The sequence below is a fragment of the Strix aluco genome, chromosome 26 (assembly GCF_031877795.1).
Source record: "Strix aluco isolate bStrAlu1 chromosome 26, bStrAlu1.hap1, whole genome shotgun sequence".
Classification (NCBI taxonomy): Eukaryota; Metazoa; Chordata; class Aves; order Strigiformes; family Strigidae; genus Strix; species Strix aluco.
Window position 1 is genome coordinate 4,497,075 of NC_133956.1, and position 57,171 is coordinate 4,554,245.

Below are 57,171 nucleotides of genomic sequence, written 5' to 3' on the forward strand. Positions count from 1 at the left end.
GGCATCACACCCCAACTGCGGGGTGGTGCTGGTTTTGCATCCCCTAAAAGCCCATTCCCAGTACAGGGCACCAGTAACCCATCCCATCAACATGACGGGTGGCTTGTGGTCCCTTGGGTGACCAAACAGCAAGCGGAGGACACGGGGACAAGGCGTGGTGTTTCCCAGAGGTGAAGCGTTATTGGCCAAGTGCCACCAATTTCCATGGAAAGTTTTGCTGATGTCAGCAGGGCTCCTACAGCCGCAGCCACACGGAGCCACATTTTTTCCTGCCTGCTTTCTGCCCTTTCCCTTGTGATAGGCAAAGCCAACAGCCTGTCCCCGGGGTCTCTCTGTCCCCAGGAACCTGCCACGTCCTTGTGCTGCTCTCCTGCTATCGCCCCAAGTGGAAAAAGGTGGCTGCCCTGATAACCCCTCTCTGAGGGGTAAAACAACCACCTCAAGCAAAAGTTGTGGCCTCTGCCAGCTCCCACGTGCCGGCTACCAACCGACTGCCGTGGCTGTGGGCAGGGGCTGCAGGCAGGGGCTTGGCAAAGCCGCAGACGATGCTCTGGTCGAGACGTGGGAGTTGGTGTGAAATCGCAGCCTGGTTTTGCTGGGAAAGAGGATGTGGGAGCTTCGGGAGGCTGCGGGCTGCCAGGCTGGGGGGGCTTGGCCGCAGGCTGAGCACATCCAGCCTGTCTGTGGCAATTCCTCTTTCAGTTCTCGTTGGTGCTGGTGGGAGGATGGACGGACGGAGGCTTGAAACTGAAACCCACCAGTGGTGGGTGGCACCAGCACCCTCCTGCTGCACCCATCCCTTCCCCTGCACGGGGGGACCCCTGATGGAGAGATTTGGGTGCTATCAACCCCTGTCCTAGCTGACACCTCCTGCCCACACTGGACTGGGGCTGTAGGACACATTGAGCCATGTGAGAGCAGAGAATGGGTCCTGCTCCATCCTTTTCCTGGGAATGGTCCTCTTCCCTCTGCTCCCTCCCACCACAGGGAGATGTTGGCATTCCAGCCTCACCCCTTCCTCTGTAAAACCCCAGAGAACAGACTCCCCACCACGGGCATAGTCCTAAAACCCACTGAAAACCTTGTGAGCACCAAGACCCAAAGGCTTTAATCCAGCCGACCAAGGACTAAGCAGAAAGCCCGGGGCAGCACACCCGCAGCTGGGGCTCCGCGCTACAATGCCCAACCTGGGAACAAAGGGAAGTCAGAGGCCGGGAACGTCCCTTCCCAGCCCTAGGGACATTAAACAAACCCCAAGAGACCATTCTCCCTTTGTCAGCCCTGCAGGTCACCCGAGGTTTGATCTACAGCCCAGCACATGGAAAAATTCCTGGCGAGGGTTTTGGATCGGGTCCCTGCCATTTTCTTCGAGCTGGGGAGTTGCCGGCAAGGCTGCCGGGACGCTGCTTGCTGTGGTGAGAACCCTGGAAAGCCCTCCCTGTCCTTTCAAAGCCCCTCTGTATTGGATCATAGGGTTGTATTTTCCCCACTCCCCTCCTTTCTAAAAGCTTTTAAGTCCTTCCTATATCTGAGAATAAAAGTTTGAAGTCTGGCAGATGAACCACAGACGTTCTCATCAGCTCAAAGCCTGGAAACATCCTAAATTTAAGCCCAAACTGCACCATGGGCTCCCAGGGTCACAACCCTCCAAGCCCCCATCATCCGTTTTCACTTTCCGCCCAGGATTTTAGCCCAAATCTCCACTTGTTGCCAAAATTTTGGCCAAGGTGAAGCTGTGTTTCCACCAGAGAAGAGCTGCTGAGGGCTTTGGGGAGAAAACCTCGGAGCCTGTGGTGCCCGTGGGTCCAGCTGAGCCCGGGAAGCACAGCGACCCATCTAGAGGGGGAAACAGCCACATTGTTTTCCTCCTACCACCCTGGCTTGTCAAAGCAGGCAGTAATATGCCCCAAAAAACTATTAAAAAGGTAAAAGCCTCATCTGGCTTCGCACAGCTGCACTGTTGGCCCATCCCAAGCGAAGCAAAGAGCGCAATATTCATACTCGCTGCGGCTTATGTGCTTTAGGAACCTGTCAATTCAGCCTTATAATTGCATTATAACCCAAAGCTATTTTAATGTTGCTATCTGCCTCTCCTCGGCTCTTCTGATAACCCCAAAGTTATGTATGTAAATACACTAAATGGCTGTAATCTCCCGTACTGTGCACAGAGCCCATGCTGGGAGAAAGCGGCCAGGACACAAAGGTTGCTGTAATCTTGAAATACCTGACAAACAGGGCACGATGAAGGGAATTTATTACCTGCGATTTCGCTCTGCTCTGTCCGGGGCTGCCTGAGCCACAGAGTTGCTGGAGACAAATTCAAATAGTCCCACCGAAAGCAAATAATCCAGCCCCGCTGCAGCTTTTGGGATGTTTTGGTCCTGTGCTGGTAGTGCAGAAGATGCTGCATTGCTGGGCTTGGGCTCAGAGAGATGGGAAGGGGATTTTCTGGGCTCACCTCATCCCATTGTGCTTTGTGGGACGGAGCTGATGCTGGTAGCAGGGTGACCGGTACCCGCGAGGCAGGATCCGACCTCTCCAGCACGTTGGGCAGATGAGTATCACAAAGCACTGAGTGCCTCATCGTCTCCTTTTTTCCAGCCCATGTCCTGCAAGGGGACAATTAAAAGGTCTTCCCTGGGTGTGACACACGGCGTGGGGACTCCCAAAGCTGCCCCATCCAGTTCGGGAGGGTGATGTTCCCCCGACACCCCCACCCACCGCCGGCACCCTGCTCCGGGCTGTCCCGCTCGCATGGGTGGCCCTGGTCCTGCCCTGGCTGTGACAGCAGGCTGGTGGCACGCACGTCCCCCAGCCCCTCCAGCCCTGTTGATGTGGCTGAAAAGGCAATTCCCACCGGGACAACGCAAGCCTCAGGCACGGGAGGACGAGGTATGGGCCTCACCTCTGTCCGGATGGAGCCAGGGGTGCTGGTGGGTGCTGGGGGTGTGTGGTCCTGAGGGTGCGCCGGGCTCAGCCGGGCTCCGTGTCTCTTCCCAACGCCCAACACTTTGCGCTGGCATTTAGGCTCTGTCGTATGGCACCTCCTGGCACCCCTTTACGCCAGGAAGCGTGGCTGGCTGAACCGGCCCCGACATTTCAAACACTCCAGCGTGACCTGGAGCCACAGCTCAGGGCAGCCCTGGGTGAGTTCCCGCTTGTTAAATGACTTCTCCATCAATATTGCAGCTTGAAATAATTATCCAGAGCTCAGACAGCTGCTCCTGCCTAATCAGAACTCTTCATCCTTCCCAACGGATCTGCCCGGGGTATTTACACGCCTGTGCAGAAGCCCAGGAAAGCCCGGCTGAGGGCACAGCCACGTTGGGGGAGACCCTGGTGAGCGTCCCCTCCCCATGCCATGGGAAACCACCACACTGGTCTCCCCATCACCTTGTCCCACAGCCATGTCCTCCCTGGAAATGGCCCTGAGAGCACTGGCCTAGCCCAGCTGCGCACGGCTTATCGAGCTGGACCGGCTCCTAGCCACCTGGCCAAGATGTAGGAGGGTCAGGCTCTGCTCTGCGTTGGAAGAGCTCCAGGTGCACCCTGTACCCAGGTCTCCTCCAGCCCAATGTTCCCCTGAGCAATCTCTGCACTGGCAGGGCTACATTGCAACACCTCCTTTCACCCCGTTAATCCACTGAGACACACCAGAGCAGCTGTTGAGCTCTAATTCACAGAATCTCAGAATCATCTGGGTTGGAAAGCCCTTAAAGCTCCTCCAGTCCAACCATGAACCTCACCCTGACCGTTCCCAACTCCACCAGATCCCTCAGCGCTGGGTCAACCCGACTCTTCAACCCCTCCAGGGATGGGGACTCCCCCCCTGCCCTGGGCAGCCCATTCCAATGCCCAACAACCCCTTCTGCAAAGAAATCCTTCCTAAGAGCCAGTCTGACCCTGCCCTGGCGCAGCTTGAGGCCATTCCCTCTTGTCCTGGCGCTGGTTCCTTGGCTCAAGAGACTCATCCCCCCTCTCTGCACCCTCCTTTCAGGGAGTTGCAGAGGGCCATGAGGTCTCCCCTCAGCCTCCTCTTCTCCAGACTAAACCCCCCCAGTTCCCTCAGCCGCTCCCCATCAGACCTGTGCTCCAGACCCTGCACCAGCTCCGTTGCCCTTCTCTGGACACGCTCGAGTCATTCAATGGCCTTTTTGGAGTGAGGGGCCCAAAACTAAACACAAATTCATACTCACCCAGCAGCCAGTGGCATGGGCTGGTGCTGATTCCATGCAGGCAGCAGGGCAGGCAGGGGACACTGGTGGGATTTCATGCTGCCTGAGCTCCTTGGGTGTCTCAGCATCCTCCTCTTCCACAGGGACACTGATGGAGCCAACCTGGCCAGGCGGCCGGCACGGGGAGCAGCCCTGCACGGTGAGGTTCATGTGTCCCATGGTGCAGAGCATGGTGGGAGCTGGGACAGGCCACGGTGTGGGCCTGAGCTGTGGGGCAGAGCAACAGGGCTTGGTGGTGCCCCCAGCCCAGCTCAGGGCGAAGGGAGCTACGGGTCTGGGCAAGAGGCAGCCCCCCAGAAGCCCCCACCTTGCAAAGAGTCGATTTAGTGAGGCAGGACTGGTCGGTGGTGCTGGTTCCCATGTGTCCTCCCAGGGCAGGGGGGGCACGTTCACCACCACCACCCCACGCCTGGTGAGAAACCATGGGCTGGCAGAGTTTGGGGCTGGCAGGGCTTTTTGCCTTGCCATAAGACAGGCAGGAGGAGGGTCAGAATTCCAGGAGATTTCCTCACAGGCAGATGTGTCACATCTGGAACTCACCGGTGAAGCTGGACTTGGAGCCGAGTCAGAGCCTGGGGCAGCCGATGCCGGAGCAGAGTCCACTCTCTGCTCACCGAGGGACGTCCCGGCACGGGATGCAGGAGCTGGCATGCCAAGGGACGGGCTCGGCAGCGACCACGCTCCTTTCGGGAGGAGCAGGCTCCTGCTGGCAGCTCCACCAAGGAGAAAACCTTGTGCAGACGATTAAGCTTTACCCCAAAGCAGCCCGGAGGCAAACGCAGGCGGCTGCCGGCCTGCAGTAAGAGCAGAGAGAAAAAAAAAAAAAACCCAACCCAACACCTTTGATCCCACAGCCCTTGGTGGCACGAGCCTGGTGGCTGGGGGAAGCCCTGTGGCAACCCCAGCAGCTTCCCGGGCTCATCAGCCCCACGTGGGGCTGGTGGTGCCTTCGTTGAGGTTCAGCGGATGGGGGGAGTGATGGGCACCCCCCTGAGAAGAAAAAGGGGGAAAGGGAAGGAGGCAGCAGGCACCGATGGGGCTAATGAGAGGGTGGATTTCCTCAATTATAGGATAACGCCAGTAATCCCAGCTTTCGAAGGTTTAGGCGAGTGACAACTGCTGTGGGATGAGCCTCCCTCGCTCCCACGCGACGGCTGAGGAGCCCGGCGCCTTCGCTGAGCCATGAACCGGCGAGCGGAGCAGCTCCCCGCCTGCCCGCCAACACAGGTCCCAGCACCCAAACACCCTGCAGCACCCTTACCTGCCAAAGGGTGTCTTGGCATCGGCTAAAACCCACCAAGTGCCCCGGGGGAGATGGAGATGGACCCTCCAGCCCAGCACGCTCGAGCCAGCAGTGTTTGCCGTCACCTCTCCTGCTGTTCCCGGCTGCTGGTAGGTTTTGCACTTACCTGGGGCTGTGGGGAGCTGCCAGGGGACATCTGTGCCATGGGGAAGAGCGGCAAGCCCCAGGAGCTGGATGTATCCCAGTTTCTTGGAGGGGTCCCTGCCCTGCAAGGGGGGAAATTTCCTTTACTCCGGCCAAAAAGACGCCGTCCCTATCATTGGGGCGGGGTAGTGGGGCAGCAGCGAGAGGGGCACTCATGGAGTCAGATGTGTTTTTTCCCATTGCAACTCCCGTGATCTTCCACAAGAGCCCTGAACACCTCTTTTATTCTCCCTATCCAAAGGAGTGAAGAAAGAGCTGCTTGGAGATAAGAAACTGGATGGCCGAGAGACGGAACTTGGTTTTGGCACCGGATAAACCACGTTCATCCAGTTGGGAGCTGGCTGGAAAACAGAGCTTGTCCCGGCGGTCCCTCCTCGCTCACCTGCACAGCCCGGGATGGCCTCGGGGTGGATGGGTTGAGGTTGGACGTAACGCAGCCTGCCTGGATAAAACAAGTCATCAACTAAATAACCACCGGGCAATTATTGCTATTAGCAATGCCGACCGTCTCCAATTCCCTGGGCGTTAATGGGAGGTGGAGGGTACCTGGTCCCTCCCAGGGTTAGGTCACCCGTGACGTGGGGTGGTGGTGAGGATGCACTTACTCACGTCGCTCTGCGCCCTCCGTCACAGGCAGCCCGGCAGCACCCGCCGAGCACGAGCCAGAAGAGCAGCATCCAGCCCCAAATGAGCAGGTTGGGTTCCAAGGCCGCCGGCTTTCAGGAGGGCACGTTACAAAACCGCCGAGCTGCTTGTGGTAGGAGCAAGCTCGGCGCTGCAGAGAAGGACACACGCGCTCCGCAGTCCCTCGCAGGTGGTTGTCACCATAGGGAAGGGCTGCGTCCCTCCTGCCTTCCCACCATCCACAATTAGGGGCTTTTTTTTTTTTTAAGCCTTCCCAGGACAGCAGCGCTGCTCGTGATCTCAACTAAAACACCCCTGGGCAGACGATCATCCTTTTGGGGACCGATTCCTCCTGAGCCCCGCTGCAGCGGCGAGAAAACCCCTCCTGGATGGGGGATTACACCCTGGATGTTCAGCCTTTGCGATGGGAGTATTCAGGGACTGTCCAGGGCTGAAGGGGAGGAGGAGCAGGGGAAGAAACTGGCTAAACTCGTTACACTGGTGATATTTGAAAAGGGTGGTTAGTAAGTGGCATGTTAACATTATGTCCAGTCTTTAAGGAATGCATCCAGGATTCATTAGGGGAGCAGTAGTTAGGTGAGTCACGCTGTGGACATGCGGATTTAACCAGGATTTCAAGCCCAAGCGACCTGTAATTGCATATTAGTAGAGGGATGCTTAAAGTAATCAGCTGTTCCAGCCACGCCGCCCCGGTGGCTACGGGGAGGGGGGGAAGGGAGGAGGGCTGGAGGGGTGTCGTGCATCCAGCCCCTCCTTGGATTACAAGGCAAAAATGTAGGCCACACAAACACCCCGGGGAACGCGCTGCTTGGTGGCTTTTCCTTTGAAGGCAGGGTGACACTGCTCTTGCTGAAACTGGGGTTTGATAGTGGCGAGATAAGCAGGGTAAATATGCCGTAGTGGCGGGAGAGGGCAACGATCAACCACCCCGGTGCTGTCGGGGCTGGCCCCGCGCAGAGCTACCCCGAAGAGAGACGTCTCCATCCGTCATTGAAGAGAAACCTCCTGGCCAGGGAGGAGAGGTGGGAACAGCTACCACACGCTGGAAGAACCATGTGAGCTCTTAAGAGTGAAAATGCATGTCCTCGCTTGTACGGGGAGAGAGATAACACATTACACATCGCCCTGCGCCTCCCCTGGCACCGCTCCAGCCTAATGCCTGGCTCCAAACCCACGGTCCCACCTACAAGTCCTCTTCTCTCCTGGAAATGCCATTATTTCCCCTTGGCATCGCTGAAGGGATGTGCAGCAGGTTGGGGTAGGGGGGTGCAAGGACACCCCATCCCTGGCCCATCTCACAGCTCAGTTGTGCAACAGCTCGAGGCTGCAGATTGACCTTTTTTCCCTCCTTTTCTAAGCAAACATGACTTTGAGATGGCTGTCAGTCATTCCCCTTAATAACTTGGGATGCCAGCAGATGATTTCAATCAAATTTGTCAGAGCCATCAAGTTTCTACAAGCTGAAATGGGTGGCTGGGCACCGGGATCCACCCAGATGAGGGAGCAGCAACGCGACCGCAGCTTCTGGCACACGTGGGGCTCTCACCGGCTACGGCCGACGTCGTGGCTCGCTCCACCCAAGCAGGGGCTGCTAGAAGAGAAGAAGCAGGCAAGAGCTGGCACCTGGCAAGCTGGCATTAACTTTTGCCGAAGCACGTGGGTTTTTTGAGGGGAGCTGGATCGCTGCGGAGCAAGCGAGAGGTTCTGCACAGGCTGATCTCTTCTTGTGATGGCTCAGGAGGGGACACCTGAGCTTCTGATTCGAGGCTGGATGCAAGAAGTCAGAGGTGGGGGAAAGTGGTTGACCCAGGGGTTTCACGGAGCTTCCCACTGCCGCTAGCGGAAAGGTCTGCAGCAAACTGCATTTGGAGCTGATCACCGCAAATACCCCACGCACAGAACGGAAAAAAAAAAAAAGCCTTTTAAACACTCCTCCACCTCCACAGCAGCTCCAACATAAGCTGAAATCCTATTTGTAATACAAAAGCCTGGACCAGAACCTCCAGCGGCCAGCAACCAGGGCCAGGAGATAAGATAGGAGGGTTCAATGACAGGGCACAAGTTGCACGCCGCCTGTTTTCTCACTCTCAGCCTTCACCCCCGCAAGGCTCAGCTTCTTCCCCGGGGCTCAGGACCGCAGCAAAGGCGACCGAGTTTGTGCCATCCTCCGGCAGCTCAGCTCCGTCCCAACCCCGCTGCCACGGCCCGCCGGGAGCAAACTGCCCTCCCGGTATGTACATATCAATGAAGCATTTGTCCCGTGCTTGGCACCAGGCGTCAGAGCACAAGGGTCCGTGTGCTGGATCGCCTAAACACAGCTATAAATGGAAAGAGGAGCCGCACAGACAGACTGTTCTCTCATTCTGCATGATCTCAAATAGCAGAGTTAACACCCGCGCTGCCCGAGCGGCTACCGAGGAGGAGGGAAACCGGGTAGAAACGCTGGCGTACTACAAGAGAGAGGCTAATTAAAGCAACTGAGAATCAATTTGGATGCCATGCTGGGTCTAGCTACCCGCCTGCGTATAGACGGTGCCACCCTCGGCATTGAGCTGACAGATTAAGGACAGCTGAAAGCAGGAAGGTTGGAGCAAGATGCTTCTTGCATTCTGGAGATTCAAGACAAATTCCTCCGGTTTCAGTGATTTTGGAGCTCGGCCAGGTGTCCTTCCAGGAGAAAAGCTGCTGTGGGCAGGTCTGCAGATGTAAACCCTGCACCACAAGCCCTGGAAACGATCTGGCTGATACAACACTGAATATTTTTGGACGCATCTCAAGGCATCGATCACCCGGGGGCCCTCTGCAGAAGTGCTGCAGGGCTCGTGCCGTACTGCCGTGCTCACACGCCGGCTGTGGTGTGGGCTTCTCCACTCCTGACTAGTTGTCTGAGCTGGGCACTGCCAGCATAACCCAGACCAGTCTGCCACAGGCATAAAACCAGTGGCCTAAATATAGGGAATTGCTGGGGCAGAGCCACAGGCACCCCAACACACGTCCTTCCTCGGAGCAAACCTCCAGAGCCAAGGCCAAGAGAAACACACTCAGGCACCCAGCACACACCAACACACCCATCGCTAGAGACCGAATCTCATCCAGCAGATACTCGGGCACATCCTGACTTGTCCATCACTCTCTGTTCAAAGAGAAAAATAATGACAGACTACAGGCTGTGAGAAAAATATATGTTTGTTTTTTTATTTGACAATTAACAAAAGAGGGATCCAAATCTCGGTTGTAAACATTGATAGCTCCTTTCTGATCACAACTAGTACTTTCCACGAACATCCCTTTGTATAGTCTGATCCGCTCCAACAATGACAAGCCGACTGTCAGGGCTTTTGCTGCTCTGCTCAGGGTCACAAATCCAGAGGCAGCTTATTCACCAGAGCATCAACAGCCATCGGCAGGACCGACCACTGGCACTGAGGAGACAGCTGACAAACTAAGCAGATATTTTAGAGTCACTCCCATACATGAGACACGCTCGGGGAAGGCAGGAGCTTTGTGCTGGGTTGTGCGCCAGCAAGAGGCAAACATCCCATCTCGCTGGCAACGGGTTTCAAGAGAAATCAGCTCTGCAAGAGCAGAGTCCTACTCGAGCAGGCGACAGGGACACGCTCTTACACCCTGCCAGCCCAGCAAGAACAACCCAGACCTGTTGTTAGAAGGAAGCTTGGCCCCAGACTGTAAAAAATTTGGAGATGCAGAGCCAGCAAGTTTGTCCCAAAGAGGGACTGGCACGTCATCAGCTCGATCATTGCAGTGGAACCAGAACTGCCTGTAGGTTGACAAGGGGAAGTGAAACTTCATCTTAGACTGGAGGGCAGCCAGAGCTGGAGGAGCTTGCACCCAGCTACAGGCAGCCAGCTTCCAGCCACCACACGGGAATCTGGCCTGAACATCAGCAGATCCAAGCTTTTTTTGGGGAGATAAACCTTTCAGAGCCCCTCACCCTCCACTTTCTAAGAGGAACCACTTTGCAGGTGGGTCAGCTACACAAAACAAGCAAGTCTGAATTACTCAAGCAGCCTTTTGCTGTTCATGACCATCAGCAGCAGAGAACAAAGTCATGGAAAGCCAGCAGCAGCAGCAAGAGTCTCCCAGTACCGCCCCCACCAACAGCGACCTCAGATCACCACCGACACCCAGCAGGCTCCACATCGGGCCACCCTCCCCCAGCAGCAACTTGAGGAGCACCAGAAAAAAAGGAAGATGCACAACACTGAAGAGTGTTATAAATAGAAGCCTCCCTTGGCCGCAGGAGTGACCTGCCAACAGCTACACGCTCCCCAGGCTGCGTAGCTGCTTCGGTTTGAGGGACGGAGCAGCCTGACGTACAAGTAGCACTGGGCCAGGTCCAGACCCAGGATCTTGGCTCACTCCTCTCGAGGCAACCAGCTGGTTCAGAGCCTGGTTCTTGATGGGGGTAGGGTCAACCTTCTCAACACCACACTACCCGGATGGATAAGCAAACAAAAAAACCCAACAAATTTGAATACACTGTATTTATTTGTAACAGATTCTAAAGAATCTAGTGAGTCTATGTCAAGCCCATTGCATGACAAGTGATACAGGTGTAGGAAAAAAAGACATTTAAAACAAAATCAAGTGCCATTCAAGCTACTGGAATCTTCCAATTGCCCCCTCACAGGAGGCAGCACAGTATCACTGCAAGGTCTAGAAAAATTCAGATTCAACCCATTCACAAGAGTCCCACCACACACACTCCGTAAATCAAAAGTGCAATCTCAACGTAAGTTGCCCTGTCGAGCTGTTGGCTGTAGGGAATCTTTTTGACACCTTAAAGGGAAGGAGGGAATCTCAGTTTAGTGCGTCTATGTGTCTGTGGGTAGAGGGTAAGCAGCCTGTAAAAAAAAAAGCATGCTACATGTCATCTATGTTCATCTGAAGTTTAAAATGCAAGAAAAAATATTTCCTTGAAGCCATGAAGGTGACACACTTAGGATCTCAAAAGCAGCCCTTAAACCAGTTTTACCTTGCACTGGAAAATCTCAAGCTCCCACCACAGGGATTAGGCTCTGGGCACCAGGGAGTTACCGGGCTGTGGCAGAGTCTACACACCAGCCTTGACCGTGAAGGCAAAGCTGTTCTACAGGAAGGCAGTTAAACCTGTAATAACTACAGCGTTAGTGACACTTCTTCAGCTCTGACTGGATGGGAAGCAAAGCTGGACCAATTTCCAATTGGTTAGTTCATGTTAAGTGCAAGAGCCCCCAGATCACTCCCCCCCACCCCTTACACCCACTCCACATCACCCCTACCCCAAAAAAGGTAGCAATCTGGCTATACACATTCCAAGGATCTAGTCTTTATTAGCGCATTCAATCTGCCCAGCTATTACAGTTTTGTCACAAAAAAACAAAAAAAAAAAAACAAGTTAAAGATACTCAAGTATGTCAGCCTCGGAGGAAGCACCATGAAGTCACAGTGTTCCCAGAGCAGCATCTCCAGGGAGTGCCTGCTGGCTCGCCCACCTCTCCCTCCGTGCATAGTTAAGTCTGAGATGATGTTTCACGAGAACGGGCATGGCAATCCAGGCACCACAGTGAAAGACTGTTTGTGCTCTAGACACCCAACAACTTCAAAGCCACATTTGACTAAGAGCGCCAAATCCTCAAGACACAAGAGGGTTTGTTTAGAGAAGACATACTTTTTTTTTTTTCCTAAGGCCAACTGACTTTTGCACAACCTCCCAACCCCCAAGCTCCATTTCTAGCTAGAGAATGAATTTCAAATGCTATCAGTGGCTCACATGTGGAATCACATCGCTGGACACAGGCTGCTTTTGAAGATAGGACCTGCCCAAGGGCAGAGGGAAGATCTCCAGCCGTAGGAGGCCAGAGGCTGGAAGAGGTCTGCCTATCTCCTAGGAGGACACAGGCTCCAGCCCCCATCACAGCAACAGCCGGAGATGACTGACTAATGAACTAGTTGGTTTGTGCTTCAAAGGACAAGTCTCATCTTCCCAGATAACCCAGCTGGCCTCTGGCTTTGTGCATTAAAACCACACTGCATGCCAAAAAAAAAAGCAGCATTTCAAATTCCCCTAGAAAATACACGATTAGGTACAGTAGCCTGGGGCAGGCTCCTGGACAGATCTTCTGCCTCATCGTTTATGTACATGATTACATTTTGGCACTGCAGACTTGGGAGCTTGAATAAATTCTTCTGTAGGTCCCTGCTGCCTTTTCTCCAGAAAGCTCTGCACAGCATTTTCCACCATGCACTCCCCCCCACCCCAGTGTCCCCAGTTTTAGGCATTTACACGTAGTCAGTCAAAGCCCACCCCTGTTTATGCACCTCCACTTTGACAGCCATTTGCTACAGCTGGTCCTTCACAGGCAGCAAAGCCATGCCAAAACACCTCAGCGACATGTAACCTGCAATCCCATTCTTGCTTCAGCGAGGTTACTAGAAATGATCTTACGACCCTCCCCACCCCAAACAGAAACATCTTCCTCTTCAGACATCCTCACTCAAGCTCTTAGGATGTCAGCCCCTGCAAAAAAAATAAGGTTTACAGTACAGTTGTGTTTATATTGTTACAGGCACTTAAACAGGATTCTTTGGTCCTTCAGAGGAATTAGCCACTCTGGCTTCTATCTTCAGAAACCACAAGTCTGCACACCCATAACACCTCCCGCACTAAAAAACACAATTCAGATCCATTTCAGGGCAGTGCAGCTCTACCTTAGTGTAATTCTACAATCTCCCCTCACACACCCCCGCCCTCCCCCATTGCCTCCAGAATTCAGTAAGCGATCGAGTCTTCCTGTAAACGTCCAAGTCATCTAGTTTCCATAACACTGCACTTCCCATCACAGTGTACAGCAGACAGGCCTCGTTCCAACAACCCCAGGAACAAGACACTCAAGCGAGAGTCCAGGAAGTTTCCTTTTGTTGCAGTTCTAGGAAGGTTTGTTGTTTGGTTGTTTGTTTTTTTGCCCTCCCCCCCCACCTCCCCATTCCCCAAGGCAAGGAAGTACCTTGGAGGACAGACCCTGAAGTTTGTCCTGGCTCAGTTACAGGGAAGCCACGTTGGGTAAGACTGATTGCAAGGCAGGAAGGGCTGCACGTGGGTGACGTAGTAGTTGAAGTTTATTTCACTGACATAAGGAGCTGGCTGGTAGTAGCAGGTAACGTTTGTGACCGTGGGGATGATGTTCTGCTCAGCCAGGACTCTCACAGCCAGCATGGCAATGAGGTTCAGGGTCTGCCTCCTTTCGTGTCCCATGAGGCAGACTGTGCTCTCATTGACCACCCTGTGGAGGGTCATCAAATAGTCATATCTTTTGCTCTCCATCCCAACAAAGTGGCTCTGAAGGTAGCACTCCAGCTTCCGCTGCTGCTCACCGATGTCGGAGAAGTCTATGAAAAACCTGGAGCACATGTATCGCTGTAGTGCCTTCATATCCACTTCCGATTTGGGCTTAAACCCCCTCACCAAGAGGTTGCAATATTTCAGAAGCCCCCCACCTCTGATCTCCTCCGGGTTCCTCGTGGCGATGACCCTGTTCCGGAGATGGTCCATTGCCTCCTCAAAGTCCCCGTACATGCTCTCCCCCGTGACCGTGGGGTGGAAGTTTTCAGCCATGGGGTTCTCTGAACACTCCCCAAACAGCAGAAGCGAATCCAGGATGATCTGGAAGGAGTCCACGCTGAACTCGAACTGCCGTCTGAGAGAGTCCACGAATTTCAGTTCCACGTTCTTCCCGCTGTTGTTGGAGAGAGAGATGAGGCTCCAGCGGTCGGTCTCGTTGCACACCTTCACAAGCTTCTGCACGTACGCCTCCTTTAGAGTCATGGGGGTGATCTTGTCTTTGTTGACACCTTCTGGGAGGAAGTCAAGAAGGCAGTCCATGACCACATCTTTAACAAGCTGGAAGACATCTTCAGTCTTCAGATCTACACCGAAGATGAGATCTAGGTCTTTGTACCCCAAGCCACTGTCTTGATGCAGAACGTGACTAGCTGCTGAGCCATTCAACCTTACATTATGGACTGCGATTCCTTTCTTCTCCAGGCGACTACGGACAACCTGAGGCATAAAGAGAGTCAGTGAGAAGCAAGAAAGCATTCTTGGAGCAGTCTGGTTACAGCAGCAGGATTCACTCCCTGCACTTATATGGGTCGCTCCAGTGCAAGCCAGGGAAATAAAAAGCTAATCCATTAGAAATAGGTCACTTTGGAAAGCATCCAGAGTCTTGCCAGCAGCCGGGGGTGGCTCTCCCTGACTTATTCCCTTGCATTAGAGGGCTCTTACTGCCACAGACAGATGTTTCTGCTTCCAGTACAGCTGCTTGCTCTTCCCTTCCTTCCCCCCCCAAAGCAGAGAGGTTATCTGAACCCATTCTTCAGGGTGCTCTCTGCCCCCTTCATCCCCCCACGGTTGCAGCCAGCCCTTCCAGCCAGCTAAGACCAGCCGATCCAAAAAAAAGACTCCAAATACAAGGCGGCAGCACAGTCTGCAGCAGTCCCTGTTGATTTAATCAGGGTGGCTCACTCCTTTTAGCCATCCCCTTTGCCTGTCAAGATTCATTAAAGGCAAATCAAGATGCCAGAACTGCTCAAAAGCCCCAGCCAGGCGTATGCAAGTTCATGTCCTAACTAGTAAGTGTATCCTAACAATTTCCAGTGTGTCAGAGCTTCGTGCTGAACTTGGCATGCTATCAAGCACAAGAGGCAGCTTTCATCTTACGGGTGTTACTCTGGTGATTTTAATGCTGCCTGCTCAGTCCTGGCACACCCACCAGTACCTCCAAAGCTTTGTTCATTTAGAGTGAAGCTGAATCACTTGCCTGATTACTTAACATGCAGGAGGCTGAAATAACCCTGAGACCATAAAATAAACTATCTGGACACCAGCTTATAATTTGAGTTTAACTGAGCGCAAAGATCCCAGGAAGATTAAGTTCACATCTTCCACCAGAAGCTCTTCCCATCTCTCATCCTGCTTTCATGTTTCTCTCCAACAATTATCCACTGTCCTGGGAGTCCCAGCTAGCCAGCCTGCTCCCCCGGCGCTAGATGCAAGGCTAGAGCTTGAAAGAGCCAAAGCTTGGGATACAAATGGACAAATTATATCCCTAGAAGCCAGTTTGACTGGGCTACTCAGCCCTGAGAGGCTGTCCTAGTTTGAGAGGCCCCACTGAAATTCAAAACTTTATCAGAGGGGCCCAAACCTTCGCTTGGTTTACACAGCCCTGAGCAGACAGCTCTGGAGATGTCAGAGCACTGCAGCACCAGTGAGTCTCAGCAGCTGTAAAACTGCCCCTCTGAGTTTTGTTTAGAAGAAACAATACAGAAAGGTGAAGGCCTGTGGTACGCAACCCTCAGCACGTCACAGACCTCTCGGTGACCCAGCTAAGAGGCCACGCCAGCAAACTTCTGCTGCCCAAGGTCCCCATGCAAACAGGAGATACCTTGGAGCAAACTGATGAACGCTTTTAAACTCGGAGGTTGTTAAGTCTCATGATGCAGCTTCTCCACTGGTGTTTCCCCTATTACTCCCTGACGCTGCTGCTCAGGCTAGAAGTGTTCCCAGGCTGTTTGCCAACTGAATGGTGACAGTCACATGCAGGCAACAGTTAACCAGCGAGCTATTCACCATCGGAAGTCCCCACCAGCACATCCAACCCAGCCATGAAAGCAGTTGTTTTCAAACGCAGGTAGTTTGAAAACTGAATTTACTCCTAGAAGAGACACAGGGTTATTCCCCCGTGTAGAACCAATATCATGCAGTTGACCCAGGGGAGTTCCTGGTGTGCATTTGTTGCCACCTGATCAGTCACTGGACTCACTCACCCGAGGCACAACTCCAGCACTACTAGTGGAGTTAAGAGTTTTGTGTGCTATTAGGCTTAGCTAGACAAGATATAGGTCACAAAAGTGTTAGATGCAGAGCTAGGACTAGTGCTGGGAGAAGATCTCATTCCAGATTAATTTCCTAGCCCCAAAGAATATCTGCTTAAGCCCCTTCTGGGCGCAGCTCAGGACCCGCAGCATTTCTGACCCATGAGCTTCAGGCTTTCTGGAGCTCCCCAGGTTTACAGATCGGCCCATGCAAGATGTATTCAGAAAGGGCGGGGGGGGGGGGGGGGGGGGGGAAGGGAAATTCCAACTGCTCAAATCAGTCTTGTCCCAAATCACCCAACACTCCTCCAACCTGCAGAGCACCAGGGAGCAGCAAGCCTTGCCGCTTCCCCCGAGGACAGCGGGCTTCAGCCTACCAGTCTCAACCTGAAGCACATCTCCCCGGCTGCAGCCTGTGGGTTCAGGTATGTGGTTTTTTTTCCCCAGGGGGTTGGATATTTAGAGGGTTAGGCAGCTGCTGACCTGCTTCCCAAAACAGCACCTCACGTTACGTGTGGTTCACATAATTGACTCTGACAGCCAGGCAGGGAACAAACCCTGCCTGCGTCCCGACCTGCCGCTTCCCACCTCCCACAACAACAAGAGCGTGCAATAAATAACTGCCTTTTAGGTTACTTGTTTCAGATTAGTCAGCCCTAAATACAGGGTCTGCCAGCGCGGTCGGTCAGAATTACAGCCCTCAGTTATTTAGTGTTTGAAGTTGCTAGTGGCAACATCCTTTTCAGCAGCTCTGACACCGAATGGCTTCAGTTTTGTGGAACCAAACAGTAATAACTGGTGGAACATCTGATGCTGCACCATGCCGGGCTTTTCCCAGCCCTGAGCTTCGCTGGCCTTGCACAACCCAAGGGCAGTGTCCTGACAGCAGCTCTCATCTGTCGGTCAGTTTAAAGCTTTAGCAGGCAATGTTTAGCAGTTCTGCCCCCGACAGATGCAGCAGGAACTCGAGGAATTTGAAATCAGCTGAGGCTTTCATACAGCAAAGTGTCTTTCAAATGTCACCTTTCCATTTTCTAGGCTTAAGTAGAAATACTTCAAGCAGCTGAGGCTTCGAAATCCTAGTGATTAGTTTATTGTGAAAGCCAGTTGGGTTTTAGCTTTGTGAATAGCCTTTTTAATTAGAAGCTAACATGCCCGATTTTACATTTGATGAGTCATTACTGAGGAATGAAGTTGCCTCCCAAACATGAATATGCATCAGCTTATTTGAACTACATTGTTAAGTTTAATATTAAACACAGTTATTACTTTATGGTTAAACTAACAGGAACTCTTTAACAAGATGAAGTCTTTAGGCAGACTCTGGAGGATACAGTCAGTGTGACAGGAATCAAAGGACACTGACATTTGATCTGGCATTTAAATTAATAACTGCCTCTCACAACGCACAAGCCCAACATGTCCACCAGCACGAAGCCATTTCATGGCAGCAGCTCCAAAAAGCCACTCGGCCACCCACATTTCGAACCTCTTAGGCCACCAAACCGACTCAAAAAAAAAAAGAAGAATCCCAGGGCTGGGAGGAAGCAAAGCGGGATCCGTGGCACGAGCTGCAGCGACTTTGGGGATCAAGCACAAATTTTAACCGCGCGTGATTTTTCTAGAGGAAGCTGTTTCCAGGAGGGTCTTTAGGTATTTCTGCTAAGACTGCTGGCAGAGCAGAGCCCGGCGCAGGCAGCACCCCCCCCACACCACCCCGAGACATCCAGGACCGGGAAGGGGGCGGCCAACCGAGCGCCCAGCCCCCCCGGGACGATGGGGGCCGGCTCCCCTCCGCACTCCTCCTGGCTGTGACCCCCCACACCCCGGAGCATCCTCAGCCCCTCCGGGGGGACCCGCACCCGGCCTGGCGGGGCGCTCTGCCCTGAGCCGGGGGGGGCGGGGAGGGGGGAGCAGAGGGTGCTCGGCCGGGCTGGCTCAGGGCCCGGCGGCCCCGGTTACCGCCGCCTCAGCAGTTTTATTTTCTCCCTGACCCACGCGGGAGCGGGGCAGAGTCCAACGAGGCGGCGGAGCGCGGCCCGTACCCACCCCCCCACCCCCAAACCCCCCCCCCGGGGCCCACCGCCGCCTCCCCGGGCCTCACCTGGACGATGGTGCGGGGCCGCACCGAGAGCGTGGGGAAGTTTCCGCGGCCGTGGATGGGCACGGCCTCGCCCAGGATCTGGTCCAGCCGCTGCACCTGCTCCCACGACAGGACGCTGAAGCGGCCTCCTCCTCCTCCTCCGCGCTGCTCCGAGGCGCCCGGAGCGGGCCCCGCCGCTGCCGCCACCAGCATCGCCCTCCCCCCGGCTGAAACGCCACCGGAAGAGGAGCTCAAGTCACCCGGAAACGGCCCGGAAACCAGCCGGAAGTGCCGGGTTGGGAAGGGAAACGGGAGGAAAAATTAAAAAAACAAAACCAAAGCAACAAACAAACGAACAAAAAAAGCGCAAAAAAAAGGTGTTTCTGAGGGGCGTTTCCCACGGGGCGGAGGCGGGGAGGCGCGGTCGGTGCCCGGAGGGGGTCGCTGCAACGAACCGGCCCGCACCGCCCCCCGCCCGCCACCAGCTACGCTGAGCACTGCGCTGCCCCGCGCCCCGCCGCCGCCTTATATAGGCCCCGCCGCCGCGCCCCCATTGGCCCGGCCCCGCCGCCAATCCCTGCCCGGCCTCGCCGCTCCTCCGGCGCTTTCATAGGCCCAAGAGGAAGCTGGGGGCTGGGGTGAGCGCCAATCAGAGGAGCGGGTAGGGAAAGAGGCGGGGCAAAGGGGAGAAGGGGCGGGGCAGGCCGGCGGAGCCCCGCCCCTCCGCGCGCGGCCCGCTGTGTGCGGGAATCCCGGCGCTGATTGGCCGGGCCGGGCCGCGCCTTAAAGGGCCCTCCCGGGGCTGCCCCAGGGGTGCTCCGGGCCCGGTGCCCCATTGACACCCCGCGGCCCGGCCCCCAGGGCCCCCCGGCTTGACGCTCCCCCCACCCCAGGGCCCTCTCTCCCTGGCCAGCAGTGTCCCCAGGGACCCCCCCCTGCCCCGCGCCAGTCGGCTGCAGGGAGCAATGGCTCCGTGTGTCCCCCCGGGGAGACACAGGGTGACGCTCCGGGGGGTGACACCCCGGGGGGATGGAGCCCACCAGCTCCGGAGCGTAGACTAGATATTAGGAAGGATTTCTTTGCAGAAGGGGCTGTTGCGCGTTGGAATGGGCTGCCCAGGGCAGGGGGGGAGTCCCCATCCCTGGAGGGGTTGAAGAGTCGGGTTGACCCAGCGCTGAGGGATCTGGTGGAGTTGGGAACGGTCAGGGTGAGGTTCATGGTTGGACTGGAGGAGCTTCAAGGGCTTTTCCAAATGAGATGATTCTGAGATTCTGTCATTCTGATTCTGATGCCGGGTGCTCCCAGCTCCCAGAGTTCAACCCCAGCCCCTAAAACCCACCGCATGGCCCCACTGCGGGCCAAGCCACCACCTCCTCCTCAGGCCAGCCGTGTTCCCGACGCCCGTTTCCTTTCATCCCCACAATTCCCATCACTTTGAAGAGCTCGTTTCTCCGCGGCGTTTAACCCTGCAGACATTTCCAGGAGGCGCCTCCCCGCCCAGCCGGTGCCCGATGCCCCACGGTCCCGCGGACGGACGGGCACGACTCCAGGCTCCGCATCTGCAGCCGCCGCTCCCATTCCCCCAGTTCCTGCTTGGAGCTGGGATCCAGCCTTAAAAGCCAGGTCAGGGAATGAGCCAGCGCTGATCCTCACAGGGATTTATTGCAAAAGCACCCCTGAAACCCCCCCAGACCCCCAGCCTGGGGCATTTCGCCTCGGGAAAGGCCATTGCAGAGCTCTTGGGTGCTGCAAAGTCCGTCTCTGAAGCTGGGGCTCGATGGCAGCGCGTTGTCCTCTCCCATCTCCCGGGGGTCTGCCGCTGGAAGCTGGAGTTGGCTGTGGAAAGAGTAACTGAGCGATGGGGGGGTTTGGGTTTGGGGGGAAATGGGGTGTTTAGGAGGACCCACAGCTGGGGATGGAAGGGAGAGGAGGGGACCCTGAGCCCTGGTCTCCTCTAAAATCCTCCCCACCCCGTGATGCACCAACAGCCCGAGGGGTCCCCATGGGGGGCTGGAGTCTCCTCCGCTGGGGTCCCTGCGTGGGGACACTCCTCGTGCCAGCATTTTGCTCTCTGGCTCCCACTGATGTCATTGTGTGGTTCCACCAGGCATCTCCATCAGGATTAAATGCTGCTCCTGGTTACTCCCCACGAGGCCCCGAATTGAGGCACGGGAGGAGGGGACCCCTGACAGAAAGTGATTTTCCAAGGAACTTGATAAAAAATGAAGCAGCCGCCTCTCGTTGCAAAACCCCTTTGATCCTCTTGGCAAAAGAGCCGGATCAGGAGTTTCCCAAGATGCTCAGAGGGCCCAAATGGCTTTAGGGGTCAGGATCCGCCCCTCTGGCCCATCCCAGGGCTGGAGGGATTGGGGTGCAGGAGGAAGGACTGGCCGGGTGCTGAGCGCTCCATGGGCAGGGCGGTTTGGGGGACCCACCAGTCACGATACCCCTGGGCAGTGGGGCAGGATGCGGCCGCGGAGCCGATGGGATGAACAAGGTGTTGCAGATCCTTGGGGGAAGAGCCGGTGGCCGGGTGATAAGCCGGGAGATACACGCTGGCACTGCCCAGCCGAGAGGGACCAGCGTGCTGATGGCTCCAGAGAAAACATCGGCCCATTAAAAAGAGCTGACGCGCTCCAGCCCGACTGGCTGAGCCGCTCGTTAACATCCATCACCAAACGATTATCCCAAAGAGCCGCCAGCAGCAAACCCAGGGCTGGGAATGGCACCGAGGCCGTTTCCTTCCAGCTCAGCAAGGGCCAGCCCGGGCTTTATTTGTTTGTTTTGTTCGCAATTAAGGAATAATCACCCGTCTTGGGGTGAAATGCGGGTGGATCCTGCCTCCCGGGTGATGGCATGAGGGTTGCAAAGCCCCTTTGGGGTTGTGAGGGTGGGCTGGGGGCTGGGCAGGGGGATGGGGGGGCTCAGGGGTGCCGTGGCCCTGCTCGCCCCATGGATCTGGGGTTGGCAGCATCCCGGTTCCGCCTGGGGAACACCGGCTTCACCCCACCAGGAAATCACCCAGGGAGGAGCTGGGACGTGCCCTGGAGTGTGCACAGGGAGCAACAGGGCACCCTGATGCCAGGGGCATGGAGAGGGGCCCATCGTGGGCTGCTCAGTGGGGGAGTTGGGGGGAAAGGGCTGAAGGAACTGGGAGAGCAAGCCAGGGGGTGAAAGCCCAACCTGGAGGTGAAGAGAAACCTCAGGGACTCCCTGACCTGCGTGGGACCGGCTCAGTCCCACCCGCCATTAAGCAGGGTGTGTGCCAACTCCCTGAGCAAGCAGGAGAGACCAAGCCCTTCTCCCAGAGCCACCAACGTCACCCAGCATCGCCCCGGGGGAGCAGCAATGCTCCCCATTGGGGTGGGGGCATTCCTCCTGCCCCACTCCCACAGCAGCCACCCCCAGCATCGCCACCACGCACACGCCAGCTGTGTCCCAGGCTGTCCCCGTGCCCTCACTGGCTGTGCCCATGCACATACGGGCTGTCCCCGTGCCCACGGCAGCTGTCCCCGTGCACGCACTGGCTGTCCCATGCACGCACCGGCCAGCTCTGTGCATGCCCCATGCACACACGCCAGCCGTCCCCATGCAGACACGAGGTGTCCCCATGCAGATGCCACCCGTCCCCTCGTCCCCGTGCATTTGCCTGCCATCCCCATGCACAAGTGCCACCATCTCCACGCAAATGCCCACTGTCCCATGTACACGTGCTGCTGTGCTCACACACATGTCACTGTCCCCAAGCACATGCTGCCTCCCCACACCCGCTGGGGCTTTGGGAAGTGGAGCCCTTCTCATCGGCTGTGTCCGAAGTCTCCCTCAGCAAACACCACTCCCAGACACCTCCCGGTCACTTGCACCCCCGTCCAGCCCCACTCGCTCCCGCACAGCCCGTCCCAGAGGTGCCACCGCTGCTTGCTGTCCCCAGACCCTCACTGCCACGACACCCCTGTCCTCAGGGCTGTGCCACCAGCTGCCTCCGTGGCCCCGAGTGTCCCCAACAAGGCCAAATTCGGTGTTGCAGGCAGAGTGGCTGCATGGTGAGCACCCTTGTTTACTGCCCAGCATGAGAGGTGTCACTTTGCTCTCAGCCTGGGGTCCCCGTGTCACCGGCTGGGACCCCCAGACCCCACCCCATCCCCGGCTGCCTCCTGGAATTAATGATAAGTGATGACGCCAGGACGTCCTCACCCCGGAGAGGGCCACCTTAGAGGCCCTGAGATGAAAGGGAGCGCAGGGTGTTATTACTGCGGGTGACACAGAGCTGGGGAATGGCACCCGTCATCTCCCCTGGGTGCTGCAAAATGCTGCCTGGGGAGGGCTGGGGGGGACACGGCACCACCGGGGCATGGGGAGGGGGACACAGCACCAATGTGCCTCCAGAGCGGGGCAGGGACTGAGCTGCCCCCTCAAATCTGCCCTAGGGTGTCACTGGCTGGGGAGGTCCCCGTCCCCTCAGTCCCCCTGCGGCTTGTCCTGCGTGTCCTGGGCTCGGTGGCTTCCCGGTGACACCACATGCTGTTTTGCTTGGTGTGACTTGTGCTTTTAAAGCCACGGCAAGGGATGACCCAGCTCAACACCATTAATTTGAGCCTGGTAGAGAACACACCTGATCCCTTCACTTTGGGTTTTGGGGCCCCTGGTGACACCCGAGCCCAGCCGCAGGTGGTGGCAGCCCCAGCACACCCTGTCCCATCACCCGCCAGCTGCTCGGCATCCCCTCACTGGTTGTCCTGCTAAAACCCCTCTTGGGAAAGGCAGGGAGCTGTCAGGGAGCTCTGCTTTGGGGGGCTGCTGAACCCGGAGATGGTGACAGTGGGGGTGACTTCACGGCCTTTCCCGAGGGGTCTCGGTCCTCGCTGCTCGTGCAGCGGTGTGGGGCTGTGGGGCCATTTGCTCCTTGCTGCAAGCCTGGGCTTTGTGCTGGACCACGCAGAGGGAAACTGAGGCATGAGGAAGCCCAGACATCCCGGCCGGGGCAGATTCCTGCAGCTGCAGAGGCAGCAGCTCCTTAATCCCCACGGATCAGGGTTACGGGAAGGTGGATAAACAGCACAGGTGTGTGCAGGGACAAGGTCGTCCCGCTCAGGGTCCCTCCATTCTCCCTGTCCTTGGTGCCACCACCATGGCCCCGACACGCTTTGGGAGGGAGCAGGGGAGCCGGGTGCTGGGGGGGTACAGGGCACGGGGGGGGGCACGCACAGGGAAAAGGCATCGCCGCCAGGTCTGTGGGGCCAGGGCCGCGCGCCGGGGCCCATCCACCCCCCCAGCCTTGGCGCTGCGTGTGCTTTGGCAGTTGCTCAGCGGTGACAGCCCATCCCTGGAGGGATCATTAGTCCTCCCTCATTAAAAAAAGTTACTCACCCTTGAAGACAGAAACAAGAATATCCTGGAAATGCCTCGGTTTGGTGAGTTCTCGCATTAAAGGTATGACTGAAATCAAGAGGGCGGCTGCACGTGATGCTCGCTGGCACGTGGGGCAGGTGAGATGCTCGGGCAGCTCCTGCTGTCCCCTCTGTGCCCGCGCTGGGTGACCATCACCCGGCCTCTGGGCTGCTGCCACCCCTCGCGCTGGGCTGGCCAAACCGCTGCTCTCCTCTAGCGAGGACAGAGCCAAGGCCTGGCTTTGCCCATTCCTGCTTTGGGGTCCCCCCCGTTGGCACCGCTATCCCAGGGACGAGCCACCCCAAATCCCACGTGGGGCGCAAGATGGCACCCACCGAACCGGCTCTGCCACGGGCCCCACGGCATCGCCTGTCTCGTGGGCCCCACCGCATCGCCAGCCCCACATCCCTGGCCACCTTGTCCGGCCCAGGGACCCCTGGGGTGCGGTGGCTGAGCCAAGTCCCAGCCCGGGGCCATGGGGGGGACCCTGGGCTTCAGGTATTTTAAGCACATGAGCAAGGCCAGCGATTATGCGCTTGCCGGATGGCGAGGGGGTGAGTCACGGCCTCCTTGAATCAGAGCTTTAATTTGCCACGATGAAACACGCTCCCGTCGCAATTGCCCAAAAGCGAGGAGCTCCGGCCGCCCCGGGGCACCCTGGCCCTGGTGGGGGGGCGGGTCTGGGGTGGGGGGATAAGGTGCAAGCGCTGCTGGAGCTGTGGGAAGGTCTTTCCTGGGGGATTTTTGGGTCGGGGTGCAGCCCCTCACCCCAGCACCGCCTTGAGCTTCTTTCCTCTCTCCGGTCGTGGGATGCTGGTGGGAATCAGCTCCTCTCCGAGAGCTCGGCTTCGGCCCTTGGGGAAACCCAGGAAAAAAATCACAGGGCTTAAATGTCCCTGAGCCCCCTCCCCTGGGGACAGAGCCCCCCAAAACCCCACTGCAGTGCAGGCAGGGATCCAGGACAGACAGGTGCTGCCCCTTCCTCCCTGGGGGGCTCAGGGTGGGCAGAGCTGTGCCAGGACACCCGGCCGGCACCTCGGGGCTGTGACAGGACGATCCTGCCTCTGCAAAAGGACCGGCCTTTTGCTTTGTCCCCCTACAACGTGAGAAAAACGGCTCTTCCCTGCCCAACACACTCTCACACCGCCACCAGCCCCGGGGAGGCATGCGGGAGCCTGGGCTCTGCCGAGGCTCTGTCTTTGTCAAAGCTGGGAATGGCTTAAAAAGTGCCCCCCTGGCCGGGGCTCCACCTCTCCCCGAGCCACAGTGGGAAGGCGAAGGGCAAACCCTCCACCCAACAGCCATGGGGACGAGGTCTCACAGCCGCCTTGTTCACCTGGGACAGCCGGGACCCTGCGGCAGGGGTAGGAGCTCGAACAGCCGGAAAAACCCCCACTAAAAATTAACATTAATTTATTAGAATATTCATGATAAAAACCAAGATTCTCTTTACATGTGTTTTTTTGTTTTGGTTTTTTTTTTTCCTTTTTATACAAGAGAATTTTCATTGCTTTTTTCCTCCTGGAGACAGAGCGGGGGCAGGCAGGCAGGCGCAGGCAGCGACGTGGGCTCTCGCCCCGGTGTGACAAAGCCACGCGGACGCCGGTCCCCCGGGGTCCCAGTGGGACGTGGAGCGGGTGGGAGCGCGGGGCGGGTGCCCACCAAGGCAGTGGGGCAGAGAGGACGCGTGGCAAGGCACGGTGCGGGGAGGGGGAGGCAGCCTGGGCTCCCTGGGGAGGGGGGCACTAAGCACCCCGTGGCATGGGAAGAGGGTGGCACGTTGGGGATGAGGTGACATGCTCCAGCACAACGCGGGACACCCCTGAGCCCGGGGAGGGCTCTAAGTCACCCAAACACCCAGCGCTCCCTCCCAGCCAAGCCTTTGGGAAAGAGGGGTCCTCCCCAACTCAGGACCCCCGACCCCCCCCAGCCATCCCCCTCAGGGGGACACTGTCCCCCTCCTGCCAACCTCCCGGCGCCAGTGTGTCCCCACGCTGGGCGAGCCAGCCCCTGGCTCTTCCCCAGCTCCTCTCGGCTGCAGGAAGAGAAAAATAACCCCCCCTGCCACGTAGCAAACGCAACCCCCCCCATATGCCCCCTCCCCATTCCCCAGGGAGCCCGGACGCCGTCTTTGGTTAAGGAGCAGCTGGTGCCGCTGCCACGTGGCCGGGCAAGCACAGGGCAAGGGGCCGAGGCTGGCAGAGGGTCCCCGCAGGGCTGGGTGACAGGTAGCAGTTCCAGGAGGGACGGAGAAGCCCGGGCTTGCGGGGCCACTCAAAGCGAGGGGGGACCCGGCTCCCCCCTTGCATGGCTCTAGGATATTTATTTAACAAGACCTGGCATGAAATGCAGGGCCAGAGGAGAGGGTCCCGGGCGGCAGCCGGCCCCGTGGGGGAAGCGGCCAAGGCAGGGAGCAGCGGCCGAGCCCAAGGACCCTGGGAGGGTGCCGGTGAGGTGGTGGGTGCGCCAGCCCTGGCGCAGAGCCTGGCTCCCGTCTTCCCATCCGGAGCAAGGCGAGGGGGAAGGTAAAACACAAGCTGGGGAGAGACGAAGCTGGGCTGTGGGGCAGCCTCCACAGACACCCCCAGCTCCCCGGCCAGAGCCCACCCCGTGCTGGCTGCAGCCCCCCCCGAGGAGCCACTCGCAGGTCCTGAGTGGGTGGGCGGCCTCTGGGAAAGCCCCGCTGGGGCTGTGAGGAACCTGCAAATCCCAGTCCCGGGTGGTAAATGGTCCGTCACCCCCAGGCCACGGCGGCCGAGGTGCCCGGTGCATCCCGGGGGCGCCTTCCCCACTCCTCGGGGCCAGCCCAGGGCTTGCTGGGCAAAGCTGTCCTGGTAATCCCAGTCCATCCAGGACAGTCTCCCCTTCCCAAACCCGGTGTGTAGTGACAGAGGAAACCAAACAGGAGAGCAAAGAACGAACAAATTAAGAGAGAGAGAAACCGTATAGAGGTACGTGAGGCTTCGGGCACCAGCTGCTACTGCCCCTTGGGGATGAAGGGTTCCCCCTCCTCCGGCTCCGGCCGCGGCCCCGGGTCGCTCAGGCATCGCAGCATCCGCTGGTTGCTGGGGCTGTCGCCGGTCCCCGGGGTGAAGACATCGTCAGTACCCGGGGAGGAAGGTTCCTTCACCCGCATCACCAGCCCCTCCTCGTCCTCCTCAGGCGAGGGTGGAAGGCCACCGCAGCCCTTGGGCTCCTCGTTCATCAGGTCCACGGACTCTGGGGACTGCGGGGAGGCTGGGTCGATGGTGATGATGGGCAGGTTCTCCGAGTCCGCTTTGGGTTCATAGGCCAGCGGGTCTGGGGAGGCAGAGAGGGGTCAGGCAGGGCCTGTCCTGCGGTACCATGAATAAATCGGGTCAGCATAACCCGGGGAAGGAAAGGGGGGGTCTCGGGGACCCCCAGCTAATGCATTCCAGTTTGGGGCTGGGATGCCTGGGCTCGCTCACTCTCCAATTTCCAAGTCTGCTGTTTAATTCCTTTTTTTTTTTTGATCTCCACATGCCATCTGGAGCTGCTCCAGACAGCCCAGCCCTGTGCCGGTTGCAAGGGCCGAAGCTGCCCTCTGCCGATTAACCACCAGCTCGGCAAGCGCCGGCAGCAGCGTCACACCCTGTCACACCCCGTCACACTGTCCCCAAAGCAGGAGAGGACACGCAGGACAGGAGGAACGGCAAAGCAAACGCGTGATGGAGAAAAAAAAAAAAAAAGAGATGGCAAAGCAAAAGCGTGATGGAGAAGCCGGGGAGTCCAGGGGCAGGTCTCTCAGGGCTGAGCACTCTTGGTGCTCTCCCCTGCGGAGGGCAGGGAGAGGCATGGACAGAAATGCGGCTGCGTGGACAAAGCGAGCTGAGCTCCGGACAGATCTACCGACCGGCCAGGCTGAATTCCCAGTGGGAATCATGCTGGGAAGCAAGCTGGGTGTTTCTGCTTTGGCAGAGCTGGGGCTGGAGAACACCAAACCCCTGGCTGCATGGCCATGGCGGAGTGGGACGGGGCTGGAAGGCCACAGAGGAGCTGGGGGGGTGCAGGACAACGCTGAGCGTTTCAGCACCAAAGTGACGGCGATGCCCAGCGAGGTGCTGGTGACAGCGCTCCCTGAGCAGGTCAGACCCACCTACCTGAGCCTATGCGAGCCCGGGACATGGTGGGAGAATCGAGTTTGTGAGCCGGCACCGTCAGGTAGTTGTTCATCTGGAATCAGAGCACAGGGAGTGTCTCCATCGGAGCGGTCAGGACAAATGGGGAAGGGGGGCAGGGAACTGACCCCAGGCCATGGGGATGAGCAAGAAGCAGCAGTGAGGTGCAGAGGACACGTGCATGCATCCTCCCAGCTGTGCTGCAAGGACTTGCTCAGAGCCTTGGGGTGCTCAGAGGACCTCCAAGGTGTGGGGTCACCCACTGGCATCTGAACCTCAGCCCCCTCCCCATGCAGGACACCGCTGTCCCTCCCAGGCCGGGAAGCCCCCCTCGGCTCCCCGTCCTCCCCAGCCTGCGGCAGCGTCCCTGCTCCAGCGTCCCCTTGACACCTTCTGTTCCAGCTGCCGGGCCTTCTGCCTCCGCAGGAGCATCTGGTTCCAGGCTTCCTCGTAGGGGTCGGCCACAAGCGTGTGCCGGTTGTAGGATCGCAACTGGGAAAAGGCCCCAAGAAAAGGAGACAGGTTAAAAAAACCCACACGGAATGACAAAGGAAGGTCACGGCACCGTTTCCCTTGGAGATGGATGAAGCAGCCACCAGCGGGCAGAGCACGTCCAGGAAAGCTGGTGGCTCATCCCTTCTGTGCTACCATGGGATGCCTGATCTGGACCCATCTTAGCCCAGCAAGGGTTTAAACACTGAACTCAGCCACCGACTGAGCCAGCCTCCCCCTCAGCACCATCCCAGCACCATCCCAGGAGGAAAAGCCTCCTGGGGAGGGAGAGCCGGACCAGGAACACGAGGGGCAGGAGGGCAGGGACACTGGGGGTGAAGGGTAGGGCTGGTCCTGAGGGCTTCTGGTGGGAAGCGGTGCTGGCCACCCCCAGGGAAGCAAAGGGGGCCCGCACAGTGCCAGGGGATACCTTACCCTCTGCCGAGTTTTCTGCAGGTTGTTGCGAAGGATTTTCCGGATCTCCTCCTCCTTGTCCTTGGACAGGGCTGGAAGGATGCGCTCCACAGGGAGGGTCTTGGGGTTGATGTTCCTGTGTGAACAGACAGGACTCAGAGTGACACTGTGATGGCCATGGCAGGGCCCAAGGGCTGCTTGCCCTGTGGCCACTAGCATGCCCTGTGGCCACTAACAGGGAACACTCAGCCTATACCAGGGGCCCGTTAGAGGCACAGGGGCAGCCAGGGCTGGGGAACTCACTGGATGGAGACAGTGGAGACAGCAGAGGGGATCTTGCCTATGCCCCCACTCTCCACCAGCTCGATTGCTTGCTTCATCTCCATCTTGTGATAGAAAGCGATGAGCTGGGGCTCCTTGGACCGCTCCCCCGCAATCAGACACTTCTTCACGTACTTCTTGTTGAAGCGATTCAGCCTTCCCGAGGACGTGGGGAAAGGAGGAGCAGTGATACATCAGACCTCGCCCTGCCCCGGCACCCGCTCCCCATCCCCACCCCAGGCCAGCAGGAGATGGTTCAGTTCCCACCAACGCAGGTCAGGCCAGGCTTCCCCAACTCTCTCCCGAGTCAGGCACCCTCTGAAACACAATGGATGGTCCTGAGCTCCTGTGGGGACCTGCCACCCGCAGCTCCCCCAGTGCTGTGGACATGCCGTGGGTGGTGTGGTGAAGGGGTGCAGCCCCACTCGCACCCAACCCAGGGCCGTAATTCATAGAGGGGAGTGTGTGTTTTACAGCCCGGGGAAAAATCTAGCACAGGGCTGGAAAAGCTGCAAGGTGGGGATTCAAACCCTTCCCCATCTCCTCCACGGGTCCCTCAAGTCATGAAACCTCTGCACTCACTTGTCCTTCCAGTGGTGGTGCCCGTAGTGACCACAGATATCCTCGATCCCCGTCAGAAGGTGATCTAAGAACTGGAAGAGAAAGTCCAAGGCGTAGGCAGCTCGCAGGGCTGTTGCCCACCCTCTCCCCACCCCGACACCCACGCTGACACAGGGGTGAGGGCACTCAGGGGGTGCAAAATCAGGGCTGTGGGTCCAGGATGGGCCTCAGGAGGGCAGCACGGTCCTACACAACCGGGCTGCGGCTCTACCAGGCACAGGGGAGGTCTGGGTCGGAGCGGGCAATGGACGACACAGACAGGGGAGAGCCCTCGCTCCGTCCCCCCTTACCTTGGGCACCGATTTAGGGGCAGCTCCCACTCTGTAAACCCGCCTGGCTACAGCGGTGGAGGTGGCAGAAGCAGAAAGAGAAGAGGGCTAAGGCGGCGAAGAGAAGCGCGCGGGAAGGGCTGGCCGGGCACAGCGGGTTACCTGCGTGTGGATCTCTTCGTTGATGGAGCGCTTTGTCTCTTGCTTCTTCTTCACGGCCAGCAGATCCACCAAGGGCCGGATGGTCATGCCCTAGGGAACGGGGAGGGTGGGTTAGACCCCTCCCCAAGGCACCCCGGTGGGAGCGGGATGGGTTCAGCACAGCTGAACCACGGGGCTCTGCGCTGCCGGTGTCACCAGGCAGCCTCAAGAGGTTTTGGAGAAGGGGGACAGTGACAGGGTCAGGGATGGAGCCTGGGGACGCGCTCCTCACTCTCCACACACACACGAATAACCCCCTTTCCCTCTAAAACCACGCTGTGACCACCTGCCTGCCACCAACCTGCACGAAAACTGTGAAGAAGATGACTGTGATGATGGCTGTGAGGAACATGTCCCTCATGCCGAAATGCTTATAGTCCAGGAGGTAGCAGAGGGAGAAGGCGATGGCTCCCCGCAGGCCCCCGTACGCGATGATGAACTGGTCCTTTGGCGTCAGCTTCACAATTCGGAACTTGTTGATGAACCAGGTGAGGACCAGGACGCCTGGGGGAGTGGGGCAGGGCCTCGTGTGAGCAGAGAGTGAAGGACGCCCTCCAGCCTCAGACAGACCCCACCAGCAGCCCAGCTCGCAGCAGTGTCACCCCCTCGGGGCCATGGGTGCAGGTGGGTGCTGTCCTGCTCGCTCATCCCAGCACCTCTCACCAGCACCAACCCCACAAACATGGCCTTAACCCCACCTCCCCACAAATCCAACCACCAGCAAGGCAAACCTGGGCCTCGCGGCCTTGAGAGTTGCCCATCCCCAAGGTCTTTGCCACCTCGCTGACATCTCACCTAAAACTCTCGCGATGAGGCAGAAGAGCAGCGTGCTGATGACAAAGGTCCAGTTCCAGTAGTGGTGGCCAGCCACGGTGGAGACACCCAGGAAGATGAAGATGAGGGTCTCACTCACACTGCTCCACATCTTGAGGAAATACTTGATGGTGGTGTGGGACTTGTGGGAGATGTTGGCTTCCACATAGGGCCGCATGACCACGCCGGAGGCGATAAGCCTAGGGGCAAGGTCAGGGCACTCAGAAGCCATGAGGACACGGGGACAGCCCCAACCCCTGATCCTGCAGCAGCATTTTGTGCTTTTATACCAAGCCCCAGAGTAGGACAGGGCTTGCAAGACACCAGCAATTATTCAAGGCCTCCAGAGAAGGCAACATGAGGTTTCTCCTTCCCCTTGGCAGGGCAGGAGTGAGCACTGGAGCCAGACAGCACAAAACTGTGTTGTCTTGAGCCCTGCCTGCTGCTGTGTGCCGAGGAGAACGGACAATGGGCTGCCAGCGCCCCAGGATCTGTGCGACAACTCAAGAGAGTCACTTCCCTCATCTGCCTGCCTGCATATCCCAGCCCAAACACACCTCTGGGCATGTACTGGCCATGCTGGGACAGTCAGAGGGCTGTGGTTACACCAGAATAAATCCTCCCAAATGGTCCTGGGGACAGGAGGGTGTCTCATCCCACCCGTGCCCAACTCACGCCATGATGCCAGAGAGGTGGAAGAGCTCAGCAGAGAGGTATGCCATGTAGCTGTAGAGGAAGACGAAGAGGGGCTCGATGACTCGGATGTGGGAGGTGAAGCGGGACGTGAAGGCAGCAATCACCCCATAAATGACACCCACGAAGACACCACCCAGCGATACCACGAAGAAGCTGAGGAAGCCGAGGATGATATCGATAATGGTCACCTGCTCAAAGTTGGCAAACTCCTCGAAGAGGTGGTAGAGGACCTGGGGGAGGGAGAAGGGAGAGGGGGGGTTCAAACTGCCCTGCTGGCAAGAGACAGCCTCACCTCAGAGGAGACCTGCACGGGGACCTTTCTTGGGAGAGCAGCAGCAAAGGAAGCCAGGCAGGTCCCCAGCATGGCACACCTGAGATGAGATGTGCCAGTGCTTGGTGACCCTGAGCTGGGTCAAGCTTCATGCCAAAAAAAAAGCTGGTGGTGCTTTGCTGTGTGAGACACAGAGCCGGAGGGACCAGCTCCCCGTCCTCTGTGGCTCACAGGGACATGGTGCCATCGGAGATGTGGCTGGGACAGCTCTGCTCTCCAACACAGCCCCGATCGCTGTCCTAGGAGGGGCTTCAGTCAAGGTCTGAACCTGCCAGAGACTGTTCCTGTCTCCCAACAAGCAGCTCAGGACAGATCCAGGCTGGGGGACACCTGAGAGCGGCGTGGAGAGAAAAGCCAAGGTCACAGAATCACAGAATCCTTCAGGTTGGAAAAGACCCTCAGGATCATCGAGTCCAACCCTCAGCCCGACTCTACAAAGTTCTCCCCTACACCACATCCCCCAACAGCTCACCCAAACGACCCTTAAACACATCCAGGGATGGTGACTCCACCCCCTCCCTGGGCAGCCTATTCCACTCTCTGACCACTCTTTCTGGGAAAACTTTTTCCTCATGTCCAGTCTGAACCTCCCCTGTTGCAGTTTAAAGCCGTTCCCTCTTGTTCTGTCACTAATCCCCTGTGAGAAGAGACCAGCACCAACCTCTCCACAACGTCCTTTCAGGGAGCTGTAGAGAGTGATGAGGTCTCCCCTCACCTTCTCCTCCTCACACTGAACAGTCCCAGCTCCTTCAATCTCTCCTCACAGGATTTATTCTCCAGGCCCTTCCCCAGCCTCGTTGCCCCCCTCTGCCCTCGCTCCAGCCCCTCGAGATCTCTCTCGTATTGAGGTGCCCAAAACTGGACACAACACTCCAGGTGTGGCCTCACCAGTGCAGAGCACAGGGGGCTGTCACCTCCCTGCTTCTGCTGGTCACACTATTTCTAATCCAAGCCAGGATGCTGTTGGCTTTCTTGGCCCCCTGGGCACACTGCTGGCTCATGTTCAGCTGCTTGTCAATTAGAACCCCCAGATCCTTCTCTTCCAGACAGCTCCAACCACACCTCCCCAAGCCTGTAGCCAGGCAGGGGGTTGTTGTGGCCCAAGTGCAGGACCTGGCACTTGGCCTTGTTGAAGCCCATCCCATTAACGTTGGCCACCGATGTCCTGCTCAGCCCAGAGAACAGCCCAAACCCTTAGTGCAGCTTTGTAGCTAAGAGGGCAACCTCAGAGGAGGAGCCCACCCCGGGGCTGCATCATCCCCTCCCACCACCAACCACATTTACCGGAGAGATTTTAAAACAGAAGCTGACGCAGCCATGTGAGGATGGAAAATGGGCTTTAGGGCATCCCGCGGGGATGGCAGCGCTTGCGAGCAGTGAGAGGACGAGGTGCCAACTCCCGCCTGCTGCGGCCAGGTCCTGGGCCATGGGCAGGGACAGATGTGACAGCAGAAGGCAAAAGCATTCCCCAGGGATGGGAGCAGGGACACAGACCCTGCAGGGAGCCCCACTGGACAAAAGCGGGGAGAAGTGCCTGGGAAAAGCCCTGTGGTGGGACAGCACGTTCCTCGCCACCAGGAACCTCGTCAGCAGTGCGCTGAGCAGCCAGCTCCGAAGCGGACAGCTGGGGTATGGGAGAAGAGCCAGGAAAAAGCAGCGGGTTAGAAGTAAATTTAGAGGTCAGCTCTGCAGAGAGGAGGACGCCCCGCTGACGGCCAAGCCAGCACCTGGACACAGATGTCCTTTGGAAATGGCACGGCCCCAGAGCGGGTGGCCAGGCCCCCAAACCTCCCAAAGGTCCCTGCAGAGCTGCTGCTCAAAGAAAGGGGCTGAGGGGTGACCCAGGTGGATGCCAGCCCGGTCACAGCCCCCACAGCTCCCCCCTCGCCATGACTGTCCCCCCACCTCCTCGGTGCTGCAGCTGGGGGATGGCAAGGAAGACTCCATGAGGAAGGAGACAGGAGGGAGCAGCAGGTAGACGGCAGTTCTGCCTGACCCAGCACCAGCCCCTCGGCACTCCTGCTCGCTTTCCCTGGCACGAGCATGGCATCAGGCAGCAATTTCACCCAGGAAAGCAGATTCCCAGGAGACCAAGGTGCTGGGGACAGTCCTGCTCTTCACCAAGAGGCAGTAGCTGGCTGGGCACATGCTCTCAGTCTCCCCAGACTGCCAAGTAAAATGATTCACCTTAACCCACCTCTGCGGTGTTTTAAGCCACTATATTTAGCTTTGCACCTGCAAAAGGTCAGGAGCAAGCGGAGCTGCTGCAGCTCAGCTGGCGGAAGGCACCTGGCAGCTTGCAGTGGCCCAGTCTACAGTTCTGCCTGCCGGTCCTGGTGCCACCACCCAGAGATGCTCCACCAAAGCGAACCCCATCCCCTTGGCCGATCCCCCTCATCCACTTACGACTGTGACGGCGTCATTCAGCAGGGACTCCCCAAACACCAGGATGTGGAGCAGCTCGTTGATGTGGATCTCCTCAAAGACGGCCAGCACGGCCACCGGGTCCACAGCCGAGATGATGCTGCCAAAGAGCAGGTTGGCCAGGAGGCCAATGTGGTTCAAGCCAGGGCCACCGAGCTGGCACACGGCGTACATGAGGCCACCCAAGAAGAAAGCGTTCCAGAGCGTCCCCACCACGGCGAAGATGAGGATGGTGCCCAGGTTCTCAGTGAATTGGCGCAAGGGAAGGAAATAGCCGGCATCCAAGATGATGGGTGGGAGGAGGAAGAGGAAGAAGATGTCCGACTTGAGGATGGGGGGCTTTTCACCCACTCCTTTGATGAGCCCCCCAACCAAAAGGCCCACCACGATGAGCAGACAGCTCTCAGGAACGATGTTGGACACCGAGGGGATCACGTGGAAGCCTGGAGAGGAGGAAGAGAGAGCAAGACACGTGTTGGCTATGCAAATGGAGGATGCTCTCTACAGGAGGACACCCCTGCGGGAGCTGGGGATCAATTCCCAGCCCTCCTTGCATGCGTCAGGATCATTTACTCTTTGTGTGACTCAGTTTCTCCTTCTAACCAACTTCTTCCCCACGGTCTCAAGCTGTAAAGTGGAAACTGCAGCTTCACCAGACCCACATACCCTGGCATTGTTTGATCTCAGGCCAGAAAATAACAGCGAGTCCCAGTTCAGCAGGCAGCAACTGCCCTCTGGGCACTCCAGGGTCTCTCAGGGGACCCCCAGGCCCCCACGACAGCCGTCTGCAGCACAGGCAGTTCTCACAACACAAGCTGTCGCTGGCTCCAGCTCTTCCCATCACACCTACTAATCCTGAGCGCACGTAGGCACTGGCATTTACCTCCTGTCAGACGGCAGCCTGCCCACCGAGTGCCGTTACACCCAGCGTGCCAGGCTCTGGCAGGAGGCAGCAGCACAGAGCCCATCCCTGGGCATCCCTGACGCAGGGGACAGGGAGGGGAGCTGGTGCTCGGTGGGTTTGCGGATGCAATTGGAGCGGCTCCTTATTCGCCCTCCTGCAGCTTCAGGAGCAAGCTGGGAGGTTGCAGGTTGGGCTGCTCCCAGAGCAGGGCAGGACACATCCTCGGGGTGCAGGGCTATTCCTTGGGGTGCAAGGTAAGAGGGAACTCAGTTTCCCCTTTTTGAATCACAACATGACCCCAAATGCAGGTCTCTGAGCCAGCCGTGACCCGCTGGGGTGACATCCATCCACCAAACACCCCACAGCCTCAGGAACGTGGGCATCTGCCTGCCCAGCCGGGCAGACAGCACGATGCCAACCAAAGCAGCGCTTCAGCCAACGCACCGATACCCACAGAAGGATTTTGGGTTCCCTGGATCCTCTCCCAGGCTTTATAATTATTATTTTGAAGTGAGGCACATTTGTTCCCTGGCAAGGGAAGCAGTTTAAAATAAGGAACCCTGCCTTGGCATCCCGTGTTCCTCCGTTCCTTCCGGCCGGGCGGCTGTGCCATCTGCACATCGTTTCACAACAGATTAAAAAAAAAAAAAAAAACAAAAAACCTCCCCAACGAACCACCATCCCGCTGACTATCAGGAGCGGCTCTGCGTCACGGTGAGCCCCCCCGTCCCCCCCTGCCGAGCCTGCAGGGACCACATCTGCGCTGTGCTGCCGGCTCATCCCTCTTCCACCTGCGCAGCGAGCGGAGAAGGTGCCGCGTGAATCCAGCAGCTGCTTCCACAATCCCTCCTAAGGACCAGCAGTGAGTCAGGTACTGGCCACGGCCCCGCGCAGGTCGCCGAGGGCAGGATTAGACCTCAGACTGCTACCTGAGCTGCAGGTGCTGCCTCTGGTATGGGTGAGCCCAGCCCTGCAGAGGCCGGAGGATTCATCACACCCAAGGCTCCGTGCACATGCTCCAGCCACACCGTTTTGGCAGCGCCCAGGCAGCTCTGACAGGTCTCGGGTGCTGGAGCGATGTGGGAAGGAGTCTGGTTTCTACCTTGGCTTTGCTGCAGCAGCACCCACCTCTGAGCAAACTGCTCTGTGGCCTTTGGGTGCAGGCACGAGGGGAAGCCGGGAGCAGATAGGAAGCGTCTGAGCTTTCTCCCACTGCTCTCCCAATGTCCAGCCACCTGCATTCAGGGACCTCCGGGGCTGGATGCAGTACCTGATTTACCCACACAGGATTTTTCTTCTGTCTCTGATCCCCCCCCGGAGCCCACGCAAATGCTGAGCACCCCAGGGCAGCCCTGGCAGGGAGCTCCCCACGGGAGGGGACATGATAATCCCTTTTCCGAGCACAGCTCACGCAAACACCTGGAACGACGGGCCCTTCCAGCACACCGGGCGGTTGCCTGTCTTGGCATACACCAGCCCTGGCCAGAATAAGGTTTAAAGCCACACAAGCAGCGAGAAGCCCGCAGCAAATCAGTTTTTGCTTGCTAAGTACGTTCAATCATGAATAAAACACAAACACTGACAATTAAGCATCTCTCACTTCTTCTCCACAGGCCCCAGGATCCCATTAAACTGGAACATTCGCGCGCTGATGTGAATTCAATGTTTTAGAGCTTTTTTGTGGGGCCCTAAAAATACACTCACATGGGCTGCATGTTAATTATGCCTTTGATTTCACTGAATCTCAGCCATTTTTCACTCCCTGCTTTCTCCGCTCAGTATTTTTAGAGCACTCGAAAGCCCATCGGTACCAATCTGTTGCTGGGATCCTGCTGGGATCCTGCTCCGAGTGCCGGGCTGGCATCCCGCTTTGGGGTGGGGGTGATTAATGGGAAGAAACGCTCTCGCCGTGGGGGTGATGCCAGGCAGGGGCAAATTGGTCCAATCCCAGCTCCGTGCCTGAATTTCTCTCCCGGAGGAAGAAGGAGGCTGCAGCAGGGTGCTGGGCGATGAGGATGCCCGGCCATGGGCACATCCAGGTGCAGCAGGAAGAGGAGTAAGTCTTGATAATAGCCTTAATAATAATAATAAGCCTTAATAACCCCCAGGCTCCTGTTCCCAGGTGCTTTGGTAAAAGGCTATTTGCACAGCGGGTACCTGTGCTGCCTGCCTGCGCTGGTACCTGATGCTGCCACCCACCTGTCCCCAAACGTGGTGGCCCTGCTGCAAACTGGGACTCAGCTACTGCAGTGGGAGCTGCAAATCCTCTGCCAGCAGCGCAAACCTGGTACGAGCTGGGAGGCGGTGGGGGGGACAGCAAGACCCTCAGCACTCCTTCATTTTCCTCTGTTAAGCAGCAAGTGCCTCTTGCCACAGCAGAAGGGCAGGAGCCAGCATCTGAGAGGTCTCCCTGGCTGGAGGGCTGCGCCGGCTGCACGGGAAGTGCTTCCCTAAGGATTGAGGAGCTGTAATGGAGAGGCAGCGCCTGCACCAGGCGTACGAGACTCCCAGCACGCCACTGCCAGCACACCCTGAATAAACAAGTGATGCAGGAGTAGCGGGGGACGAGGCAGCCCGGTCTCCGGCACATCCGCATCCGGAGGATGAGCAGGGATGTGCAGGAGCAGGCAGACGAGCACGTGGAGCAGCTTTTCCCATGGAGAAGCACCCCCTGGGTTTCAGCTGGTTTTCCTGAACCCCACCAGGAGGGAAGTCCCCCGAGACCCCATTTCCCTGAGAGAGATCCACGATCCCCAAATCACCAGCACTAGGCACACGGAGTCACCCGAGTTTCTTCCTTTGGAAAACAAAACTCCATGGGAGCAGTTCCCCTATCAACAGCATCAAACACCACAGAAACTATTAAAAGCAAGACCAGTTGAGTAAACATCAACCCCGAGAGCTTAAGCAAACAAGCAAAAAGGAAATCCAGAAGTTAATAGTTCCTATTAAAACAGTTCCTTGCCCACATCACGCACCCCGGATTGCATGGGCCCAGCGAGGTGACATGGGAATTGCTCTCTGCTGGTGGTCAGCTCTCCCTCGGGTTAGGGCAGAAAGGAGCTGGGGACTGGTTTTCCAGTTTTAACCACAGTCTAAGCACTTGAAGGACAGGAGGAAATCACCATCCTTCAAATTAAAGAGATTTTGAGCAAGGAAAGCTGTTGCAAGACAATGCTCGTGCTGCAAAAGTTTGCTCTGCTGCTTCTGAACCCCAGTTCTCTTCATTTTGATGTCAGCAGATTTGCACGGGGCCACTTCTATCCAAGTGCAGATAATCGAGGGCAACATCAGGAATTTTCCTTCACTAACTTTGGTGGTGGCAAGAACCACCAGTGTCTGCTGGACTCTGCAGCAAGGCAGGTTAATTTTGCCCCTAGGTGCAGAAAGCAGGCTCGTATTTTGGAGGTTGTGGAAGCTGAATGAAGACACATGAGCATGGCCCCAGCATGGTGAGCTGCCTTCAGTCTTCAGACTTTGCCCCACCAAATGTGAGGACTCCCATTTCAAGCTGCTAAAGGTTCCTCCCCATCCCACCAAGGGGGAGCTGGGCTGCATTTCCCAAGGCCCTGGCTGCTGGCGGATGCAGTGCCATGTAAATATTTACTCCTGACCAAACAGCTTGGGAGAGACTCTGACCTACATGTGGTTCTTTCCTCCCTCAGCTGTATCTGGGTTACCGCAGTCCCGGTGCACAGGCCGGATGCTGTGCCTGGCATTATGTACGCTCCATCCAGCAGCGTCTGCTCCTTTGCTGCCTAATGACTCAAAACCCACCATATCTGATCTCCTTCCATCCTCAGCCTGGGCAGGAGGAGCCTGAACGGATATGGAGGGAAGGGACATGGAGGAAAGGGTGCTGGGCACCCAACCCAGACCCAGCATCCCCGCCCTGGGCGAGCGCTGCTGTCAAAAGGAGCTGGGTCCCACACGAGCATTCGCCTGGGGTGATGCTTCTTGCACTGCAGCTGAAGTAGAAGCGATCTCCATGCCCTGAGCTGCTCGCAGCAATTTGGAAACCCTCTCTCAAGGCCAGAAGGAGATGATTTGCAGCTCTCAAACCAATAACAGCTCTCGAGGTGGCTCCGGTGCTGGGAACCTACTGCAAAAGAAAGCAGGGAGTATCCCCCTTTGCTCAGCCCAGCCTCATCCCACAACAGAAAGCTCCGAGGACCACAGGCACTGTGTCCTACAGCATCTCTAAGGCCCCCTCCCTCCCTCCCTGATGGCATTTCCCTGTCCCACCCATGCAGGACTTCTCTCCCTTCCCATCACCCCACACAGCTCCGTATGGCATGGGACCCAAGGTCAGGCTTAGTCAGAGCTCTGACAGCGCTCCCCTAATTTTAAAGACCTCTCTCAAAGCAGTGCAGAAATAACATTTTAAGAACTTTTTAATCAAACACTTCAAAAGAACACTTATGATGAAAGAAAGGAGGCAAAGCCTCCACGCACTTCCCTGCTCCAGGCCAGTTCTGAGAGACGTCGGCATCTCCCACCCTGGCTCCCACCACGGGGACATTGCTGGAGTCAAAGCTGTAAGAGCCCCTGCAGTCCCCATGGCCCTGAAAAATACTGGTGTTTGAGGCGATAAATAAAATAAATAAAAATATTTTTATATATTTTAAAAAAATATATCTAAGGCCAATGCTGGAGGCAGCCTGCACCACGAGACAGCGTGCCAGCCCTGAGGACTGTGGGGTCCCCCTGGCCCTCAGAGCCACCATGCAGCTGGGATTGCCATCAGCCATCACACCCTCCTAGAGCTGCAGGTGGAATTTGGCTGGGATTAACGTCCTCTCCTATCACAGGAGGAAAAGCAATGTGAAGGAGGAGGGAAGAAAACCCACTAGGTTGGTGTTTGAGTTGGAGCCAGCTAAACAGGGGGAGGAAGGAGGGCAGGGAGCACACGGCATGGCTGGAAGGGCTCGGCACGTTCATGGTTAAGCGGGATGTTCCTGCGGCTTCACCCTGGCTTCCCAAGCGCCCACACATGGGGAGCCTTGCGGGGAGCCTTGCGGGAAAGCCAGGCTGCTTCCAGGAAGATGCTTGTTAGCTAAGAGGAGGCACAAGAAATGAGAACGGTTACAAAAACACCCCATCCTCCCAAGCTTCAGAAGTTTATTAGCGCGGCTGCAGGCTCCAGCAGGCAGGCAGCAGCCCCGAGAGAGAAATTACACAATTATTAACCAGGGATTAGGCAGCTCTTCCACCCCCTGAATGATTTTCTCTGAAAGGCGGTAGATGGGTGAGGGGGTGGTGAAGACCCCCGGGTGACGCTTGCTGCAGCCTGGGGGACCCATGGGTGCTTGTTTGGGCTGGAGGGTGGGACCGAGCGGCCGCGTGGCTTGGGTGCAGAGCGTGCTGCGGTGCTGGAAAAGCTCCGGGAGAAGGCACAGGGTCCAGGAAGGAGGCAGCGAGGGGGAGCAGGCATGCTCAGAAGGGCTGCCCTTCTTGAAGGACACTGCAGAGAGTACGGCTGGAGGAGACACACGTGTCTCAGCAGCACCAGGGCCCCTCCAAAGGCCACTTTAACCCTTTAGGACACCGGGCTGGCGGGGTCTGGGTGGGCCATGCAGAGATGCAGCAGCCCTGCATCGTCACCAAATCCATCAACCCAGCGGTGAGGGATGTAGGAAGGTGCAAACACCTTCCCACGCTCCCGTGGGACACAGGGACCACGGGCAGCCCTGACACGTGGATGCTTTGCTGGATGAGCCAGAAAGTCACTGATGTGTCACCATCCACGGGGACTAGTCATCCGCAAAGCCATTACCCAGCACCATCCCCTTCTTTTTTCTCCACTTAGAAGAAACAGCAGGGGAGGGGGAAGGCTGGGGCTGGACTCCAAGGTCTGCAAAGCACCAAGACCACCATGACCTGGTGTTCACGCTCTCTATTGTGCAGTGGTAAAGGGTCAAAGATGTGGGGCTAAGCCCCTGGTAGGGTTAAAGCCCTGTGAGGATGGTGACGCAGGAGCAGAATGTTTTTCAACTGGCTCCCAGGGGAAAACCCACTTCAGGCTCACAGATTTTGGCTGCAGCTTCTCTCCATTTATCCCCTTTCCTCCCAAAAAAAGTCGCCGGATTTCTCTTTCCCCTCCTGACCATTGGCTGCTGCTATAGTTGCCCAAAGATCAGCCAGGCTTTGCTGATTGCTGGTGGCCTCCAGCACAACCCTCGTGGGATGTCTTGTAGCTGCTGGGAGCGTGTCTCAGCCCCGCTGTGCAGCGTCCCTTGTAAAACGGAGCCGGATCCATCGACCTGCCAGCAAAGACAGGGAGCGAGGAGCCTTGGGAAGGGCACAGAGAGAGAGCTGCACGCGCCCGGCACCGGCACAGGTCCCAGCTGTAATGGGGAAGTCTCACGGGAAGGGGATGAAAATTGAACTTGCTAGAAAGGAATTAAATAGCTGGTGATTTACACCTAAAAATAGAGCGAGGCCACGGCTCGTGTCACCCTGCAAGGGGAGGTGGTAAAACCATGATACTTAAATTACATCCATTGCATCTCGCAAGCTCCAACGTCATCATCTGCCCTGAGGTTCCAGCTCTACCGAGCACCAGCGTGGCTCGCTCCGGCAGCCACCCCGCTGGGACGGCACGTGCGGGGTCCTGACGCAGCTTTGGCTTTGCCAACCCCTTTTCTGCTTCACCACGGAGCAGGCAGGGGTTTAATGCACGTCCCCGTCTCCCAAGTGCTCTCCTGCAGCTCTCTTTGGGTTGATTTCAGCAATTTGGGTTGGTTGGGGCAACCTCTAAGAGAAGCATTCAATGGCCTCAATGTCCAGAATGGAAAAGCTTTAATTTTCCACCCCAAAATGACATTTCCTGGTTAGAAGTTGACTTGGGTTTTTTTTTTTAAAGATACAGGTACAGAAAGAGCTCCTAAGCAAAACAATTTCCTCAGATTAAACCAAATGTTTCATTCAAGCTTCATTATTTTCTTGTCGCTAATTACAAAGAAAAGCCAAGAACCAGGAAGGTAATTAATTTATACTGCTTTTTGTGACTCACTGAGTTAATGCAGATACCACACAGGGGCCACACAGCCGGCACCCACCCAAACCTCACCATGGGCTTGGTGTGCAAAGCAAAGACAGGGAGAGAAGGGAAAAGCAAGACACCCAGCCCTCATTTTGGGGATCATGCTTGTGTACCCCAGCAGCCCGCAGGCAGGGGGCTGTGACCAGCCTGATGCGCAGGACTCAGGTTAAAATTCACGAGCATCCAGCACTGCAGCCTCCAGACATCTTCAGTCTGCAAGAAGCAGGGATCGAGTAGAACCATTTTGTCTGCTTTAAGCAGGGCACGTCCGCACGGGATGCAGGTGGGGAGGGAGACGAAGCCCTGTGCCGGGTCTGTCCACCCCAACGCAAGGTGCCCAGCTCAGCCCGGCTGCCATCGTACCAACTCCCAGACCTCAGCTCTGAGCTGGATTGCACACAACACCCCTGCAAGTTGCGTCGCTGCCGTCAATAACCATTAAGACCCGTTGCTAGTTGCCGAAGGACGGGTTTATTTTCTCTCGGTGTGACGTTACTGTCCCCCTTGCCTACAGACCTTGTTCAAACAGCCGCTGAATTGCCCCTTGTTTTCCCTCTCTTCCCCCCAATACTGCAAACAAACCGGGGGCAAATGGAAAGAGTTTCCTGCGACAGGAGAGCGAGAGCCGCCTGGTACAGCCTCCAGCTCACTCAATCTCGTGTATTCAGCCCTAACGCCTACGGCGAGGCAGGCGTGCATGAGAAGGTGACCTGCCTGGACCCTGCCTGCTTTGCAGAAGATAAGAACAGCGTTGATAGTATCGGGCCAGCCCACGAATGAGTCAAAACCTGAAAGCTACAGAACAAAAAGCAGACACTGTCAGGTACCCGCGTGCAACAGCCTCGCTGCAGTTCAGCCAGTCAGTCACAGCAACTGATAATTTGCAGTGGCCTGGCCCTTGCAGACCTTGCAAGGACTCGTGCAAACTGGCTTGGTCAAGCCCTTCAAGTACAGCCACGTTAGCAAAAGCAGGCGGTCCCGCCAGCGCAGCATCACAGCGTCGGGAAAGAGCCCTTCATCCCTGGCAAAGGGCAGACGGCTTCTCTGCATCTCTATTGCCAGGAGGGGCTGGCGGGGGGGGTTGCAGCACGGCTGTGATGTCTGACAGTGTCCCAGTTGCACCATCCTCCTGTAGCAGCAGCAGTTTGCAGCCAGTTCCCACTGGCAGGCCCCAAATAAATCCTTCGATGGGAGGGGAGACAAGTCTAGCCACCCTGCACCGCCAAGGCAGCTGGAGAGAGCAGACACGCACTTGCCTTTCCCAGATCTTGTGTCCCCTGGGCACTTTCGGGGAGCAAAGCCCACACCCCAGAAGAGGATAAACAGAGAATAAGCTGCAGCCAGAGCCTTCCTCCTCAGGAGGATGCTGAGAGCTCCCCATGCCCTGTGCACATGGGGGATGGATGTCAGGGCATCAGCAAGATGGATGCTGGTCTGGCACTCTGCAAGGTCAAGGGACCAAGGAGAGGCCAGTTCAGAGGTGGTCTGGGGGGCAAGGCTGTGCTATTCCATGCCTGGAGCCTTTTAGGGAGCAGTTATTTAGAGCCATTTCATGTATTTTAGCTGTTGGGATAAGTAAGGGCCGTGGGGACTGGTGATAAGGGTCCGTTACGGTGAGGCACGGAGGGGAGGGCGAGCAGGCAGGTACCACTCCCCCACCTCCCCACACCGGCCGCTGGCACGACGCAGCTGGGAGCGCAGAGGAGCTGAGCCACACCACCCACGAGCCCCGCGCAGGCAGCAATGGCCACAGCCGGGCAAGGGCAAAGCCTCTTCTGGTAGCTCAGTGCCTGCAGCAGCGTCATGTAGGAACGTGCCTCTAATCCTCACAGTCCTGCCAGGGCCTTGCCTTCCCCCAGGAGCGCCTGCTCAGCACCCCCAGGGCTGCCGAGGGCCGTAGCAGCTGTGGCAGGCATTGCCTGACTCCAAAGGGGTGCAGGGGTGCCACAAACGTCACACCCTGTCAATGCAGCCCCCTCCCAGCCACAGGCAGCATCAGCAGAGAAGTACCCAAGGATGATGATGGCACTACCAGGAAACCACAAGGTTGTTCCTTTAGCGTAGGGCTGGATTCGGAGACGCAGAAAAGTCCTGAAAAGATGAGCAGCCTGGGGAACACAACCAAAGGCGTCACTGCATCCTGCAGCAGCTGGAGTCAGGAGCCGCATGCAGATGAGCCCAGCTCCCTACCTGCCCTGACACCCCCCACAGAAACAAAACGCTCCCCTTGGCAAGGGAAATCTCATTTTCTCTGCCCAGAGCCTTGCAAGAAGGTCGCAGGGGAGGAGGTTGCTGCGCTGCAGTCAAGTGAAATGCGGGTGTTGCGGGGCCTCGATGGCAGCACTGCAGTGCTGCAAAGCGGGAGGAGGATGCAACAAACCCAGGCGTGCTGGAGAGCTGTGAATCATCTGCAGGCACCCTGGATATCAGCCTGCCAGGATGGGCGGACCCCCCTTGCAGAAAGCCGCTGTATACACTTATAAACAAGCTGTTTACGCAGACCAAGAGAACTTCAACAATAACAAGGAGAGATCTCTTCCTTGGGGCCCAATCCAGGCTCAGCACCAGCTCGCCCCTCCAGCACAAAGCTGGGGGGCTGCTCCTTGGTTTGTGTTTTGCCTGCTCAGCTATTCCCCCATCCGAAAGGGGCTGTGTCCCTCTCTCTTCCCGGCATGGGACAACTCAGGGAAGCCGGCTGAGACTTTTGCATGGTCCAACACCCACCCAGCCTTCCCTGCAGCTCTGCAAACCAGACAGCAAACATTCATGCCACAGAGCCGGCAACTTTGCAGACAAGTGCCAAACAGCCGGCAGCAATTCCTCCCAATTAAGCTTTGCTGCCCTGACCCAGAAGGTCTGGTCTGCCAGGCGAGCCAGCAAGAGCTCGAGTGCTGCCTAATTCTCCCCCCTCCAATTCTAAAAGATACACTAATTAATTAAGATCAACCCAAACTAAACAGTTGGCTCCACTGTGCTGCGTGGAGCAGCTTGCAGCAAACTCTAATTGTGGTGCTGGCGTCCATCAGTGGGAAAGGGAGTCATCCTGCTCCCCATCTGCACCACTCCAACCTGTGCTTTCACTTGCCTTAGGCTTAGGTTTAGGAACCAGCCCCGGGTTCCAGCCCAGACAGCACCTCCCTGCAGAGCTGGCCTTGACCTGGGACACCTGCTGCAAGAGCCGCATTCGGAGGAGACCTGTGTCCAGGAAAACATTCCTAAAACAGGCAGAGAAGTGCCAGGTTGCAGCTGCTCTCACGGGCAGGGCAGGGCAGGGCCTGAGCGATTGCTGCCTCCCTTGACTCACCCACCCCTGATCCAGCTGGCGACTCACAGGCAAGCCCTAAAAAGCCCATTTTTTTCCCCGCCACGTACTTCACATCAGGACGCCTGCCCAGCCCCGCACGTAACGGAAAACGGCAGCACAGCAGGCAGCCCAAAGGCAGGCTCCGGGCAGCTCGCAGGGAGCATCCGTGCAGGCAGATGTCCCCGAGGGTTCATGGTGTGGGAAGTGACCATCAAACAGCAGCTTTTTGGGACCAACATCCCCCTCTGCCCAGGCTGGGACAGACCACAGCCTGCCACTCACCCAACAGCACCTTGGCTGGGTTAAGAGAGCGCTGGTGATCACTCCGGGGAGGACAGGGAGGGCACCATCAGCCTCCCGGCAGGAGAAGTTGCCCGTACACTACCGTAATGCGCCGTGACAATCCATGGACACAGGCGTTTAGTAGAAACACTTGAATAGAGCAGGGAGAACCAATACAGCAAAAGCACGTACCCTCATTTTATCTCTGAAGCACTCACAAGAAATTAACAGATCAATTGGGAGTCTTTTACAGAGCTGGTATTAATTTCCTCCCAGCTGTAAAAAGGAAATGAGAGACAAAAGGCATTAAATGGACTTGCCCAAGTCCCCAAGTGAATGGCGTGAGAGTTGGCGTGAGAACCCAGCAGCTCCCAATTTCCAGTCCCATGTTTAAATAATGTTTCTCCTTCAAACGAGAAGAAAAGCCAAGGGCAGCCTGCAAGAAAAGCAGACATTAAGAAGAACCTAATTGCCATTAAAGACTGAGAAACCCACGGCGCCTTGGACTGTCACCCAACAGCTACAGCATTTTAAACAGGGAGGAAAACACAGAGCCAGCTGGAGCTGGTGATGGAGCAAGCAGTGATGGCTTGGGAAGCCTCAAGGCTTGGTTCCATGGCATCTTGAAGAAACTTTTCCAGATCCAGCTGTGCGCAGCTGTGAGCAGAGCAGCTCTCCTCCACCTCTCTCCAGCTCCAGAGCTGCCCCACAATGAGATGCTGCAAAACCCAACGTTCTCCTCCAGAGGAGCTTTGAGAAACCGGTTGAGGGTTTGGCATTACGTGCCAAGTTGGCTATTAAAAATCTCTGGTGACTCACGGGTACGCCGGTAACCCCGATCCCTGATGACTACATTCCTCTAACGGGCATGTTACAAGGCTGCTCCCAGACCACAGGCTGAGATTAGCAAACCTGTTTAAAGCCTTCAGGCGTGCTCCATGCATGGTTTTTCTAAGGCGGGACCGTATGAATCTTTACCAGCCTGTGGCATTCACCCAGCAGGAGCTGGGCACGCAGGTACGGAGGTACACGAGGACAAACTGCCATGCAAATTGCTGCTGCTGTTGCTCCAAGACTCACTTTGACTTTTTCCCACCATTTCTGGATAGGTGTATCCCACAGCCAAGCCAGCAAGGCTGGGCTCTTCCTGACACAGCTCATTTACCCTGGAAAAATGAGTTTTCTATAGGACAAAAGCATCCTCATCCAGGTTTATATCCTTCTAAAGTATCAGAAGAGCAACAGCAGCTGAACTTGCACATTTGGAGGAGGCCTAATAAAATAAAGGTCTAGAAAAACTGCTCCAGCTCCAGGGAAAGGGGCCAGGAGCTAAACATAACTCTCACTAGCCATGCTCTTCCCAGATTGCTTCAGCTGTCACAAGGCCCACTGGATGCCATGAATAGCTGGGCTAGGAGGGGTCAGCACAGCATGTCTGCCTCAAGCTGGGGGATTTCTACAGTAAAACCCTCTGAGTTACTTTCTGCATGGTGCAAAGCTAAACTTCACGCTGTTTAATGCAGATATTGTATTGTTCTGGAGCAGAAGGTAGTCAAGGCGATGTGGAGAGGCAGCACCCGGTCACCCAAAACAAGGCTACAATGTGGTCACCCAAAATAAGGCTCCAGTTGCTCTCCCAGCTCCTTGCCCTTACCCTCATGGCACAGCATTTAATACATGGTTCCTCCTGGCTCGCGAAGCCTCAGGAAGAGTTAAAGCTGAGCCAGCCCGAGGTGACCACAGACAAATTCCCCAGGCAGAGCAATGCCAATTGCCCTTCCCAGGAAGGGCAGATTTCCTACCGGGAACACGGGCAGGAAAGACAAACAAAAGCTCTTCAGGAAATAACCTGTTGGTTTCCACTCCAACAGGAGGGAGGAGGTAATTGCAATTATCACTGATTACTACCGGGCTTTGCAAACCCAGACAAAGCAACACCACTCGTAGCATACGCCAGCGGCAAGTCGAGAGCCAACCCAGTCACCTTTGGCTCTTCCCCAGCTTTTGGCAGGAGCTGCCGGCACGTGGAGACCCCACAGCTAACTGCAGCGCCAGTGAGAGCCGGGGGCTGGAGAGCCGTCCCCATCAGACGCCATTTCAGCCTTCCAGCGTCCCCCCTCAGCCGGGATGCAGGCGATGCTATTTCACACCCAGCCAAGCTAACAGAAGGGCTCCTGGGAGCAGACGCTCTCTCCTCTACGCAGCACTTCACACACAGGAGAGGAGCCCGTACGTTGCAAAACAACCCCCCCAGGGACCGAGGCTGCTGTGGGAAAAGCACTCCCAAGGGAAACTGAGGCACTAGCAGGGCTGGATACACCAGCTCTTCTCTTTAAAGGCCTGTGTGTGCTTAACTCTGCGCCTGTGGCATTTGTGCTGTTAAAATCTCCAGCGTCGGGGTGGGAAACTGCCTTCTCTCCAAATACATCGTTAAGATTTAGCATGGCATGACTCTGAAATGCAGAATAATTCCAGGCACTGAAAAAAACTCACTGCAAAAGGGAGTCTGCTTCTGCAAATGTGCGTCTTGCAGGCTTGATAGAGAGAGGAGAATTATTTCCCTACCAGCTGTCCCTCGAGGTTGATTGCATTGCGACTTTCTGGAGACAAAGATGCTATGACGTTTGTGAGTCACTCCTGGGCAACCCGAGGAAACGCGTTTGTTCTCTTCCGATTACAAAGAGTACTTTGCATTCTCCAACCTTCTGCTCGGGGATCTCAGAACATCACCCCAACTTCAAACGAGCCTTTGGTCAGTCCTGCCCCTAACAAATCCATCACGTAGGTGGGTCAAGCTCTCTGGGGAAGGAACCCCAAGCCATGGGGTGATGTACTACCAAAGGTGACACACCACCAAATTTATTCTCACCACTCCACTCCAAGCAATCATCAATCTTTGATCTCGCCTTTTCTGACAAACACGCAGCAACGTGTGTGTGCATGCTTGTCTGTAGAGATTTTAATTTCATTTCTTCCTTCCCAAGCAGAAACACACAGATTCTTCTGCCCGAGGAAAAAGCAGAAGAACAAAACATGACAAGATAGCCATCCCCCAATTAACAACTGGAAGACATTGAAAAATTAGAAAGATAAGCAAGATATCAAACACCACGTGGAATAGACGGCAATCACACAGCTTGCCTAGGGCGGTATATCGGCCGGCACCATGAAGCAGGAGGACCAAGCATCGATACTTGGTCCAAGTCGAACCATCGCCACAACTTCCCTGCTCCTCTGCTGTTCCCTTTGAAGCTGGCCAGCCCAGATTTCAAAACACAGAGGCTGTCATCAAACCTACCCAGCAGCTTTGAGCCCCGACAGGCAAGAAGAAACTGCTGACAACCCAGGCAGCCCAGCAAAGCCAGCGGAGGGGAGCGGTGTATCCCCGCTCTGTCTCCGCTCAGCAAGGCTGTGTTTTCACAGAGTATTCCGGATGGAGTTCAGTTTTTATTTGAACAAATTAAGCCTTGGGGACCCAAAAGAGAAAAAAAAGTAATAAAAAAATCAAATGTTTACGAGGCAGCTGCAGTAATTCATCCTCATTATTGCTTACTTCTAAAGTACCCACAGCTCCAACAATGCTCTAGTAGAGGACCAACTCCTACATGACCCTGGGACAGTCTCTACAACCCCCATCATCTCTGCAGTCTACTGCCACAACCCAGGACTTGCAGGAGGGAAAAGGGAAAGGATTATGCTAACAAAATTCTCTTTTGCAAGCCTAATGAGCTTCTGGTTTATGCAAGTGCCTTTGAGATGTCTGTCTCTCTTCTGCAGAAGAGGGGCTCCCGTCCCTCAGTGCCACAGGTTTACACACTTGTCACCCAAAGAACAACCCTCTCCCCTTCCCTCCACCACCACCCAGTTTCCCCTTCTCCCACGTGTAATTCTAAAACCCCAAAGGACTCTATTTAGCCACACTAATTGCAGACAAAAGACTCGTTCTCCACCCCACTAATTCCCAAGGCAACTCCAGCATCTCTGAGTATTGTGGACAAGCCACAGTTGGGTCCCTGGGCAATTTGGGATGAAGGACACGAACCAAACAGGCCAAATATTGGCATGTTCTCCTCCTACCCCACAAACCATCTCAGCTCTGTTGGAGGTCTCAGGGCAACTTCACGGCATCTCCCCGAAAGCCAGGCCATCACCCATCTGGGCTCTGGCCGTTGCAGGACTCAGAAAGTCAACACCCACATCCCAAATTCCACCTGCAGACTGTGCGGGAAGCCAGCCCGTCCCTGACACCCGGCATGAGGTGTCCCAAGCCTTCGTTAATTAACGGGATGGAACAACAGCTTCAGTTCCTGAGTGGCCTCAAGGTCCAGAAAGCAGAAGTGGGCACTGCTGCGGGTGACAGGTCCCTGCGGGGAGCAAAGCCATGGCTGCAAACCGAGCGTAATTCTGCTTTAATGGACATTAGGGCTCACCAGGGAGGTATGGGCTGTGATTACAGATGTGTTCAGTTTTTCCCACTCCATCAGTATCCCGTATTTCACAGCAGGAACCTTTCACTCTTCCAGCCCTAATTAATCTAATGGTTTTCTCAGATCCATGGAGGAGAGAGTTTGGACGGTTTTTTGCTCACACACCAGCAACGGGCAGACCAGGGAGGAAAAAAAATGCTGTGGCTGTTCTTTCTGAGATGGCAAAGCAGACAGAAAGGGAAACCACAGCCTGTGTTTGAATCATTCCCCAATAAGGAAGCGGGAACGCAACAAGTCTGCATTAGAAGAGGCTGTTTAAATTCATTATCATGACAATTTACACTTTTGTGGCAACAGCTGCATCTGTATTTCAAAATCCTTTGCTGACAGTTATTCATCAAGCCTCAGTTCCCCTGCAGAACAGCCACCAGCTCACCGATACAAACAGGGAAGCATCTGGGGGATCTCAGGCCACACTCCACCTTGGTATCTGCAGCCCACGCATGAAATAATCCAGGGCTGCCGCTTGCGAGCGGGCAGGTTTTAAGACAAACATTTCCCTCTGGCTCAGTGAGGGAATCCGCATCAACCAGTCCCACATATCCAGATGAAACAGCCCACGAAACCTCCAGCAGCTCTTCCCACCAGCCAAGCTTTGCCGACGGCCATCCCCAGCGAAGCCTGCCCGGCACAGCCCTGCCTGGCGCCCAAGAGAAAGAAGCCAACCTTGTGGTGGCAGAAGGACAACAGAGATAACCTCCGGCACACACATCCCGTACGTCAGACACCCGTGTTTCTAGCAGGATGATGAAAGCTGGGGTGACGCACGTCTTCAAACGCTTCTTTGCTGTCCCCTTTCCAACCCTTGCAGGTGGCACCAGTGTCCCCAGGCTGGTGGCTTTGCTCTGGGGTTTTTTTGCCACGTCTGGTCTCAAGATCCAGTTCCTGCATCCTGTGCCACCACCGCAACAAGTTTCTTACCCTGCTTATCACTCCTCACCCAAAGAAATCTTCGAGTCCCTGACTCACAGGTCTCTGTAAGACCTCTGGGGTGGCCCCTCCAAAGTTTCAGGGGAAGGATGTGGGCTGCTAAAAGCATTTGAAAAGCACCCAAGTGTTTTAGCACCCAAATGTCACTGCCAGCCAGCCGCTGCCAGCCTCTAAAAATGTTTCTTTGACAATTTTGAAATCGTCCCTGCTCCTTCGAGTGCAGGAGCCGTGCCCAGAGCCTCTGCCAGGCTCCACAACCCCACTTGCATCCATCATGTTTTGCTCTTCTTTTCCCAGCTCCTATCACCAGCCCGCAGGCACCGGGAACTTCCTTAATCTCGTTCCTCCTGACACCAGCAGCAATGGGGACGGTCAGTAGTGGCCAAAGGCAACCACTGACACTGGAGCCTGACGTTGGGATGCCCCGTGCCTGGCAAACCAGGCTGAGATGTGTCACCAAACAACCCCCAAAGCAGCAGCATAACACACCGCTGCCCACAGCTCTGGGCTCCCTTTTTGCTCGCTTAGCACAGACTCTCTCCCCGGCTCGCTTTACACCAGCCCGACAACCACACAGTGGTGATTTTTCTGCAAATACCAGGTTGGCGCTGGCTGCTGTCAGACAGTCTGGAGGGAGGGGGAACACCCCAGACAACAGCCCCAACCCAGACACACGAAAAAGGCGAGTGCTACGAAGGGGGAAGAAGAGACAGAGCAATGACTCAGTGATTGCTACAGGCTCCAACCCCAACTGGAGCGCCGCATCAGGCAGCGAGCTAACGTCTAGCGCACATCAGCGAGCAAAAGCAGGCTAAGAGAGCTCAGCCGTGGAGTAGTGCCTCACAGGGACCCTCCGCAGCAGTCTCCGGCGTGAACACATAGAAGATCAAGCCCCCACTACGCACTTGAGCTGCGAGGTGGAATGGCCCGGGTGCTCCAAGGAGGCTGGGAAGCTCTCGGATGCTGAAGAGCTGTTTGGTGCAGACAGACGGCCCCGCAGACAGACGACAGGGCATGCCTCGATCGAAGGCGGCTCCTAATGCAGGATGGAAATATGACCTCTATGCTTTTCTGCTTTAGAAGGTAGGGCCTGAAATGTGTTTTGGAGACACAGGTAACCCCAACACTTCTCCAAGGTGGGTAAGAGCTGGTGGCTTGCAATAAAGCTCTGACCACCGGGCTCCAGCCTGTGTCCACACAACCAGCAAAGGGACTGCTAGCCAGTCTGTTATCTACATTCCTGACTCACTCCTTTCCTTTCTCCTGAGACAGAAACATATTTACAATCAAACCTGAATTCCCCTGAATGTCTCCTGGAACCATGTGAGCCGAAAGGTCAGTCCTCAGAGTCAGGAAACCAGTTCTTGTGCTGAGAAACTCCCCAGCCTCCTCCCTACCACTCCTTGGGCACGGCGCGGAGGAAACCCTTACAATATCCTTGTAAAACCTTGGAGACGGGCACAGAGGGCTTCTGATTTGGATATTTTACGAAGGTCTGACTTTCTGCAGCAATGCAACAAGTTGAGAGAAAGTCTGGTTGCAACCCTCAGCCATGAAGGCTTCTCCACTTTTACTGGCAAAGTCAAGCCATCACCAGATGGGGTCTGCACGTAGCTGGTGGGGCTTGGGAAAGGTGTGGTTGTAGCTGTCCCTTACCGCCTCCTTTCCCACAGTCTTAAAATACCACGTGAGTATTAAATAAAGCAGCCAGCACCAGTCTTCCCTTTCTCTACTGGGACGAGCAAAGCAGAAACAGCCCACGCCTGCAGGACATGCTGGTGTGACAAGTTCCTCTGTCCCAGAAAGCCACCCCCCTGTCAGGTGGTGAATCCTCCAGGAACCAACATCCTTTGAGGCATTTTACAAAAACTGCATCAAGAGGGGAAGGGCTCAACTCACACCTTTGATTCCCCAAACAAACTCGCAGTTAGAGCTGCTGGAGAGAGGGTAAATCACCTGCAAGGGACAATGCCGGGACTCATTTAAGCCTGAATAGCTGTCTAAGGCATCAAGAGCGATGAGGGGAAATGGAGCAATGGGACAAGGGTCAGGTTGCTTCTCCTGGCCCAGAAAAGAGCCCTGTAAGCACTTCTGAGCTCCTCTACATCGTCACCCTGCACTACACCAGCGGATGACACCCACAAGCAATTCACAGGGTTGAAGACTCAGTTTTGCAGCAACATGTGGCTCAATCACCAGCCCTAACCCAGCAAAGGGGCATCTGAAGCTGGGGAAGGGAAATCAGGGGGTGCCAAGCTGTCATGCACAGCCCATGCTGCACAAATTCCCACTCTTGGAGAAAAGATGCTTGTCCCCTGCAGGGTTACCCCGATGCACACTAACAGGATGGGGGGGGAGAAAGAAAGTGCCACAAATTCCTGTTCTGCTCGTCATTCCCCTTCCCCTCTACATGGAAACTGGATGCTCCAAACCCTGGCCGGTTTAGGGAGCCTGGAGATGTGTGTGCCCCATCCTGCCGTCACAGGTTGTACTGCACAGGCGTGCAGCAGTGCCCGGTTGTGTAAGAGCTTATCCCTGGGTTAAAAAAAGCACATTTTGCTGCTCCTGAACAACATCCTCTGATCCAGGGCAGGATCGACCGGGCCGGTATTTAGATACTGAGCAGTGAGACATTTTTGCAGGTCAGGAGCAGAGGGAGCCTGAATATTCAGCTGTACCAGCAACTTGGGAACTACATGCCAAGACACCATGAACAAGCAACGCTATCCCCTTCAAAACCCTGGAGAGAAGGCCAAGGAAAAGGCTGCCCCAGGACCGCTCCACTCTTGAAGCCCCTGTTAGAGGTGTAGGTAACCCAAGGTGTGGATTTTGGCATAACCAGCATCCCTGGAGCTCTGCAGAGCACCTGCCATCTCCAGAGGACCCCTGCCAAACTTGCAAGGCAGCTCCTCCTAAAATACACCCCTTAAACACGCAGTCTTGCATAATACTTTTAACACGTAAGAACCGACGGGGCTCAGCTCACCGCCAGAAATAACTTTTCCCGCAGCACAAACGAGCCCTAACTTCAGGCAAGGGCGGCAGAAACAGCTTCAGGCAGCGACCCAGCGCAGCGCCGATGACGGAGGGTGCCCAGGGGAGGGGGGCAGCCGGTGGGCAGCGATGCCCCCGTGTCCCCCATCACATACGTCCCCGGGGAACCGCTTTCCGCTGCCCATTCTGGTGCTTTCCAGCGGCGGTTTTTCAAAGCACGCCCCGAGCAGGGCCGCAGGCCAGCGCTGTTAGCCCCTCCTTTCTCCAGCAGCTTCCGCACAGATACTTCTGATTTCATCACTCTTTGCTCTGCGAGGCAGGAGGACTGAAAACGCAGTGCAATAGCCCCGAACAGCTAGCAGAGGTCGCTTAACACGCGCTGGGTGAGCCCTGAGAAAGGAGATTTCGCGACTGGGTTTCCTACGGTGAGGCACCTTCGAGCTAAACGTGACTTAAATCATTTCGGGCAAAGTCGGGAAGAGATAAACCCCACAGATCCCGCCTGGTTCCACTCTGCCCCAACCACTTGTCTCCCAGAGAGGCAGGAAGCCTCCGGGTCTGAAGTGTTGGCACTCCTGTGCCTACATGTAAATAAAACATCCAGGAAGGGTTGTGAAAATGGGGCTTTACCTGCCTACGCACGCTCACAGCAGGCTGGGAAGGGGATGAGATATTTTTAGGAAAAACTGGACAGGGAGGATCTGGACTCTTGGTGGTCTCAGACCCCTCTGGGCCAGGACAGGGCTCAGTTTCCAACAGGCACCAGCTTAAAAAAGCTCCCAAAGCAAGATCTCAATCAGCAAGCTGGAGTGCTCCATAAAGAGCGCTGCTGTTAGCGTTATTAAATCGCTGATGGTAATTTAGGAGCAAAATGAAGGAACACAGAGCTCCCTTCCTTCCCGTCACCCGCTCTAAGGCAGGAACAGGCAAACGTTTCACCTGCCCTCTTGGCTTTATCGCCACCGACGGGACCGGGGCCAACTCGACCTCTGCACTGCCGGAGGCCGGGTCCGGCACGCCGGTGCCAGCGAGCGCGGAGCAGTTGCATCACGTCACACGCTTTTGGGTGATTCGGTTGGTATTGATGCAGCTGCAGAAGTTTGGAAAACACTTTGTCAACAACACCCGCCCCAACAGACTGGTGCTTTCCTAGAGCGGGTCATCGTAGCGGGTGACTTTTCCCAGCCTGCTGGCCCCTGATGCTCGTTATCTTTAACGCAGGAATCCTCCGGACGCTTTGCAGCAGAGGTAGCTGCTCACCCTGGTTTGCTGCGGAGGGGGAGGAAGGGGAGGCTGAAGCACTAGGAGATTTTTAAGTGACTTCTCCAAGGTTACAAAAGGCATGTGTGGTTGAAAAAGGAAGCAAAGAAACCAACCGGATGCTTCCTCCCTGCTGCTGCCGGAGTGCCAAAGGGAGGAAAGCAAACCTGGACCAAGCAGGGGATGGTCAGGGGTCGGGGAGCACCTTCAGCCCCGCTGCCGGCCAGCGAGACCAGCGAGTCCCACCCGAGCAAAGGGGTTGGGGTGCTGCTGCTCTGCCTGCCAGGCCTAGGGCAGAGACCCAAGGTCGCGGGGAGAGCGGTGCCCACCCCCGCCCCAGGTGCCTGGGAGGTCGCATAGAATGTGCTGGGGGATTTGCCCTGGGATGCTTGGGGGGGCGGGGGGGGTCCCACCCTGGGATGCTCCGGGGATGCTCCGGGGGGTCCCTCCTTGGGATGCGCCGGGGGGGGTCACTCCTTGGGATGCTCTGGGGGGTCCCTCCTTGGGATGCTCCGGGGGGGGTCACTCCTTGGGATGCTCTGGGGGGTCCCTCCTTGGGATGCGCCGGGGGGGGTCACTCCTTGGGATGCTCTGGGGGGTCCCTCCTTGGGATGCGCCAGGGGGGGTCCCTCCTTGGGATGCTCCGGGGGGGGTGTCATTCCTTGGAATGCTCGGGGGGGGGGGGGGGGTGTTGCTCCTTGGGATGCTTCCGGGGGGTCCCTCCTTAGGATGCTCGGGGTTGCCAGAACCATGAAGCCGGGGGTCCCTCCCCGGGGTGCTGGGGGGGTCCCTCCCCGGTGCCCTTCCCCCGGGACCCCGCCGCCACGCCGCCGACCTACCCAGCTTCATGAGGCAGGCCAGCAGGATCCAGAGGGAGATCTCGAAGGGGATGCGGACGTGGGTGTAGTCGATGCCCAGGACGGGGAAGGCTTTGCGGGGCTTGGCGTGCCCCTCGCCCGAGCCGTTGGCCGGCTGCTTGTTCAGCGGATGAATCTCCTGGGCGGAGGCGGGGGGCGCGGGGGTGAAGCCCCCGATCTCACCCCCCGACGGCGGGCCCGGCTGGCCCTGCAAGCCCTGGCCGGGTAGCAGCGGCCCCAGCAGCAGCAGGGCCCAGGGAAGGGCGCGCAGGGCCGCGGTGCCCATGGCGGCGGGGGGCGGCGGGGGGCTCGGGGGGGCTCGGGCGGGCGGCGGGGCCCGCCGGCGGCGTGGGGCTGGAGCCGCCCCGCCGACAGCCGGAGCGCAGCTGGGGCGGCCGCGGCGCCGGGGCACATCCCACCGAGCGGCCGCGGGGAGGAGGCAGGGGCGGAGGCAGCGGCGGCGGCGGCGGCGGGAGGAGGAGGAGGAGGAGGGCGGCGGGGCGGGGGGGGCCGCGGAGGATGGGGCGGCCTGCGGGGGGGGTGGGGGTGCTAGTGGAAGAGGGGGTGCGGGGAGCATGGGGGGTGCTAGTGGAAGAGGGGGTGCGGGGAGAAGGGGGGAGCGCGGGGGGTGCTAGTGGAAGAGGGGGTGCGGGGGGAAGGGGGAGCGCGGGGGGTGCTAGTGGAAGAGGAGGTGCGGGGGGAAGGGGGAGCGCGGG

General features: G+C 56.9%; 3 protein-coding genes across 5 annotated transcripts; all 3 read right to left on the bottom strand.

Moving 5' to 3' along the window:
• Window positions 1–2,255: 2,255 nt before the first annotated feature.
• LOC141934994 (uncharacterized) lies at window positions 2,256–8,509 on the bottom strand. The gene is made up of 5 exons (XM_074850867.1): window positions 5,645–8,509; window positions 4,776–5,029; window positions 4,197–4,367; window positions 2,459–2,609; window positions 2,256–2,381 (listed from the first exon to the last, which is right to left on the bottom strand). The coding sequence occupies exons 1-5, from the start codon at window positions 5,681–5,683 to the stop codon at window positions 2,256–2,258; spliced, it is 741 nt and encodes a 246-aa protein (XP_074706968.1). The 5' UTR covers window positions 5,684–8,509.
• Window positions 8,510–10,817: 2,308 nt separating this feature from the next.
• On the bottom strand, window positions 10,818–18,772 carry TENT5B (terminal nucleotidyltransferase 5B). 3 transcript variants are annotated; one of them, XR_012626441.1, is made up of 3 exons: window positions 18,305–18,772; window positions 11,324–14,386; window positions 10,818–11,192 (listed from the first exon to the last, which is right to left on the bottom strand). XR_012626441.1 is itself a non-coding variant. In XM_074850737.1 (3 exons), exons 1-2 carry the CDS (start codon window positions 18,494–18,496, stop codon window positions 13,367–13,369), a joined length of 1,212 nt encoding a protein of 403 aa, XP_074706838.1. In that variant the 5' UTR covers window positions 18,497–18,772; the 3' UTR covers window positions 10,818–12,847; window positions 13,335–13,366. The 3 variants fall into 3 exon arrangements, 2 of the variants coding, with proteins under 2 accessions (XP_074706838.1, XP_074706837.1); XM_074850737.1 differs by having other exon boundaries at window positions 10,818–12,847; window positions 13,335–14,386; XM_074850736.1 differs by having other exon boundaries at window positions 10,818–14,386.
• A 6,295-nt stretch (window positions 18,773–25,067) lies between these two features.
• Window positions 25,068–56,819, bottom strand: SLC9A1 (solute carrier family 9 member A1). The gene is made up of 12 exons (XM_074850808.1): window positions 56,438–56,819; window positions 34,375–34,835; window positions 31,617–31,867; window positions 30,924–31,141; window positions 30,430–30,632; window positions 30,090–30,179; window positions 29,620–29,690; window positions 29,020–29,193; window positions 28,738–28,852; window positions 28,201–28,302; window positions 27,793–27,865; window positions 25,068–26,971 (listed from the first exon to the last, which is right to left on the bottom strand). Exons 1-12 carry the CDS (start codon window positions 56,739–56,741, stop codon window positions 26,649–26,651), a joined length of 2,385 nt encoding a protein of 794 aa, XP_074706909.1. The 5' UTR covers window positions 56,742–56,819; the 3' UTR covers window positions 25,068–26,648.
• Window positions 56,820–57,171: the final 352 nt, after the last annotated feature.

Coding starts and splice junctions, on each gene's coding strand:
- SLC9A1 (XM_074850808.1), bottom strand. CDS start 56,741: ATGGGCACCGCGGCCCTGCGCGCCCTTCCCTGGGCCCTGCTGCTGCTG. Junction 31,868..34,374: donor TGAATGACGCCGTCACAGTC/GTAAGTGGATGA, acceptor TCCCTCCCCCAG/GTCCTCTACCACCTCTTCGA. Junction 30,180..30,429: donor TCTTCACAGTTTTCGTGCAG/GTTGGTGGCAGG, acceptor CCCGTTCCCTAG/GGCATGACCATCCGGCCCTT.
- LOC141934994 (XM_074850867.1), bottom strand. CDS start 5,683: ATGGCACAGATGTCCCCTGGCAGCTCCCCACAGCCCCAG. Junction 4,368..4,775: donor CTCCAAGTCCAGCTTCACCG/GTGAGTTCCAGA, acceptor CTCACCGTGCAG/GGCTGCTCCCCGTGCCGGCC. Junction 2,610..4,196: donor CCCATGCCACTGGCTGCTGG/GTGAGTATGAAT, acceptor GTCCCCTTGCAG/GACATGGGCTGGAAAAAAGG.
- TENT5B (XM_074850737.1), bottom strand. CDS start 18,496: ATGCTGGTGGCGGCAGCGGCGGGGCCCGCTCCGGGCGCCTCGGAGCAG. Junction 14,387..18,304: donor GGCCCCGCACCATCGTCCAG/GTGAGGCCCGGG, acceptor TTTATGCCTCAG/GTTGTCCGTAGTCGCCTGGA.